The following is a 72089-nucleotide window of genomic DNA, read 5'->3' as shown; positions in this document are numbered from 1 at the left end:
CTCAGTTAGTAGAGTGCTTGCCTTGCATGCACAAGGCCCTGGGTTTGATCCCCAGCACCACAAAAAAAAAAAAAAAAAAAAAAAAAAAAAAAAAAAAAAAAGAATATAATTAGAGCTTATGCAGGAAAAGGAATTTGCACAAAATATGTGGAATTTCTTAGATATTAACATTAAAGAAAAATCTGAAAGTAGGCTTTATTTACTACAAGGAAACGTGAATCTTTTAAAACTCAGCTTTTTTCATTCAAAAATTGTTATTTAGGTGAAAACAAAATATGTTTTGTGAATATTAGACTCGATACTAAACATTACAAATTGATAATGCATTTTCCTTTTGGATTAAGATTCATCTATAAAAATTAAAGTATGAAAATAAAATTATTAAGCAGGTAAAATTTGAATTAAATACTTTGTAAATAATTTAAAATAAGAACGTTTCACCCAAAGTTTGTACCCTTCACTGGCCTGTCATTTTCTTCAATCAGAAGTTCATATTTCTTGGCCTGTTCTAAGAGCTCACTCACAACTTTCCATCACCTGCCTTGCTCTGTTCTTACTCTTCTGCGCTCCCATTTCTGTTTACTCTGAACAGAAGCAATTTCTCCCAGCCATGAGTAGCTGCATGTCTTCTTAACACAGTGTTTTTCTGGGTGGATTTTTCTCTGTCAAAAAGAGGAAGACCCCGTTATGCTTAAGTGATACATTTTTAAACTCAAAATGCCTCCAAGAATCTTCATAACACCCAATTAGGGGTAGATTTCCCCTAATTGTCTACACTTTGGATCAAAAGCAAAATGAAAATGTAAAAATAATTGGATGTCAGCCTGCTGACCTATGCAAAAAAAAAAAAAAAAAGACCCCTTCAATGGCTTTAAAACCAAGTGGGGAGCTGGGCATGGTGGCACATGCCTGTAATCCCTGCAAATCCGGAGGCTGAGGCAGGAAGATCATGAGTTCAAAACCAGCCTCAGCAAAAACCGAGGTACTAATAAGCAACTTAGTGAGACCCTGTATCTAAATAAAATACAAAATAGGGCTGGGGATGTGGAACAGTGGTCAAGTGCCCCTGAGTCCAATCCCCAGTACAAACAAAACAAAACAAAACAAAACAAAACAAACAAACAAAAAAAAAAAAACACCAAGCAGGGTAATTGTGCTCACACATGTTCCCTCAATACAACCTAGAGAATCTGAATGAGGTCTGGACAGCATCAGAATCAACCACCCTTTTGTGAACTGCAGTAGTCTTAGAAATGTTTCCGTAGGAGAATGTGGCTAATGCTTACCTGGGATCTGTAATACTTCTTACAAATGAATGTGTGTCACCAATTTTTACAATAGACATTTCATTTAGAGTAGTCACACTAAACAAAAACCCCTGCAAATGTGCCTTCAAGTCCTTTCTGTAATCCTAATTTGGCAAAGTCCACTCATGTTGATACATTTTAAAAGCTTGAAGGGACCCTTCAAAATGGTGGATTAGAGAAGGTTGCTTTCCTGGTCACTCCATGACATGAAGCCAAGAATTTAGACACACAGCTTCTGAGCAAGGTGAAAGAGGGGAACATTTCTGGGAATTAACTCTGGATATTCAATACAGATCAGGGAATCAGGACACAGGATATAACAAAATTAAGAAATCCCTAGTGCTGCTGGGGCCACTTGTGGTGCTAGAAGGTAGGAGCTCCCCTGTGCCAAAATAGTGGAGTGATATGCCAATTGAAGGAATCCCCAATTTTAGGAGGTCTGAGGTGTGTATGGATACAGAGAGACCAGAGATCAAAAACACTGCACAACTAACCTGAAAGGTGTCTTGCACAACAATATTGTACAGAGGGATAGAAAAAAAAACTGCCTCTCTCCCAGCTACCAGGGGAATCAGAGGAAGGAACCATTTTGCAGCTCCATGGAAGCAGAGCAGCTGGGGCATCTGAATAATGACGAATGTGCCAAACCTGTTGGCATAGTGTGTGTCTAAGAGAACAGAAGAAAATCCAAAGTGGAGCAGGGTTTTTGTTTGTTTGTTTGTTTGTTACCAATTGTAAACTATGGTTTATTTTAAAGGAAGGGGATAAATTGGATGAAAGAAATCTTTATACTATGCTACATTATTCACAAAGCAGAACATTTGACGCTTAAAATACTTTTTCATTCATAGTATCTTTGCCCAACTAATTTCTACTTTGGACCTCACTAGAATTACATTTTACTTATTTGTCTAGAACACTGAGAATAAGATATACTCTTCAGTTTTAAACAAAAATCAAACCAAAACTATTCATCTGCCAGGCTTATAGTTACATAGAAACTATAATAAAGTTTAGATGACAGAAACTGCATCTAACCATGTAATGGTAACTTTTTATTTTTGATTTACCCAAGCAGAAACATCACTAACATTAAACGATTATTCTACTGAAATCAGAGACAATGATAAAGCTTGTTTCTTGAAAAAAAAATCAACTTTTCAACTTTGATTAGATGGAGCACCAAAAGAATTGCATCTGTCAAAGCATCTTTGCAAAAATTTCCACAGCTAGCATAATTTAGTTACCTGATATAAAATATGAAAATATACTCAATTTTTACCTAAAAGAAAACTGAAACTATGATTTCCCTCAATCTTATAATATATATTATGCTCCTGATAAATATCCATGTTACTAACAGGTGAAATGTTGCTTAGACTTCCACGAATAGCTAATTCATTCATCACCAGGCTAAGTAAATCTAATAATTACAACTTAATATATCACCTCTTTTGTACCCTAAAAAAACGTAATACAGCCTCTCAACATTTTATTTGTAAGGTATTTGTAGACTGTTGAATCATGGTGACTAGTAAGACTATATCAAGGTGTAGTGACTTTAAGGAGTGAGAAATTAACCATAATTTTGAAACACTCAATATCCCATAAGTATGAAATAAAAGAGAATGAACATTTTGTGTTAATTTTAATGATGACCCTTTTTCCTGGTTAGTAATCAATTCAGGTTTGGATGCAGAAAATTGTGGAACATTATCTCTCACTACTTGTGGGGAATGGGGCTGCTACATCATACTCCTTACTGGGACATGCCACCGATGGTTGGGTTGGTTACTCCCTCCACACTGGCGTATGTGGGACCTCGTGGCAGGAGGACTAGGTGGGCTGGGCCGGGGAATGGAAGCAGAAACAGAACGGGGTAAAGGAGATGGAGAAGCAGGGGCCAGAGGCACCCAAGCCTGTAGGAAGAGCCAAGAAGCAAGAAGAGACTTGAAGATAAGGAATCCTACCTTTCCATCTGCTTGCTCACTCACGGAAGCTGTGTGCCATTACACAAATGGATTTTGATGGCTCTAAGCCGGGGGTCAGGCGAAGGGTTCCCAGGGTTGAATCTGCCAGATTGGAGGACCCAGGTCCCATGGAGGAGACTGATACAGCCGAGTCTGTGGCCAGGGCATATGCAGCCATTTTGGATTGATTATCTAAAGGGTACTGTGGCCAAATATAAACAGGGAGTCAGGCAAAGAGTTGAATCTGCCAGAATGGAGGATCTAGAAGCCATGGTGGAGACTGATACAGCCGAGTCTGTGCCCCGATGTCCCAAGGCCACAGAGTAGTCAACTGGAGACGAGAAGGCGGCACATAGATGGTGTCGTCACACAAGCATCAATGTGGGGCCAGGCAAAAGCCGAGAAGAGTTGAGGACCTGATATCAGGGTTTTCAAGTGCAAGTGCGAGCAAGAGATGAGCCTCAACCCTGAGAGAATCTCCACCATAAAATCAGGAATCCACCCAGCAGATAAGACGGACTATAGGAGCCAGCCGCAACTATAAAAGTTGTGGCTGGGGTACCCCCACCTCTCAGCCGCCTCTAGGGTCCCAGATAAACTGGCCTAGAGGAATTCGCCTAGAGGATTCACCGATCTGAAGTCCAGTGATGGATGCAGAGCAGAGCATCCAGGCAGAATGGAAGGTGAGGCTATGTCTGGGGGCAGTGGGGCTCAGATGGGGTTCCATTTGTTTAAGAGACAGTGGAAGATCCCATCTGAATCACGGCACCACTGTAAGAGATCCCAGGAAAACCACACCGGACACAGGAAATCACATAAGAGGGTTTATTAAGCAAATAGAGTGTCTCCCTGCAGGGTAAGAGAGAAAATGAGAGGAATAGAAAGGGAAGGAGAAAGGGCGCATGCTAGAGAGAATGGAAAAGGGAGGAAGAAAAAGAAAAATAAGTGAGTAGGAAAGAAAAAGCAAGAGATGGGGCAGGTTTTATACAGGGGAAACCCATCAGGAAAACACCTGGCTTCCCTCCTCCACCTCCAGAGCAGCCACTGGTAAGAGTGGCTGCTTGAAAGTTTGTCTGGGAATGTCAGACATGGAGGAGAACTTGAGAGAGCAGGGGAGGACTTGAGTGAGTTCAGAGACTGAATCCAAGAGACCAAAACACTCGAAGTTCTCGTGTGTCTAAGGGGAACAAGAATTGACCCCTCCACTGAAGGCATGAAGCCATGAGGTTTTCCTAGGGGAGAGTGTCCCAGCATGCCCAGCAGCTGCCCCACCTGGGAGGTGCACTGATTTAAAATCTTCACACCAATTCAGGGAAGAGCTAGAGATTAACTAAGCCCAACCCACACCCCCAGGAATCCTGCACACAGGATCTCTTATCACTTCAGTAACTCCACCTCACAAACCTGAGAAGAATATTTGGAACTCTGGTGCAAACACTTCTGGAACTTTTCATCAATATTCTCTATTTTGGTTTTTTTTTTTTTTTTTTTTTTTTTTTTTTTCTACTCACTCACTATTCAGTTGTGACCTGAATCGTTCATGGACACTTATAAATATTTATACTTGTTTTGTTTTGTTTTGCTTTCTGTTTATCATCTCTAGCATTCTTATGGGAGTTATTTCTCATTGATCAGTAATTTGAGAACTAAGATGTTTGATTAGAATATGTTTTGTACTTTTACTCTGTTACTGTTATTTTTACTTTTACTATTAATTTTTAAATTTTTATTCTATACACTTTTTTCTCTCACTTATCTCTTTCCCTAGATCCTCTGCAAACAACCAACATTTATTGATCTCTATTACTAACCCTCTATTTTTTATTCTATGTTCTCTCCTCTTCCCACATAAACATCACATCCTACACTATTTCTTTTCTACCTCTGTTCACACCTTAAAATTGTACATCCACATGTAAACTTATTGTTTTGACTGTGGGCAATAACTAATCATATCTCTGTTTGTTGTGATAATTAATATAGTAGATACCAAAGCAGGAACTATTGATTTGATGCTGTAAATTGTTTGCATTGATTGTTGTTACTGTCTTCCCATAAACTGTGATGTACTGGCAAACTTCAGAGTCCCTATAAGTCCACAGGGTAGAATCTCTACTGCCTCAAAACCATAGGGTCAAATGGGTAAACACACAAACAACATGAAAAAGGGAACAAATTGCCTCAAACAAATCAATGTAATTCAATAACAATCCAGCAACACCACAATGGAAGATTGGCAGAGAAGGAGTTTATAATGTTTATAGTTTAATTGATCTGTGAGGTAAAAGATGATGTAAGGGAGAAAATACTGGAGGCAAAAGATCACTTCAATAAAGAGATATTCTGTAAAAAAAAGATCAGAAATCATCAAAATGAAGGAATCAATGAACCAAATTAAAAATTCATTGGAAGTCATCACCAGAAGCCTAGAGTTGGAAAACAGAGTTTCAGGCAATGAAGACAAACTATATACTATAAAAAAATAAACTGACCATGAAGAAAAGATCTTAAGAGACCATGAACAAAACTTCCAAGAAATATGGGATAACACGAAAAGACCAAACTTAATATCTAAGGCTTGGAGATATCTAAGGCTTGAAGACACAAACCAAAGGATAGCATATTTTCAATGTAATAATATATGAAAATTTCCTAAACCTTAAGAATGAAATTGAAAATCAACTACAGGAGGCATACAGGACCCCAAATTACAAAATTACAACAGACCCACACCAAGGATGTTATGATGAAACAGGGAAACATAGAGAATTTTAAAGGTTGCCATAGAAAATTTGACAGGTTACTTTTAGAGGGAAAGCAATCCAGATCTCAGTTGATTTCTCAACCTAGACCCTTAAAACTAGGAGATCATGAGATAATATATACCAAGCTCTGCAAGAAAATGGATGCCAACCAAGAATACAATACCCTGAAAAAATAAGCTTCAGATCTGATGATGAAATAAAAAACCTTCCATGATAAACAAGTTAAAAGAATGCACAACTAGAAAGCCTGCACTACAGAACATCCTCAGCAAAAATATTTCATGAAGAAAAAATGAAAACTAAAAGAGAAAGCCAGCAAAATGAGGAACAACATTAAAGGAATAGTCAGTCAATGGAGAAAATAATTCAAATTAAAAACTGGAAATAAATCAAAATAACAGGAAATAAAAACCATTCCACAATAACATTGAATGTAAATGGCCTGAACTCCTCAATCAAAAGACAGACTGGCAGATGGATTAAAAAAAAAAAAAGACCCAACAATTTGCTGTCTACAAGATGCTCACCTCATAAGCAAAGACATCCACAGACTGAAGGTAAAAAGACAGGGGAAAAAAGTATCACTCACATGGATCACATAAACATGTAGGAGTTTCTATCCTCATATCAGATAAAGTGGACTTCAAGTCAAAATTAATCAGAAGGGACAAAGAAGGCAATTTCATACTTCTGAAGGGAACTATACATGAACAAGACATAACAATCTTAAATATTTATGCCCCAAACAATGGAACATCTACATACATCAAATAAACTATTTACAAATTCAAGAATCAAACAGACCACAACACAATAATACTTAGTGACTTTAACATACCTCTCTCACCACTCAATAGATCTTCAAAACAAAAACTAAATGAAGCTACAGAACTAAAAAATACATTTAATAATTTAGACTTAACAGATATATATAGAATATTTCATCCATCAATAAGTAAATATACTTTATACTAAGAAGTACATGGATCCTTCTCTAAAACAGACCATATCTTAGGCCACAAAGCAACTCTTAGCAAATATAAAAAAGAGATAATACTTTGCATTTTAACACATCATAATGGAATGAAATTATAAATCAATGATAAAATTAAAAATAGAAGCTACTCTAACACCTGGAGCCTAAATAATACCTACTGAATGACTAATGGATAGTGGAAGAAATCAGGGCTGAAGTAAAAAAAATTCTTAAAGGTAAATGAGAATAGGGACACAATTTACCAAAATCACTGGGACACTATAATGGCAGGAAAGTTCATTGCATTGAGTTCATTCACTAAAGGAATAGAAAGTCACCAAATAACCTAACTGTACATCTCAAAGCCCTAGAAAAATAACAAAGTCAATACCTACCAAAAGCAGAACACAGGATATAATTAAAATCAGAACTGAAATTAATGAAATTGAAACAAAAAATAGATGAAACAAAAAGTTATTGGAAAAAAATAAAATTGACTTACCCTTAGCCAGGCTAATGAAGAGAAAGTGAAATCTCAAATTACTAAAATTCACAATGAAAAAGGAATTATCACCACAGACACCACTTACGTACAAATGATAATTAGAAACTACTTTGAAAATCCATACTCCAATAAAATAGAAAATCATGAAGACATTGACAAATTTCTAGAGACATATGACCGATCCAAATTGAATCAGGATGACATAGAAAATTTAAACATATCAATTTCAAGCAATGAAACAGACAAAGAAAACTTCAGACCAATATCCCTGATGAACATAGACTCAAAAATTCTTAATAAAATCCTGGCAAATCACATACAAAAACATATTAATAAGATAGTGCACCATGATCAAGTGGGGTTCATTCCAGGGATGCAAGGCTGGTTCAATATAAAGAAATGTATGCACGTAATTCATCACATCAATAGACTTAAAGAATCACATGATTATCTCAATACATGCAGAAAAAGCATTTCACAGAAATACAGCATCCATTCATGCTCAAAACACTAGAAAAACTAGCGATAGTAGGAAAATAACTCAACATTGTAATAGTTATATATGTTAAACCCAAGACCAACATCATTCTAAATGGAGAAAAATTGAAAGCATTCCCTCTAAAAACTGGAACAAGACAGGGATGCCCTCTTTCATCACTCCTATTCAACACAGTTCTTTGAAACCCTAGCCAGAGTAATTAGGAAAAAGAAAGAAATTAAAGGTAAAAAATATGAAAAGAGCACAAACTATCCTTATTTGCTGTTGACATGATTCTATACTTAAAAGACCCAAAAAACTCCACCAGAAAGCTTCTAGACCTCAAATGAATTCAGCAAAGTAACAGGATATGGAATTAACATCCATAAATCCATTGTGTTCTTATACGGCAAATTATGGATCAACTGAGAGAAATCAGGGAAACTATCCCATTCACAATAGCCTCAAAAAAATAAAATATTTGGGAATCAATCTAACAGAACAATGTGTTGCATGAGAACACTAAAGAAAGACATCAAAAATGATCTTAGAAGAAAGATCTCCCATATTCTTGGATAGGCAGAATTAATATTGTAAAAATGACCATACTACTAAAAACATTATGAAGGTTTAATGCAATTCCTACTAAAATTGCAATGATGTTCTTCATAGAAATAGAAAAATCAGTCATGAAATTCATTTGGAAAAATAGAAAAGTGGTGCCAGAGTCATTACAATACCAGACCTTAAATTATATTACAGAGCTACAGTAACAAAAATGGCCCTGGCACAAAAACAGACATGAAGACCAATGGAACAGAAGACACAGAGACACACCCACATAAATCCAGTTATCTCGTACTAGACAAAGGCACCACAAACATACACGGAAGAAAAGAGAGCTTCTTCAAAATACAGTGCTGGGAAAACCATAAATCCTTATGTAGTAGAATGAAATTGAACCTCTGTCTCTCACCCTGCACAAAAATCAGCTTAAAGTGGATCAATGACCTAGGCATTAGACTAGAGACTCTGCACCTACTAGAAGAAAAAGTAGGTCCAAATCTCTACCATTTTGGCTTAGGAACTGACTTCCTCAATAAGACTCCTAAAGTGCAAGAAGTAAAATCAAGAATCAATAAATGGGTTGGTATCAAACTAAAAAGCTTCTTCACAGCAAGGGAAACAAGAATGTGATGAGAGAGCCCACAGAATGGGAAAAAATCTTTACCATCAGCACCTCAGATGAGCATTAATATCCAGGATATGCAAAGAAGACAATAAACACCACCAAAAAATCCCCCAAATAACCCAATCAATAAATGGGCAAAGGAACTTAGCAGGTATTTCAAAGAAGAGAAATGAATAGTAAAAAAAATATGAAAAATATGTTCAGCATCTCTAATAATTAGAGAAATGCAAATCAAAACTACACTGAGATTCCATCTTGCTCCAGTCAGAATGGCAATTATCAAAAATACAAGTAACAATAAAGTGTTGATGAGGATGTGAGTAAAAGGTATACTCATACATTGCTGATGGGACTGCAAATTGGTGCAACCACTCTGGAAAGCAGTATGGAAATTTCTAAGAAAATTTGGAATGGAATCACCATTTAACCCAGTTATCCCATTCCTCAGTTTATACCCAAAGGACTTAAAATCAGCATATGACAGTGATGCAGTCACTTCAATGTTTACAGCAGCTCAATTCACAAAGCCAAGATATGCAACCAACCTATGTGCCCTACAACAGATAAATGGATAAAGAAAATGTGGCACAGATACACAATGGAATATTACTCAGTCACAAAGAAGAATGAAATTATGGCATTTGCCAGTAAATGGATGGAACTAGAGAATATCAGGCGAAGTGAAATAAGCCAATCCCAAGAAACCAAAGGCAGAATGTTCTCTCTGATATGTGGATGCTATCCCACAACAAAAGAGAAGATTAGAAGTTCATTGGATTAGACAAAGGGGAATGAAAGGAAAGGATGGGGAGATGGGAATAGAAAGACAGTAAAATGCATTAGACTTATCTTTCCTATCCTTACATACACATACTACCAATGTAACTCCACATCATATACAAGCACAATAATGGGATCCTAATTTGAATAAGTTATATTTATTCTATGTCTCTATGTCAATATATACTCTATTTTCATGTACATCTAGAAAGAATAAAAACTAAAAGTTATTAATTAAAATTTGGCAAAAGTGACACTAAATTAGATCATTTTAGGGAAACTAGAAGCAAGCTTTAAAACTATTACTATTACCATATGAAGATCAGGGGCTAGGTGTGGTAGAACACACCTGTAATACAAGTTACTCAGTAGGCTGAGGCAGGAAGATCCTGCATTCAAGGCCAGTCTCAGCAACTAACAAAGCAAAACCCCATGTCAAAAAAGAAAGCAAAGGTCAGAAATAAATAATAGTAGAGGCAAACAGTATCTCAAGATAGTATATGTAGATATGTTTTTCCAATAGAAGTATTTTATATAATTACAACCCATATAGTAATATTTCTAAAATTCCCCGAATAATCATATAATTCAAAATTATAGAACTCAAACAAAGCAAAGAAAATGAAGACAATGAGTAAAAGTGTTTTATACCAAAAAAGAAGGAAAAAGTAAGTCAATAGCATAGAACAGGAAGCACCCACAACCATCTTGCACATGCACATGGACATCTGTGAGTGCTCAGTTTATTGGGATATATAGTTCCATAAAGTGGAGATAAATTTCATTGGATAATTAGAACTAAACAAGAAATGCTACCTAAAATGTGAAGGACATCAGATCTCCTAATTGAAAATAATGGAATGTGTTTTCTTCATTTGGGGTTGAGAAAACCACCACTACATGTGGAACAAACCAGAGGCCATGTTATTTCATAACAATGAAACAGAATTACATGCAGAAATTTTACTGCACAAGTTAAAACTAAACCTCTGAGATTTCACCAGATGAGGCATGTAAGAGGATCCATAACCTCAGCCACAATGCTAACTCAGTCACAAGGGAGGGGGACGTACATGACCAAGGACTTGACACAGGCCTGAGTGCTTAGAATTTTATGGTTGTCTCAGAAATTAACATAAAAATTCCATTAAAATTGAAAATAGAGTTGTACTGTTGCAACTCTAATATATTTACTTGGCAAAATATTATTGTGCATCACAATACTCTCATACTTTTTTTCGTTCTAATCACAAACCATAACTAATATTATTGAGAAGTTAGGGTTCATTAAGATGGCCTTAAAATTAGAAAATATTTTGTTCTTTTTTGAGTACAGAATATACACAAGCCTGTATCATATTTGTCTTTAAACTTAACTGGTTTGATTCACACTCTTTATTCTAAAATAAGTCATTTTTTAAAATAATTTAAATATGATTTTTCAACATAGTTAATTATGGAATAGGACAAATAATATCCACAGTTTTTTTGCAATCGTAGTTATTTTCATTGTGATAGGTCACATAACTCATGTCATTAAAATCTGAAGGAAGAAAACAGGACTAGGAGGAACACAGATCAGCCTGGGGCACAGGAGTCCTGGTGGGGAAGAGCTGGTCCGCCTGGAGCTCACGCAGCTGGTGGATGTCCAGCAGGACCTTGGGCAGCAGGTGAATCACAGAGTCACTCACAATGGGTCCTGCAGAGCAAGGCTCAGCGTTCACAAACTACTTGGGCAGGGAAGAAAATCAGCCTGGAAGAACCCTTCAAGTGTCCCTTCTCTGAACAGGAGACTTGTTAAGGGAAAAAAGGAGCACTTTACCAGTATGATTACTCATCTGTGTGCACCTGTCAGCTCTTTCAAAATACCCATAAAACAATTATAATTTTACAACATTATTTAAGGATGAAGTGAGAAAATAGAAAATCACTAGTATAATGAAAATAGAGAACTACAGCCACCAACAAAATAGGAGATGGGATCAAAGAAAGTATGGGGCAGCATCAGCAAGAAGCCTTACAAAGTGAAGTGAATTAAGAGAAATGCAGGTCTGCAGACTTGCCATGGGAACTTTGCATCTGTGAGCCTGGAGACTGGCAGTGTTGGCACTGCTAAGGGTGCTGATTGCTCTGGGCCCTGAGACCTGCACTGAATCACAGGACATAGAACTCTTCATGTCCCTGATCTGGGGTTCTGTGCAGACAGGCCCTGAGACCTGCACTGAATCACAGGACATAGGAACTCTTCATGTCTCTGATCTGGGGTTCTGTGCAGACAGGCCCTGAGACCTGCCCTGAATCACAGGATATAGGAACTCTTCATGTCTCTGATCTGGGGTTCTGTGCAGACAGGCCCTGAGACCTGCACTGAATCACAGGACATAGGAACTCTTCATGTCCCTGATCTGGGGTTCTGTGCAGACAGGCCCTGAGACCTGCACTGAATCACAGGACATAGAACTCTTCATGTCCCTGATCTGGGGTTCTGTGCAGACAGGCCCTGAGACCTGCCCTGAATCACAGGACATAGAACTCTTCATGTCCCTGATCTGGGGTTCTGTGCAGACAGGCCCTGAGACCTGCACTGAATCACAGGACATAGGAACTCTTCATGTCTCTGATCTGGGGTTCTGTGCAGACAGGCCCTGAGACCTGCACTGAATCACAGGACATAGGAACTCTTCATGTCTCTGATCTGGGGTTCTGTGCAGACACAAGAGGAGCCACATTCAGAGCTTCCTGTCTCACGGTGGAGACTCGACCTGGTCCTCAACAGGATTTCCGCTCAGATTTTGTTTTCTCTATAAAAGAGCCATCTTCTAAATGGGATGCATTGTTGAGGTGAAACCACTGGACAGTTGAGACATTTGACAAATAGATACAGGAATGGATCGGTTCTTGTAGCAGTGGAGGTCCCTGGAGGGTAGAGAGTGTGGATTAGTGTGAGAATGAGAAGAGCTTGGCCCCTTTAGAATGTAGCTAAATGCCAGGATATTTTATATTTTCACGTTGAAGGTCCTCATCATTCTTTTTTCCTTACGCCCACAATATTTTCCCATTCTGTATTTACATAAGGTTCTCACCTTACAAGTGAGAGACCAATGAGGCTTTCACTGGTCTAAACAGGGGATGTGGTTAATGGCATCCCATGGATGATAGAAATTCAGAGGCCCTGAAGAGAAAGAATCACAAAACAGGCAGAAAAGAGCACAGGCACATCCACACCTGCAGCTGCTCCATGTCTGCCCCGAGTGGGAGCTCAGCCTCCTTTTCTCCTTGTTTGAAGCATGTCTGCATCCTGAGGTCTTCAGCCTGAGCCCTGTTGTGGGCCATGAGTTTAGTGAGAGAAAAGTGAGGAGTTTCTGAAAGAATCTAACTGAGAGGAGAGAGGAGAGCTTGCCAGAGTGGCCACATGCCTCTGCTTCCCTTAGTGTTTGCTCCTTGAATGTGTTTGGGCATCTGTCAATCCTTTATCTATCATCTATGTATCATCCACCATCCGTGTATCACCTACCACTTACCTGTCACCTGTCTTCCTATTATCTACCTAAGGTTTTTGTTTCCAATCCCAGAAAGCCAAAACATTTTTAAGACTAGTTAATCTTGGGTTTCCTGAGATAAATACTTCCTAAGAACCTGATACTTCCCCAAAGAGAAAAGCTACTTACCATATGTGGATTTCCTCCCAGGGCAGGGATGCAGAGGTGGCATGTGTCCGGAGTGTGGCTGAGACACTGGAGCCTCAGATAAAGGTCTGGGAATGCATGACCTCACCTCCTTGCTGGGAGTGATTATCATGTCACCTGGAAGTGCAGTGACAGTGTCCTCAAGGGGACTGCAGATGGTCTCTCAGAATTTTGGATTGTGCAGAGCACTGACAGCTATTAAGAGTGCTTACTATCCACTGGGAGTGGCAGAAATGGATGGGGGAGAACTGGTTTTTGAAATAAACAATCAGAAAACTAGGGGCACTTGAGAAGAGAACCCTGGGTCTAAAGACTAGAGAAAGATGATCAATTCTGTATAGGGTCTTCTTAGTTGATGTGAAGGTATTTTCCACAGAAGTGTCTGAGGAAATGGTAGTAGTGTCCACTGAGGCAGCTGCCTTGCAAGATTCAACTGGTTTGTCTCAATCTCAGTCACAACATTCCTTTGTACCTCTAGATCTATAATTAGATGCAAGTCCCAGCTGGCTTTGAAAGGTGAGGGACAAATGTGTCAGTGGAGCGTTGAATCACATTCTAAAGGAAGATTTTCCTAATTTGTACAGATGTAAATCCTGAGAACATGAATGGGGATAGATATTTAAGGATGGAACAGTGATGGGGAGAACATGAATCAGGCTGAATTCTTTTCTTTTCCCACTAAGCAAAGATGATACATTTGATGTTGCAGCTTGGGGGACCAAAAAAGGCTCTCATGATCCATTTGGTAAGCTGGCAGAAACATGGAGCATAGGGGGCCTACAATAAGTGAGGTCTGCTTTGTGTGCACTGTGGAGAACAGGGTATGATGACTGTGGGGATGTTAAGAGTGGATTTACCATTTCAGATCTTCCCCTCACCCTAGGAAGTCAGAGAACATGCCTTTCACCAAGTCTGTGAGAAATAAATTTGTGAGAGGGAGTAGCATTCTTGAAGAGCTTTGAGCTTGTCCTTGATAGTTCAAAACTCAGAGCAGCAACCTCCAAACTGGGAAATCCACATGCAATGTAGGAAACTGGATGCAGGGTGGCAAGGACCAGCTGGTGGCACTTAATTGTCAAAGGCAAGATGCAGTTAGTGACATTAGTGGACAGCAGAGTCAAAGAGGAAACCAGAATGCTCCAATTCCTGGAGACTATGGTTGGCTAGTTAATCATGGTATTCCAAGACATAAAAAAGGTTAGAAGTCTACTAAATTCTTACCAGATCTGTGTAAGCAGATGAATTCTCAAGTGAACATCCAAACCTGAATCAAAAATACAGCTCCTCTGTCAACTCCCCAATCAAGTCAGTCTACAGAACTGGAATCTCTTGAATGAGACATAGTCCCTTAATAAAGGACTCACTTCACTGCCAAAAATGTACTCTGTTAACATGTCCCCCAGTCTCATGGTCTTTCACCAGGGTAACTCTTGGGGACTACCAGACAATGGTCCTGAACTGATTCCCAGTTAGATGGGGGCTTATGCAAACCAGATGTCCCCTGGGGTGATCAGTCAGCACTTGGCAGGTGATTATGTTGGACTACCTCTGTCATGGAAGGGATATTTTGGTCTTACTGGAATAAGCACTGTGGATATAGATTTACTTTCCTTGAACATAATGCATCTGCCAAAACTACCATCAGTGGATGTATGTAATGCCTAATCCATCACAGCGTTCTACACATTGCCTCTAAGGAAATCAATTCACGGCAAATTAAGGGTGGCACCAGGCCCATGCTCATGGAACTTACAGGTCTTACCATCTCCCACCAGCCTGGCACAGTTGGCGTGACAGGCTGAAGGGATTTTGAAGCCTCAGATACAGCACCAGCAAGGGGGCAATGACTTGCAAAGATGTAATGCCCTGAATTGGTGTCTGAGAAATGGTGATATTTGTTCCAAAGCCAGGACTCAATGGTCCAGGAATCAAGGGGTGGAGATGTGAGTGCCATCACTCACTGTTTTCCCTACCGATCCACAAGTGACATGTTTCCTTCTTGTCCCTTTAGTTTTGTGTACTCCTGGTTTAGAGGCCTTAGTTCAAATGGAGGTGCTTCCATGGAGAGACATAATGATTTATTGTACAGGGAGTTAACACTGATAACTAAACCTTTGCAGAAAATATGAGAAGAGGTATCTCATTATGAACTGAACATTCAATATGTCCTAAATTTATCCAAATATCAGATGGGTCCTTCTTTTACACTTTAGGTTTTCTACTTATGTCCAGGATTGTAGTCTAAGTTTTAAAAAATACAGATACCAAACTGCTGCAGGAACACTGACTTAGGATTATTCTTTTCACTGAGTTGCCTTTGTGCCTTCATTGAACAGCACCTGATCATTTATGTACATCCCCACCTGTACTTTCTAACCACTACATTTACATTTCTGTGTTTTTGCCAGCATCTTCATGTCCTGAGTGATGTATTCATAGCAAGTCTTGAGTTAAGGTCATACACTCCATCTTCCTTTTTCCCCAAAGTTGTTTGAACTATCCTTAGTTCTCTGCATTTCCTTACCAATTTTAGATCCAGTTGTTAATTTCTACACAAAGAGACTACTAGGATTTTGACTGGTATTACATTCAACCTATGATCAATTTAGGACACAATGAGTGCTCAATCCCTGCACATATTTCTCCTTATTTAAGTCTTAATTTTTGTCTGGGGTATTTTAATTTTCTGTGTATATGTCATGCAAATCTCATACCCAAGAATTTTCTATATCTGATGTTTCTGTATTGATTACATTTTCTTATTTTCTATATTATCAAATGCTCTGGTATTTGAGGCTTTGATCCAAGGGGGTACTGCCCTTCCAGAGTTGCCTAATATTAAATCAGGTATACATCTTTTCACCAAAAGAATAACAAGTAAAGGAAAAAATGGACAAATTAATGGACAAATTAAGAACTTTTTTTTTTTTTTTTTAAACCAAATGAAATAGAGTGAATGGAAAGAGACTGGGAGAAGACACAGGCATGTGTTTCTAATACTTGATAGAAGTGTGTCGAGATCACAGGAACAGCTGGGCACAGTGGCATGGACCTGTGATCCCAGCAACTCTCGAGGATGAGGCAACAGGATCATGAGTTCAAAGCCAGCTTCAGCAATTTAGCGAAGCCCTAAGCAACTTAGCAAGATCCTGTCTCTAAAATACAAAAAAGGGGCAGGGGCTGGGAATGTGAATCAGTAGTTAAGTACCCCTGGGTTCAATCCCCAATAGTGCTACCCCAAAATTTGCATCTATGCCTTTCTGGAAAACCAGACTATGTGGTGACACAGATGTACGTATATGGTTAGGGATTCGTCTCTTAAGTGCAGGAGAGTCCTACCAGTGGCAGAAAATAGGAAGCAATGAAGATAATTTTCATCTGAGGCACCTGAGTACCTGGATGAGTCACAAAGTCACACACCTGGACTCCAGGTCTGTTTCCCTTCAAGCCTTGCTTTCCTGCCTGTAGTAGTCATCTAAAAATCAGTCCAGCAGTGATTGGGGTCCACCAAACCTTTAGGTTATTTATCCTGATAAAAGATTGGCCACAGAAAAAGGAAAGTTCTAAAGAATGTACGAATTCCTATGTGTCCCCAAACCATGATACCATGGTAACATGGACATGTCTGGATGACCTAAGATGAGACATGTTCTCTACTTACTGCAATCTTCTCCAACCTCTACTTATCACACTAAACATCTGGACCAATTCTTCTTACCTGGTTTCAGTGGCTCATCCAGTCAATAACATCTAATTCTGCCCTTCAGGGCACATAATAGCTACCGTGAAAGAGTTCTAGACAATATGGAGCATCACTGAGAACAAAGGAATAATCCACAGGGATCAAAGCACAGGAGTCTGTCATAAATGCCTCTTCTAAGACTGCGAGATCTACAAACACATCTGGTATCCACACCACATAACTAGGACCACACAGTTCTGCAGTCTTTTCTAGAAGGCCTTGGGAAGCAATTACAATGAAGAAAAACATAGGAATAATCCACAGGGATCAAAGCACAGGAGTCTGTCATAAATGCCTCCTCTAAGACTGCGAGATCTACAAACACATCTGGCATCCACACCACATAACTAGGACCACACCGTTCTGCAGTCTTTTCTAGAAGGCCTTGGGAAGCAATTACAATGAAGACAAACAGGACTAAGGACTACTTCTTGTATCATGCTGTGCCCATGGGGCACTTAAAGTTGGGCCCACAGACTGTTTACCCTTCATATCAACAAAACACAATTCTGTCCCAAACCCATGCCACACAACACACACAACCTCCCAGATTAAAGATGGTTTAATAACAATAAGGTGTTTATTAGTGCACATATAAGCACATGGTGATACAGGCCATTTCGCTCTTGGGTGATGTGGAGCAGGAAAAATTCCACAATGGCAATCATACCAGAAAACAATATATGCATACTGAAGGTAAAACTCTGCCGGCCACCAGAACCCACACTGCTCTTGAGTGCAGGATCTTGTCTATGCCATGAACAGACAGTAGGATAGAAGAGGACCCTGCCAGGCTCATATTAACCATGGATCCTTTCAGGGTTTGGCGAGTGCAGACATCTGCATCCCCCAAGCATATGATGAGGCATGGAGATATACCACAACGTAGTGTCTGCTGAGGTACTGGGTGGGTTAGAAAGTGCAAGTTAGGTCACAAAGTTTCCCAGGTACTTGAACCCTGCAGTGAATCTTCCAATTGTTGATCTTTAGGGGTATGAGGTTCAACTTCTGTGTGACAGATCAGATGGAAGATTTGTTCCATGAAAGGCTAGGGCCTTTCTCTTGCATGAATGTTTTGGTGCCTGACAAGGGAATATCTCTTGTTGAAGGCTTTCCCACATTCAATGCACTCATAGGGTTTTTCTCCAGTGTGTATCCTCTGGTGCTCAATGAGTTTGTTTTTGTAGATGAAGGACTTTTCACAAGCAGTACAGATGAAAGGCCTCTCTCCACTGTGAACTTTCTGATGCTGAATGAGGCTGGTGCGATGTCGAAAGCATTTCCCACATTCATTGCACTCACAGGGCTTTTCTCCAGTGTGGGTCCTCTGGTGCTCAAGAAGCCTTTTTTTGTGGCTAAAGGTTTTCCCACACTCACTGCACTTGTATGTTTGTTCTCTGGTGTGGATTCTCTGGTGCTGAAGAAGTTTATCTTCAATGTAGAAGCCTTTCCCACATTCTCTGCATTGGTAAGGCTTTTCTCTAGTGTGGATTCTATGGTGCTTAAGAAGAGTTTGTTTGCAGATGAAGGCTTTCCCACACTCACTGCACTCATAAGCCCGTTCTCCTGTGTGAATTCTCTGATGCCGAATGTAGTCAGAAGACCGAATAAAGGACTTCCCACACTTAATGCACACATAAGGCTTTTCTCCAGTGTGAATTCTCTGATGCTCAAGAAGTCTTTTCTTGTGGATGAAGGCCTTCCCACATTCACTGCACCCATAGGGCCTTTCTCCAGTGTGGATTCTCTCATGATCAAGAAGTGACTGTTTGTAGATGAAGGATTTCCCACATTCACTACATTCATAAGCCCTTTCTCCACTATGAATTCTCTGATGTCGAATGTGGTCAGAAGACTGAATAAAAGATTTTCCACACTCACTGCACACATAAGGTCTTTTTCCAGCATGGATTCTCTGCTGGTGCCCAACAAATGTTTGTTTGTGACGGAATGATTTCCCACATGTGTTGCACACATATGGTTTTTCTCCATTATGGGTTCTCTGATGCTCAACAAGTGAGTATTTGGAACTCAGGGATTTCCCACATTCCACACACACGTAAGACCTTTCTCCAGTATGGATTCTCTGCTGATGCCCAATGAGGGTTTGTTTGTGGCGAAATGATTTCCCACATGTGTTGCACACATAAGGCTTTTCTCCATCATGGGTTCTCTGTTGCTCTACAAGTAAGTATTTGGAGCTCAGAGATTTTCCACATTCACTATGTTCATTAGCTTTTTCTCCAGTGTGAACTCTCTGATGTTCAATGGTGTGAACCCTCTCGTTAAAAATTTGCTCACATCTGCTATGTTTGTACTGTTCTGAATGAGTATGAAAAGTCTCTCTGCTTCTCAGTGAACATCCTCTGCCAAGGGCAGTCTGATGCTGCAGAAGGTCTAGACTGGCTGGGAAGTCCTTCTCTACATCTTTGCATATGAAAAGGCTTCCTGACACAGGGACTCTGCAACTAAGCAAGGCTCTATTCTCTCCCTTTATGATGTGTTTCTCTCCAGTATGCTGCTTCTTCTGTTGTAGTTTCAAACTTAATGAGAACTGTTTCCCACATGTCACACACAGGTATGGTTTCTTCCCAGGAAGTATTCCCTGGTGTCCAGTCAGGTGCAAATTGTCTTTTATGGACTGCATACACATCTCACAGGGATGAGCATTTGAGATGCATGGACTTGGTGCTGGAGTCCTGGCCTGTGACACTCCTATGGAAAGTCTCTGTTCAGAATGGGCCTCTTTATCTACTCCATGCCAACAACCTGAAAGTACAAGAATGCAGGTGAAGGGTAACTCTAATAGGAGGGGCAGCCCATTATCAATATTTGCATGACCTAGCAGGAGAATCCCTAGGTTTGTTTCTAGGACAAAAGAGATAGGTCAGGTCAAGGAAGACAAGGTGGCTTGGCAGTGGGCCTCCAGGGGTTACAATGTGGGAGAGGCCCTACAACCATCAAGAAAACAAGGAACAGGTGTAGTTGTGGGAAGACAGGCAGGGTCTACCTCTCCTTCCCATGTCAGTGGTTCTCAAGTGACCTGTCTGCTGGAGAAAGGTGAAAAGTGCATAGAATGTGTGTCCTATCCCAGGAAAGCACAGCTGCAACAAGGCAGCTGGAGTTCTAGGACTACTTAAATACTGAAACATACCTCACAGCACGTGAAGTGTGGGCTAATGTTGGAGAAACTACAGAAGCAGAAGAACTGGAGAGATGCAGTGTACATAGGGGACAGCCAGGGAGTGACGTCAGCAGAAATGACAAGTAGGCAAAATAGCAAGTAGGTGGAGAAAATATAGGAACAAGATTTGGCCATAAGCCTTGGCACCAAAACAGTGGTGAGCACAAAACATGTGCCTGGTATGATTTGAGCTCAGCTCTGAATGTGAACCCTCCCACTGTTCCAACTCACAGCCCCAGGACCCATAAACCCCTCTTGCTAAGACTGGAGATGTCTCCACCCCGTCAGGAATACTGTTCTCGACTTCCAGCTCAAGTTGGGAGAACATCTGGGGCCTGAAGGTAAAGTCCTAAGGGAAAAACAGGAAGCTGAGTGACTAACACTGGCCCAGATCATCCTAACCCAAGACATGACAGGATAAACTTACTATAAAAAAAAACTTGAAGGGGGTGAGGGGTCTTACTGTCACAGCCTAGTGTTCCCAACATATAGTGGCACATGACTAGCTGTGATTCCTAGATAGGCAGGCCCCAAGAAAAGCCCACTAAAGTCCAGGGGAGCCTGGTTAGTCACCTTAGCAGAGTGACAAAGCCAAGTGGCACTGGTTGGACAGGCTGCAATTCTACGAACCCAAATACTAACTACAAGCCTTCAGTGTGGCAGAGGCTGGTGCTACAAAAAGCCCAGGATGGATGACCAGCAGTGTCAGGAGATCTGGGAGTGGGCAGAAGTCATGGTCCTGCTCTGGGAAGGACAGACAGGGCAGGCCCTGAAGGAAGGGGAAGTAAAGAGCCAGCAGTGTGGTTGTGAGGGACCTTACCCACTGAGGCCACGAGTGCAAAGTTCTCCAGCATCACATCATGGTACAGGTGCCTCTGAGCGTCATCGAGGAGCCCCCACTCCTCTCGGGAGAAGTACACAGCGATATCCTCAAAGGTCACATGGCCCTGTCATAATGGGGCAGGTGAGTTCATGAGCAGCCTCAACACCTGGGTCCCTGGTACCTCACCCTCCACCCTAGCTCACCAATATAGAGGAGATTTAGGCCCTGATGCTACCGTTCCTTGCCACCCCACATGCCCAGGGATCACCATCTGCAGCTGTCATGACCTGAAGGTGAAATGGAGCACCATTTGAGCTCTGGGCCTGGCATGTAGAATCCCAGTCATGCTCCTGCCCATTTCCCTGGAATCTCAGACCATGCCATATGCATGGACCTGTGCTCATCTCCTGAGTTTAAACCCTGAATATATCCATTCACACTCCCTCTCCATCTGCTCATTGCTCTGGGGACTGAAGTTCCTTCATCTCCAGATGCCGACCACTAGTCAACGGGAGCCTCCACTAGAAGGTCTTTCCTGAGCTCTGCCACCTGCTGCACCCTTGACACTTGCACTCCCCAGCCCCAAAATGGGACTCCACATTGTGAAAACCTATCACCACTATCACAACAGCAAATAGTTAACAGTTTGGAAAAATAAACAACTCTTGCAGTTGGAAGACACAGGACAAACTGCTGTCCCCCTGCCTAAAAAAACAGACAAACAAATAAAAGGAGTAGAGTCTTCAGGAGTTGATTCATGAAAGGAAACCCCCACAGAAGCTGGGTTAGGAAAGCTAACTATGATCTTCCAGAGGTTCGAGGTGAAGAATTTTGAAAGCTAAAATCTCCAGGAGGACTGGAGGAAGTGATATGGAGTCCACAGCATTCATTCTTCTAAACAAAGCACTCCCTCAGGATACATGATCTTAATCTGCAAGGTTTAACAGAGTGAGGGAAGGGAAAAATCCAACTACACCTCACTCTGGTAATTATCTTGAATTATAACCTTGTAAACCTGAGAAACATTTGTGAATTTCACAGTCCAGAAGCACAGGCTGACTGAGAAACTGAAACCTAATAGCAAGAATTAGAATGCTTCCTCTCCCCCCAACACATTACCACATACTAAAGGCCTATTTACAACAGCTCCTTTTACCAGATATATCACATAGGGCTAACAAGAAAAAAATTATAAAGCATACCAAAAGGCAAAACCAAAACCAAAACAAAACAAAACAAAAAAACCCACAAGCAGAAGAACAAGAGCAAACATCAAAGCCAGACATGAATGTTAGAATTATGAACCCTGTAATTATGATGCTGAGGGCTCTAATGAATAAAGGAGAGAATATGTAAGAATGGGCGGTGTTAAGCAGAGACAGAAACCTTAAGAAAGAACCAGAAAGAAATGCTAGATTAAAAAACTCCATATCAGAGATGAAGACAACCTCTGATGGGCTTACAAGCAGTCTAGACAAGGCTTAGAGGAGAGCCCACAAGCTTGAGGATAAATATAAACTTCAAAACAGAAAAGTTTTGAAAAGAAAAAAAGTTTTGAAAAGAAAAGTGCATAGATACAAAACCTCCAACAAACAAAACAGAACAAAAACAAAACCAGGATATCCTATGATGATGAGAAAATTACAAAATGTGTAACACACTAGGACACAAGAAGAAAAAGAGGAATAGAAGAAATATTTGAAATAATAATCACTAGAATTTTTTTCCAAATTCATGTCAGACACCAAACCACAGGTCCAGAAAGTTCAGTGATCACTAAGTAGGACCCCCAAAAAACTACAACTAAGCATTACCATGTTTCAACTATAGATTATCAAAGATAGAGTCCTAAAAAAAAGCTGCAAGGAAAAACATTTTACGCAAGAGCAAAGATAAGAACTAAATCTGACTTCTCACAAATCATGCAAACATGAGGAAAGTAAGAAAGTGTAATAAAAAAAAATCCACCAACCTAAAACTGCATACCCTGTGAAAGTATCCTTGAGAAGTAAAGAGAAAAAAGAGACTTTCTTGAATAAACCTAAATCAAAGGTTCTTGGCGCTAGTAAAACTGACTTTAAAGAATATTAAAAGAAATTTCATGTGTGTACATGTGTGCAGTCGGAAGGTGGGTACTGGGGAGTAAACCCAAATTGAGCTTTATAGCTAAGCTACATTCCCAGTTCCTTTTTATTTTTTTGAGACAAGTTCACTAAATTCCCCAGGCTAGCCTCAAACTTGGAATCAACCTGCCTCAGCCCCACTAATAGCTGGGATTACAGGTGTACACCACCATGTCCAGCTTAGAACAACTCTTCAGAGATCAGAAAAATGATATAGGCCAGAAACAAATCTCCGTGAAGAAAGAACATTAAAGAAGAAATGGGTGAAAGTAGAATAAAAAGTCGTATCGTTATTATTCATAACCTAACAGATCGTAGTTTATTCAAAATTATAATCCCAACAACAAATATGCTTATATATGCTTGTGTGTATGTTTATGTATAAATAAAGTGAATGACAGAATGATACGAGAGAACAAGGCAAAATGACAGAAATCATACAGGGGACAGGAAGGCAAAATTATTCATTTAAGGACTATTTTAAGTGCCAACAAAACAGGACAGTGCTATTTGGATGTAGACTTGAATTAGTTGCAAAGGTGTACTGAAAACCACAGAGCACTTACTCCTCCATCCAGATCACAAAGCCAGAGATTATACAAAGCCCATTACCAAATCACAATGGAATTAACCTAGAAAGCAATAGCAGAAAGAGATGGAAAAATCCCCCAAAGATGGAGATTAAACAACACTTCTAAATTTGACACATGGATCAAAGTAGAAATATTCAGGAGAAATTTAAATGAAAATGAAAACAATGTACCAAACCTATGTGTTAAAGTGAAAGGGGTGCTTAGTGGGACATTTATAGGACTCAATGCTAACATTAAAAAGGAGAAAAGACCTTAAATCCATTATCTAAACTTGGAAAGAAAAAAAAAAAAGACTAGAAAAAAATAACAGCAGTTTAAATCTGAAGTAATTAGGAAGAAAGAACTTGAACACAATCAAAAATGAAAAGAGGAAATCAATGAAACTAATAACTGGTTCTTTGGTGGGGGAACTCAATATATTGATAAGCTTCTATTTAGCCAGGCTAACAATTTAAGAGAACACAAATTACTAATATCAGATATGAAAGAAGAGACACCACTAAGGATCCCATGCGAATTACAAGGGCAGTAACAGAAATACTACCAACAACTCTATGCCCATAAAGTTCATAACCCAATGAAATGGACCAAGTCCTTGAAATACAATCTGACACAATTCACACAAAACAAATTATACCAACTCTCTACAATCTCTTTCAGAGGATAAAATTAGAGAAAATACTTAGTAGTTCATTCTTTCTGTCCAGCATTATCCTAGTATCAAAATCAAAAAGACAGTATAAGAAAGAAAACTACAGACATAGCAGGCTATAAAATCAACACACATAAATCTACAGCATTTTTATACGCAAGCGACAAAACAGTTGAAAGGGAAATAAGGAAAACAACTCCATTTGCAATAGCCTCAAAAAAAAAAAAATAAAATACTTGGGCATCAATCTAACCAAAGAGGTAAAAGATCTCTACAATGAAAACTACAAAACACTGAAGAAAGAAATTAAGGAAGACCTTAGAAGATGGAAAGATCTCCCATGTTCTTGGATAGGCAGAATTAATAATGTCAAAATGGCCATACTACCAAAAGTGCTATACAGATTCAATGCAATTCCAATTAAAATCCCAATGACATACCTCACAGAAATACAGCAAGCAATCATGAAATTCATCGGAAAGAATAAGAAATCCAGAATAGCTAAAGCAATCCTTAACAGGAAGAATGAAACAGGGTATCGCAATACCAGAACTTCAACTGTAACTACAAAGCAATAGTAACAAAAACAGCATGGTATTGGCACCAAAATAGACAGGTAGATCAATGGTACAGAATAGAGGACACAGACACAAACCCAAATAAATACAATTTTCTCATATGAGACAAAAGTGCCAAAAATATGCAATGGAGAAAAGATAGCCTCTTCAACAAATGGTGCTGGGAAAACTGGAAATCCATATGCAACAGAATGAAACTAAACATCTATCTCACACCCTGCACAAAACTCAACTCACAATGGATCAAGGACCTCAGAATCAGACCAGAGACCCTTCATCTTATAGAAGAAAAAGTAGGTCCACATCTTCACCTTGTTGGCTTAGGATCAGATTTCCTTAACAGGACTCCCATAGCACAAGAAATAAAAGCAAGAATCAATAACTGGGATAGATTCAAACTAAATAGCTTTCTCTCAGCAAAGGAAACTATCAGTAATGTGAAGAGAGAGCCTACAGAGTGGGAGAAAATCTTTGCCTCTCATACTTCAGATAGAGCACTAATTTCCAGAATCTATAAAGAACTCAAAAAACTCTACACCAAGAATACAAATAACCCAATCAACAAATGGGCTAAGGAAATGAACAGACGCTTCACAGAAGAAGATGTACAAGCAATCAACAGATATATGAAAAAATGTTCAACATCTTTAGTAATAAGAGAAATGCAAATCAAAACTACACTAAGATTCCATCTCACCCCAATTAGAATGGCGATTATCAAGAACACAAGCAACAATAGGTGTTGGTGAGGATGTGGGGAAAAAGGTACACTCATACATTGCTGGTGGGGCTGCAAATTAGTGCAGCCACTCTGGAAAGCAGTGTGGAGATTCCTTAGAAAACGTGGAATGGACCTACCATTTGACCCAGGTATCCCACTCCTCAGCCTATACCCAAAGGACTTAAAATCAGCATACTACAGAGATACAGCCACATCAATGTTCATAGCGGCTCAATTCACAATAGCCAGACTATGGAATCAACCTAGATGCTCTTTAATTGATGAATGGATAAAGAAACTGTGGTATATATATATACAATGGAATATTACTCAGCTATAAAGAACAATAAAATTATGGCATTTGCAGGCAAATGGATGAAATTGGAGAATATCATGCTAAGTGAGATAAGCCAATCTCAAAAATCCAAAAGAGGAATGATCTCACTGATAAGTGGATGATGACACTTAATGGGGAGTGATAGGGGGACAAGAATGGAGGAAGGAGGGACTGTATAGAGGGAAAAGAGAAGTGGGAGGGGTGGGGGGAGGAAAAAAATAACAAAATGAATCACATCATTACTCTATGTAAATATATGAATATGCAAATGGTATACCGTTACTCCACGTACAAACTGAAACAACATGTATCCCATTTGTTTACAATAAAAATAAATAAAAAAAAAAGAAATGGAACATAAAATATACATGTAAAATTCACTTAAAAAAAAAAACTACAGACAATATCTCTCATTACCACAGATGCAAAAATACTCAACAAAATATTAGCAAATGGAATTTAATAATGTAAAAAAAAAAGAATTATACACTACAATCAAGTAGGACTCATCTCAGGTGTGTAAGATTGATTCAATATTCAAAAATCAATTAATGTAACCCATGACATCAATAGGTTAAATATGAAACAACACATGATCATATCAACTGATACAGAAAAAGCATTTGACAAAATCTGATACTTGTTCATGATAAAAATGTAATAAACCAGGAAGAGAACTTCCTCAACTTGATAGAAGTTATCTATAAAAAACCTGCAGAAGATATATTTAATGATGAGAAATTCAAAGCTTCCCACCAAAATCAGGAACGAGGCAAGGATGTCCCCTCCACCACTGCATTTCAACACCACACTGAAATTCCTCGCTAATACAGTAAGACAAGAAAATGAAAAAAGGTATCCACATTGAGAAGGAAAGAAAATTGTATTTTTTCATGAATGATATGAGCATCTACATAGAAAAACCTGAAAGAAATGACCAAAAAAACTGCTAAAACTAATTTAAAAATTATAGAAAGGTTACAGGATAAAAGGTTACTATATAAAGTCAATTACTTTCCTATGTATCAACAACAAACAACTTGAAATTACAACACGATACCATTTACATTGGCACAAACAATTAAATACTTAGGACAATCCTAAATGATGTGCAAGATCTATATGAGGAAGAGTACAGAACTCTGATAAAAGAAATAGAAAACTTAAAAAATAGACATTCTATGTTCCTCAACAGGAAGAGTTGGTGTTTTTAAATGTCAGTTCTTCCCCACGTGACCTATAGATTCAAAGCAATCCCAGTCGAAACCCCAGCAAGTTATTTTGCAGATAAGAACCAACTGATTTTAAAGCTTATATGGAGAGGCACAAGACTGACAACAGCCCACACACTACTGAAGCATAATAAAGGGCCGGAGACCCTCACACCGAACAACCTCAAGATTTACTATTAAGCTATAGTAATAAAGACAATGAGGAATTGGTGAAAGAAAGAATAAACAGATCAGGGGAACAGAAGACAAGTACATAAAAAGACTCACATAAAAGTCAACTGATCTGCCAGGTGTGTTCCCAGCAATTTGGAAGCCTGAGGCAGGAGGATCACAAATTTGAGGCCAGTATCACCTTAGCAAGGCCTCAGCAATTTACAGAGATCCCATCTCAAAATGAAAAAAAAAAAAAAAAAAAAAAAAAAAAGGTTGTGGATGTGACTCAGTAGTTAAACACCCCTGGGTTCAATCCCCAGTACCAGAAAAAAAGAAAAAAAAAGAAGAAGAAGTCAAGCTATCTTTGAAAAAGCAGTAAAGGCAATGGAGTTAAAACAATTTTTTCAACAGAAATGAACATCTGGATATCTGCACACTAAAACAAAGCAAGATAGAAATCTTATACCTTTCACATAAACTAACTGAAAATGTACCAAAGACCTAACTGTCAAACACAAAACTATAGAATTCCTAGAAGATAACACAGGAGAAAATATGGATGACTTTGGGTTTGCTGACTTTTTATATAGAACATCAAAAAATGAAATCCATGAAATAACTGATAAGCTGAACTTACTTAAAATAAAAAAATTTCTGCTCAAAGACATTGTCCTAAGAATGAAAAGCCACAGACCAGAATATATGCAAAAGAAACAATTGATGAAGAACTGCTGTCTAAAATATACAAGAACTCTTAAAAGTCAAGAAGTAAACAACCAACATAATTTAAAACGGGGTCAAAGATAGAACACTCAAGATATACAGATGGAAAATAAACACATGAAAAGATGCTTTTTATTCTGTCATTAGGGAAATGAAATCGAAACAAGACACTTCTGCATAGAACAGACACCACCACATGCTCATGAAAATGTGGAGCAAAAGAGGACTCCCTGCTGATGGGAATAAAAAATGGCACGGACACCATGGACGGCAGTTCGGCAGTTTCTTACAAAGCCAAACGTGCCTGTCATGGGAGATAATAATACAGATCCTTAGTACTTATCCACAGGCATCAAAGACCTGCTCAAACAAAACCCTGGACATGGGTGCTTACAGCAGCTACAGTGGAAACTGCAAAAGCTTGGAGAGCAACCAAGAGATCCTTAAGTAGGTGAATGCACACGCTGTGGCACATCCAAACAATGTGCTGCACGTTGAATGATTCCAACTATGTGACACTTTGGAAAGAACAAAATCATGAAAACAGTGAAAAGATCAGCGGTCTTTAGGGGCTGGGAGTGGAAAGGACAAGTAGAGGACTTTTACAGCAACAGAAACACTCTGCACAATATTCTCATGATGAATTCGTGTCACTATGTTTGTCCAGTCTGTTATGTATAACACCAAGAGCAAACACTAAGATAAACCGTGGATTTGGGGTAATTATCATGTGCAAATATAAATTTATTGGCAATAATCATACCCCTCTGGTGAGAAATATTGATAATGAGGGACAACATGTATTATACTTTAGCTGTTAGGTGTCCCCCCAAAAGTTAATGTGTGAGACAATGCAAAAAAATCCAGAGGCAAAATGACTGGATTATCAGTTTTAACCTAATAACTGCATTAATCCCAATAGGTATTAATTGGGTGATAACTGTAGGCAGGTAGGGTATGGCTGGAGGTAGGTCACTGGGGCATGCCTTTGGGTTTATATTTTGTCCCTGGTGGGCAAAAGCTCTCTCTGCTTCCTGTCATGTCCTGGTCCACTTTCCGCTTTCATTCTTCCACCATGCTGTTTCACCTTGGGCCCAAAGCAATGGAACCAGCTGTCTATGGACTGAGACCTTTGAAACCATGATGCTTAAATATACTTTTTCTCCTCTAAAATTGTTCCTGTCAGGTCTTTTGGTCACACCAATAAAAAGCTGACTAAAAACAGCATTCATGTGCAGCAACAGGGGTATTTGGGAAGTCTCTGTACTTTACTGTCAATTTTACTATGAGTTTAAAAGTGCTGTAAAAACAACAATAGACTTTACTAAAAATATCTAAGTGACAAGAGAAATCTCATGCTAGTATTTGTCACATGACCCCACCATTTATGTTCCACCTCGGTAACTGGCACTTCCACACTTTCATTCGTCGATGCCAAGAATCTTGAGGTCATTCTGACTGATCTTACCACACCCAGCAGACGACCAATCCTGCTGACAAAAGACGGAGAAGCTCGTCTCCTTCCCAACGTCAGCCTCACAGGTATGTTAGGCTATTCCTATTGGCACGCGCCTGCTGTGTTAAAGTAGCCCCAGCACCCACCCCTATAAGCTGTCCCCTCAAATCAGAGTGATACAATTCCCTCCTTAGCTCCAAATCTTCCAGGTCTCCTGCCACCCTTGGTGGAGGCCTTTGCTCCTCCACCTGCCACTCCAGGACTAACTTCTACCCCTCCTCTGTTCCCAGAAGACACAATACAGACTTGTGGTCTCAACACACCCAAGCCATTCTCATCTCCAAACATCTGGACATCAGTCGGTTCCTTTGCCCAGGAAACCTTCCAGAACCCTTATAATTTCCGACCATGATTAAAAATCCTGGGCCTGAGGAGACCCCAGGTTCCAAGATTTAGGACATGATGTCCCAGGACACCAGTCACCTGAATCTGTGTACTAGGACCACAGGTGTGGGGACCAGGGTCGGTGAGGGTCTGGGACTTCTCTACCCACCTGTGATGGTTCCACGGGCCCTTCTGCGGCCATGGGACTCTGTGGACAGAGGGGGTCTATGAGAAGGTGATCGTGGTGGAATATACAGAGGCTGAGTTACTCCCTCCCTGCCTTGTTCCAAAGAGCTTTCTCAGGCTGACCTATGACATCAGATCCTCAGCCCACTGAACAAAGACCTAACCTCCCTGAGGCTGTCCTCACAGATAACATAGTGGCTCCCTCCTAGTACTATTGTGCATGTCCAGTGCTGAAGTTTAGCTGTTAGTGACCACACCACTTCTATAAATGTCTTTGAAAATTTGGGTGCTTTTACCATTTAAGATCTCATACAAATGTGATATTTTATCAAATAATTAGGAGTTTCTGTTGTATGGTACCAAATATGTGGTTTCTTTTCCAATACCAGTTCTCTGGTTGATACCAATTGGGTGTTCTACTCCTCAATTTCATTCTGCAACTAACTAGCTGGAGTTAGCACCTGCACCATAGGTTTAAGGACTCAGGCATACCAAACTGCCCCCACTTCAGATGCTATTACTTTTATGCTCAGGCCACCCGTAATTCTATTCAGTTTGGGTACAAATTTGGGAGTAACATTACCCATTCCTTAAGTTTGACAATTAGTTAGAACCACTCACAGAATTCAGGAAAACACAATTTACTGGTTTATTATTAAAGATGTATCACAGAAACAATGAAATGTATAGGTTCCTATGTCAAGGTACTGGGGGGAGGGTGTGCCTCCAGGTCCCTTCCGCAGGTGAGACACGCCCAGCACTTCCAAGCGTTCACAACTTGAGAGCTTTCTAATCTCACTGTTCAAGATTTTACATAACCTAATTCCTTGCTCACCTTTCCTCCCTGGAAGCCTGAGGAGGGAGTGAAAATTCAAATCCTATGATCACTGGGGGGTGACCAGCCCCACTTTAAGGCTCTTTAGGGACCTCACTGTAAGTCTGTCACCCTAAGCCATTTCATAAAACTTAGGTATTAGGAGAAGGGGCTTGTAAGGAGTAACAAGACACTTCACTGAAGAAACTAGAAGGGTGGTTCCTTCCTACCAATGGACCACTCAGACCAGATGTTTGTAAGAGAGCAGAGCAACATGTTGTCATTTCAATCAATTTCAAGTTGCTTGAAAGGATTTCTTAAGTCTGGACAGCTGGCTTGCGTTTCCGAGGAGGGGCAGAGACACTTGTGCACTTGCTGGGCCTGACCTGCTCCACTAGCCAGGCTGACTTTTCTCTGGCTGCACAGGAGTGAGCCGAGTCTTCAGAACCGCGAACCACAGACTTCCTTCCCTAAACCCATCGTCGTAGGCAGGGCTCCTTGGTCCTGCCACAGCCCCTGGAACCGGGGACCCCACTCTGGAGGCAGCCAGCACGGTCCACCCAGGCTTCCCCACCCTCCAGTGCAAGCTCCCTCTTCACCTTAGGGTTCACCTCAACGTGCAATCACTAGATTTCCCCTCTAAACTTGACCCAGGCCTGAGTCACTCCGGACGGTCACCACTTGGACCTCACAAAGCAGTTCCCGCTGCCGCCCTCCCAACTTGGGATTCCCGCTGTCCACGCAGCACACACCCGGGGCGTTCCAGAGCCACCGCATCCGAAGTCCAGTTCCTGAATCCTCCCTGAAACCTGCTCCTCCCTCAACTCTCCCCGGTGTTGGCACGAAAGGCAGCCTCGTGGCCGGGGCTCGGCGGCAGAGCGCCTGCCCTGCCCTGCCCTGCCCTGCCCGGCACGTGCGAGGCGCTGGGTTCCACCCTCAGCCCGAGTTAAAACGGACACAAGGGCGCCGTCCGTCTTCAACTAGGATCACCTTTTCTAGAGAAGCCCGGCACCGCCCGCCCGCCGGCTGCGACTGCCGCGCACTCGCTGCACCGAGTCCCGCGCGCTCCCGTCCAGGTCCACGGAGACTGCCCGGCCCCTCCGCCCACCTTCGCCGGCTCTCCGGGGCTGTGGCCTCGGCGCGGCCTCCGAGGAGCGTGGCAGCCTCCTGTTCGCCACCCCCAGGGCCCGGCCGCTCGGGCTGCGCGGCCGGCGACTGCGCGCCCCCGGCTCCCGCAGCGCGGGGCGTCCGGGCCGCCCAGGCCCCCGCCTGCTCCCAGGCCCGGGCTCCGGGCGCGGGCGGCGGCGTCGCACACTCACCGCGGGGCGCGTCCGCTCGGACGCCGACATGGGCCCGCGGCGAGCGGGACGGCCAAGCGCGCGGCCGAGCGTCGTTGAGGTCCGGGCCGCGGCCCCCGCCGGGGACGCCTCCTCCCCGCCCGCCCAGCCACCGGGTAGGCTGCGAGCGCGGGCGGAGGCCGCCGCAGAACTCCGCCGCGGCGCCGGAAGTCCCTCCCGACTCCCGCGCGCTGGCGGAAGCGCCTCCCAGGCGGACTGGCCCAGCCGCGCGCGGTGTTCTGGGTAGTCAGTGCCCGCGCTGCCCGGCCCGGGCAGAGCGCAGGGCGGAACCTGAGGAACCGGGCAGGGCCGGACCGAGATCCCGCAGGACCCGGAGCACCGGCCGGCGGGCGTGGGAGGGGCGTCTGCGTGGACCGCGCGCAGATCCTAGCGAGACGCGGGCGGGGCCTCGGGTCGCCAGGCCCTGATTTGCTTCCGGGCACTTTCTTATCTGTGCAGAGGCGACCGAGAGGAAAACCTCGGAGGCGACTTTCAAAAACGAAACCACTTAATAAGATTTCAGCGTGCAGATGAGAAATCTTGGTGGAAGAGCTTCGCTTCACCCTTGGCTTAAAGAAATGAGAGGGAGACGTTAGAGCTGCGCGCTGGCAGCCGCCGGGTGGCACCCGCGGTCCCAGCCCAGTGAGGCCTGAAGCGCCGGTGCAGGCGGGCGGCCTCCGTCCGTGAAGCCTGAACGAACCAGCATGGGCGCAGCAAGGCCTCCGAGTGGTGCGGAGCGAGGTCGGCCCGAGGACCGAGACGCCGAGGTGGGCCCTGTGGCCCCGGGCGAGGCACACGGGGCCGTTCCACCGCGGCCCCGCAATCGGACACGCGCGGTCCGGCGCCGCCTCCCTGGGCGAGGGAGGAAGAGGCCCCGTCGTCAGCCCGCCCGGACGTTGGCGGCTTCGCGTTAAGCCGAGGTCCCCGCGCTGCCCCGCCGGAGTACCGGGCCTGTCCACCCGCGCCTCGCAGCTGGCCGGCGTCCATCTGCACCTCTCCTAAAGGTGCAGGAGGACCGGAGTCGGTGTGTGGCGCCTGTGTGGAGGAAGAGTCAGGAGGCCCTGGAGACGACGCGTCCGCCACAGGACAGAGCAAGGCTTGAGAGCCAGCGCTGGAAGCACCCCGTGGGGCACCAGCGACGCCCGGCGGGCTTCTGCTGCCACTCACGTCCGAAAGATGGCGTCACAGCCCACGTGTGAGGACATGCTGGGGCTGCTGTGAGTGAGAACGTAGAGGATGAGTTTAATGGCTTCTGCAAATTAAGGAAAGAGTTCCTATCACAAGTTGATACAGCTCTTGCATACAGTCACTTTAGATTTGAATTGCAGAAGATAAATGACAGAGATGAAAAGAAAGAACCCACTTAATCTTTGGGCAATAAGAAAACTGCAGATTAAAATAAACTTGAAAATTTGGTGAAAGTCTGATATTTTCAGTGTGGTTAACACTGAAGAAATTACTAAATAGTAAAAAATTCCAGTGGGTGTGAAGACTGGCAAAAGTATTCTGGAGTAGTTTGGCACTTGTTATGTCTCCACAAAATTCAGACGTTGAAGTCATGATCCACAATGTGACTCTGTTGGGTCATAGGGAACGTGTAAGGAGGCACTGAAGGGTAAGTGGGGCCATGAGCATGAGTCCCAACACAGCCACCAGCGTCCTCAGCAGAAGAGACCCTCGGCATGCACCCACACAGAGGGAAGGCTGTGTGAGCACACAGCAAGAAAGTAGCCTCCTAGCAGGTAAGGAGAGAGGCCTCAGGAGAAACCATGTCTGTGGGCAGGCTGATCTTAGACAGCCTAGCTCTGCAGCTATGAGAAAATAAAATTTTGTCATTTAAGTCTCCCTGTCTCTGGTGTCTTTTGTTTGTTTTTGTTTTGATTTTTTGTTTTGTGGTGCTGGGGATTGAACCCAGAGCCTTGGGCATGTAAGGCAAGCACTCAACCAACTGAGCTGTATCCCCAGCCCTCTGGTGCTTTTTAATGGCAGCCCAAACAAACTAAATGGCATTATATAATAATTTAAACTCAGCCTTGTGCAAAACAAATTTATTGTCATCATTACATACTCCAGATACACAAGTGCATTCAAATACACATGGCAGGTGTTTGTATAGTAATGATACCTAACTGCCAAAAACATGGAAAGCAGACAAACAAAAAGGAGAATACAGAAATGTACTTTATTCGGGTATTTATATTAGAATGTTACACTAAACTGAAAAGTTAAACATGCAGAAACAAAGGTGAAGTTACTAACATGTGAGCAAATGATAATAGGCATGTAATAATCCTTATTATTTGATTACATTTGTATGAGGTTTCCAAACAGACAAAACTAAACCACATAGACACAGATTTAATACATTAATGTTAAAACTCACAATAACAAGAAAATGCTTACTTGGAATATCATAAGATCAATTTTGGTTTGCGTAAATGAATTGAAAAGAAATGCACAAAAGACTCCTAGCATGCTATGAATATTGTATTTATGCACCTGAGCAAGGGGGGCTGTGGAGAGTGAGAAAAGAATGGAGGAACTTTAGATTATATAGAAGAAAACGAGAGGGAGAGGAGTATGAAAAATGGTGGAATGAGACAGACATCATGACCCTGTGTACACGTGTGATTACACAAATGATGTGAATCTACATCATGTACAACAATGGAAATGAAATTATGTACCCCATTTGTGTACAATGAATCAAAATGTAGTCTGTAAAACGTTAAAAAATAATTTAAAATTTTAAAAAAGAGTTAAACAGATGCTAACTTTAGAAATAATTATTAAGCTGGCCAGGTAATTTTTGTATTGTTCTCTGTATACATGTCATTTTTCAAAATTGAGGGGTAAATAAATAATAAAAATAGACATAAGAAGTTGGTCTATTACAAAAATAAAAGAAGATATACTCATCATGTTATACATGAAATGAAGACTAAACAGGAAGACAAAAAGCATGATGCTTTGTCATTATAATTTAAAGGCTTTATGGTAATTTAATGACTAAAAATATTGTTAAAAATCTAATGCCAATTTGAGCAAAACCTTACAAAAATAATTTTGGAAGAATATAGCCATCATGGTACATAGACACTTTTTAATGGTGTCTCATATTACTGATTTAGAAAGTTGAGATGATGTCAATATGTCTCAGATGTCAATATGTTAGAGGCAATTTTGAACTGGTATCAATGAAGAAGAAGTATTAATTGAAAGAAGGTGTTCATTTAAAATACATATAAAATTAAAGAATTGTAATAGACGAAATAAATGATCAAAACTTAGTTTTAGTGCTGTATTCAGATTTTGGTCACTGACCAAAATACCTGACAAGAACAACATAGAGGAGGAAAAGTTTATTTTGGCCAACAGTTTTAAAGGTTTAGTCTATGGTGGGTCAACTCCATTACTCCATTGCCCAAGGTAAGGCAAACTGCCACAGAGAAAGGGTGTGCCAAGCAGAAGAAAGGTGGAGGAGGCTGCAGGGACAATCAACACTTCCAGAGCACACCCACAGTGACCCAATTCGGCCCACCTGCTTCATTATCACTCAGTCACACCATTCAAAGTAGATGGACTGATTAGGTTACAGCTCACAGAATCTAATACTTTTACCTCTTAAAATTTCTCTGTTAATTTAGGAACTTTTGGGGGACACCTCATATCCAAACCATAACAAGTGCATCATCTCAAAAACTGGTGAGTCACTTGGTTACCCCCACATTATGGAACACATGGTTGACTTCCTCAATTCGCCCTGACACACATACACAGCACTGATGGCCACTCAGCCACCGTCTGACCCCACAGGACTCACATCTGCTGGCTCTAAGTCTCCAGCTAAAACCCTCCACAGGAGGTCTGTTCAGGTTACACCCTGGACCAAAGTAAAGGCCTCAGTCCCCAGGTCCACCTCCATCTCTCTGGCTGTCCACATGCTGGTCAGTGCCTTCTGCAGTGTTTTGCCAAAACAAAATATAAAACATTAACTCATCATGAGGGAATCCCATGACACACCAACTGAGGGGAAATTTTTACGAACTATTGGCCCGTGTTTTTAAATAACAGCAAGAAAAAAACGGACTCCAGGGAAGAGTAAGAAACTCTTCCCATCACTGAAGAATAGACATAAATGAGAACTTGATGCAATTCCCAATCCTGTGTTCTTGCTTCTGGCTAAAATAACCATGAAAGACATTGATAAAAATAATTTTAAAATGTGAATATAGTCTGTAAATTAATTCTATTGGATCAATGTTGAATTTCCTAAATTTGAATATCATACTCAGGACATGTAGAAGAATGTCCATTTATTTTTAAAATGTATAACAAGTTATTCATTGCCAAAGTGTACAATGTTCCCAACATACCATAAAGATGTTCAAAAGATAGTACAAATGATCAAAAATAATATATTCTATGCATACATAATGGACAAAAGTTGGCCTGTTACGAAAATAAGACATACTCATCATATTATATATGAAATTAATAACTTGCAGAAAGACAAAACATAAATGCACAAAAACATGTATGCATCTAAGGATACGAGAGAAGGTATATTCTGTAATCTTGTAAATAACATCTACAGAGGTGCTTTGGCAGGTATCATAACCCACAGTCCATGGTTAAAATATCCCCATAAGATCAAAGTGAACATACGGTGGCTGCACGTGGTGCTATACTCAGGGCTAAACCTGAGATGGTACTTAAGATATTAAGGAAAGAAAATAAGCATACAAGAATTGCAAAAAAAGAAGGAGGTATGTCCTCCTGCACCACATGAAATATTTCCTTAAAACTATTTTTGTTTTGAGTCCAAACATGGACAGCCATTGCAACTTCAGCCCATCTGAAGGCCTGGACTTTGCATCACTTGTACCTTGCTCCTCAAATTCCCCTAGGACAGATCGCCTTCCAATCTACAATGGATTTGTTTGAACAGTGCACTGTTTATTGCCTTTTCCACAGCTGCACAGTGACTTCCAGGAGGGTAGACTAATATTTATATTTTGTATATTGGTATAATCCATGTGCCTAGAAACAGGCCTGAAATCCATAAACTACCCAATAAATATTAGTCAAAATATTGAACAAATATGATAGCATGGGTATCCTGTCCATTTGTACAACTTTGGATGCAGTCTAACTCTAATCCCATTGTCTTTTCCTGCCTTCAAGGAAGAATTTCCATGGAAATACAGCCTTTAGATCAGCTAAGAAACCATGATAAACATTTGTTTGACATCCATCTCTCACTAGATTTCAGGACTCTCTTCTCACCTTCAAAGTGGATTTTGTTGATTTAAAAGTATGAATGATTTCGCTGTTAAGCGGATGATGACACATAATGGGGGGTGGGAGAGGGGCAAGAATGGAGGAAGGAGGAACTGTATAGAAGGATAAGAGGGGTGAGAGGGATGGGAGGGGTGGGGGGGAGAAAAAAATAACAGAATGAATCAAAAACTACTACCCTAGGTAAATGTATGATTACACAAATGGTACGCCTCTACTTCATGTACAAACAGAGAAACAAGATGTATCCCATTGGTTTACAATAAAAATGAATTTTAAAAAAGTATGCTTTCCTTAATTGTTTTTAAAATTCCTATTGGATATCTTTTTTAATTGCTTTTAATATCTGTCAGTGCTCTGCACAATCCAAAATTCTGAGAGACCATCTGCAGTCCCCTTGAGGACACTGTCACTGCACTTCCAGGTGACATGATAATCACTCCCAGCAAGGAGGTGAGGTCATGCATTCCCAGACCTTTATCTGAGGCTCCAGTGTCTCAGCCACACTCCGGACACATGCCACCTCTGCATCCCTGTCCTGGGAGGAAATCCACATATGGTAAGTAGCTTTTCTCTTTGGGGAAGTATCAGGTTCTTAGGAAGTATTTATCTCAGGAAACCCAAGATTAACTAGTCTTAAAAATGTTTTGGCTTTCTGGGATTGGAAACAAAAACCTTAGGTAGATAATAGGAAGACAGGTGACAGGTAAGTGGTAGGTGATACACGGATGGTGGATGATACATAGATGATAGATAAAGGATTGACAGATGCCCAAACACATTCAAGGAGCAAACACTAAGGGAAGCAGAGGCATGTGGCCACTCTGGCAAGCTCTCCTCTCTCCTCTCAGTTAGATTCTTTCAGAAACTCCTCACTTTTCTCTCACTAAACACATGGCCCACAACAGGGCTCAGGCTGAAGACCTCAGGATGCAGACATGCTTCAAACAAGGAGATAAGGAGGCTGAGCTCCCACTCGGGGCAGACATGGAGCAGCTGCAGGTGTGGATGTGCCTGTGCTCTTTTCTGCCTGTTTTGTGATTCTTTCTCTTCAGGGCCTCTGAATTTCTATCATCCATGGGATGCCATTAACCACATCCCCTGTTTAGACCAGTGAAAGCCTCATTGGTCTCTCACTTGTAAGGTGAGAACCTTATGTAAATACAGAATGGGAAAATATTGTGGGCGTAAGGAAAAAAGAATGATGAGGACCATAAATCTCAAAATACAAAGGTCACTCAGATATCTAGCAAGATTTTTAAGCCCCCTGTTTATTTTACTCTCACCCTAATCTGAGCATTTGTGTCTGTCCTGCAAGGGCTCTGCCCTTCTGGGTTGACCCTCTCCTGCATCAAGTGCCTCTGTCTCTCTGCATCTCCATCTCCCTCTTGTCTCTCACCACATCCCCCATCCCAACCTCATGTCCAGAATGTAAAATGATAATTATTTTTCAAATGAGAAAATGAAAGTTCTTACCAGCTACTCGTTAGAGAATCAGGTCCACCCTCCACTCTGAGAACATGAGGCTCTAAATGTGGCTCCTCCAGTATCTCCACAGAACCCCAGATCAGAGGCATAATGAGTCCCCATTTCCTGTGACTCACTGCAGGTCTCGGGGGCCAAGGTCAATACCCTCAGCAGGAGCAAGTCTCTCTGACCCATGGTTTGTGGAAACGTTATAAATTCCCAGGTGAATTATATTGATGCATCTCTGTTGCTTCACTTTATAAATCCCCTTGAAGTTGATGCTGGGTCCTTTCCTTTATCCTTTATCTTATTTTGCTTCATCATCTTTCTTTTGCGTCCCATTTTTCAATAAAATACTGGTTTCCTATTTTCCTATTTCGATTTTAAATTGTGTTGAAACCTTTGAGCCCACGGGTGTGTAAAGTCAAGGTCAGTGTTCACTTGGACACACTCCCTTCTTTCTTCTCCTGCTTCCCAGCCTTCAGAAAAAAACACTGCTGGCAATTGGTGAGGATGTCTCCAGAGAGATCTCCCTTCCTTGCATGTGTCCAGTAGGAGCTCTGAGACTCCCTCTGCTTAGCCCAGGGCTCAGTGACACCCTGCTGTGCACGTCTGTCCGAGGTCCTGCCAGTCCACCACGTGCACAGGGTCACAGTGAGTCCAGCAGTCTGATGCCCACACTCAATCCCTCTAGTTAGGGCTGTAAATGTTGGTTCAATTTTCTTCCCCTGAACATTAATGACCTGAAATACACAATGTATCTATAATGATTTGTGATTGTTTCTGTGCAGGGCCTCTAATTTTCTATCATCCATGGGATGCCATTAACCACGTCCCTTGTTTAGACCAGTGAAAGCGTCATTGGTCTCTCGGTTGCAAAAAAGAATACATCTTCTCTTTCCCTCTTTTCCTAGGTATGGGGGATTGAATTTAGGGGCACTCAGCCACTGAGCCATGTCCCCAGCCCTATTTTGCATTTTATTTGGAATCAGGTTCTCACTGAGTGCTTAGCATCTCACTGTTGCTGAGACTGGCTTTGAACTCTCCATTCTCCTGCCTCAGCCTCCCAAGCTGCTGATATTATGGGTGTGTGCCACCACACCCAGCCATACATCTTCTCCTAATCCAAAATAAACAGTTCTATAACAATCCCAGCTTCTGGATCATACTTTAAATGCTATTCAGGTAGAAAGGGTTAGTAAACAGAGTCAGAAACGATGTGTCAATTCGTGCATTCCCACACCCAAAAACGTTCAGAAGGCCTTCTAAAATCATGCCACTCTAATGAATTTTTAGATCATGTTTGATTAATTGTGGTTGGTGATACACATGAAAAATTAAATTTTGTATCAGAAATATGACCCATGATATTTTCTCAAATTAATATGTTTGAGCGTTGAAAATGATAGAATGTGCTTTTGATTTTATTCACATTTTTATGCTCATTTGTGAAGCAGACTTTCTTTTAAGTGCATGAATGTGTTGCTTAAGTACTACCTGTTCATGCTCCTTGACAGCTTTTGCTTTTGGTCTTTTAATCATCAGGAATATCACTCCTGTGGTTATTGTTGACAGCCTCCTCTTCTATGTTCTGATTTAATATTTTATCATTTAATTTTAATTTCTTTAATATGATGTCTTTGTTCATTTCTATTTAATTGCCATAAAATTACAAGGCTCCTAGTTTGGATCATGATAACTTCCAGAGCTAAAATTTTAAAAATACAGTCCAATATATTCCCCAGGAGATTTGTCATTTTTTTTCTTTTTTTTTTAGTTTAGATGAAAACAATACCTTTATTTTATTTAATTATTTTTATGTGGTGCTGAGGATTGAATCTGGTGCCTCACAGGTGCTAGGCAAGCGCTCTACCACTGAGCCACAACCCAGCCCTGAGATTTGTCATTCTTTATATTGGAAATCCACTGTGTTATTTATTCTAATTGTGAGATGAAAATAGAGGCATTCCAATTAAGAACTGAAACATGACATTTCTATAATAGGTGACTCGATTTTGGCCTCCAATAATGTCGTAAGTAGATAATTTCTCGAGAGATGCATATTTACCCAGAAGAACATATGTATATATACACAGTGTGTGTGCTTATGTTTCTTGTTCTATGTCACTGCTTCTCTGCTTCCTTTCCCTTTTTGGCATAAATTATTAGGCAATATCCATTTTCTTGATTCCAATTTGTCATTTATCCATATAATTTTTATATACAATTGAGAAATGTTAAAAATATTAGCATTTAGATTAGACATGTTACCATTTACTCACTAAATAATATACCTACATTGTAAAAATATGTTTATGACTTTTGTCTTGGACTAAAGATTATCACTGCTATTACTTAGTTCTGATTCTCACATTTTAAGAGTTTTAAATTTCACTTTTATTTTTCCTTCAATCACCTAATTTTAGTGTAGTATTGCCAGATTTTAAGTAATACATTTTTTTCCCCAAGTATCTGACCAAGAGGCATTTTGCCAATACTTGATAATGGAGAGAACTTTAGATATTTTCTCAAGTATTTCTGCCTTAAACATACTCCTCAGATTTTTTTTTTTTTTTTTTTTTTTTGCAAATGTACATTTGGTTGTGGAGATGGAAACCAGGGCATTGTGCATGCTAACCAAATGCTCTACAACTTCCTTCATTGGATATTTCTAATTGAAAATTTTATACACATAATTAGCAATTCACATGCTTTGTAAGAAATAATACAGATAGATTTCATGTGTGTTTTACCCAGTGGTAACATTTTCCAAGACTACACTATAACATTAAAAAAGGATGGAGACAATGATGTTGTTCTGTTATTCAGATTTAACTACTTTTACTTATGTTCAGCTGTGTGTGTTTTAAAGCCACATGCAGGATTTTAGTTTTATTTTTTTGGTCTGAATAAACCACCAGACTGACACACAATAATCTCACTCTTTTTTCACTTCACATTTCATTTTATGGATTTTTAAAATCTTATTTTAACAGTTTAAAAATATGTAAAATATTTACACTTGTACAAAGACAAAGCTATAACAAAAAATTACAAAACTATAACAAAAAATTCACAAACTTTCACACCTTTCCTACTGTGATAACATTCTATCTGTTTACTTATATGTTTTCTATTTGATTAAAAATATATGGCATGCTTTGTATACTGCTCTGAACTTTAATTTTTCAATTAGAAATCTATCCTGAAGAAAAATCCATAGAAATCAGTTCTGATATTTAGAAACATATGCGTTTCTGAAAAACTCTGAACAATGCAAACTTGAATCACAGAGCTTACTGAGACACTAAAAATATCAGTGAAACAAAAAAAGAAGATAAAGACTTAAAAAATAAATGAATCTTGTGCATATCAATTTTTTTTCAGTGCTGGGGATTGAACCCAGGGCCTTGTGCTTGCAAGGCAAGCACTCTACCAACTGAGCTGTATCCCCAGCCCCATATGAACTATTTAATAAATATGTAATAAACAAATATAGCACTTACCTTCAAATTCCTGGAATATACCTCCAGAAGCAAGTGTCAGAGAGTTGTAGCTTATGAATTACTGAGAAATTGTGAAGAGAGGGTTACATAAAATCAGATCAAGTGTTGTAACACTAATACAGAGGAGTCTGGCTCATAGCATAAGGTAAAGGTGAACAGTAGGGATTTAAATTATGTCCTGTGTGACAACTTTCATACCCATCCAACTTGTTTCTGCTGAGTGAAGTTTTCGGCATTCATCTGGTCTTTCTTGCAGACAAAATACTCATCAATGAACAAAATTTGCGATACACTCAAAGACTTTCCTGACTCCTCAGTCATGGTGGAAGGATTCTGAGGCCACACTGATGGATCTGTGCAGAGAGCTCGACTCCCCTCAGCCACCGCAGAGGTCGGTGGCCACCTCATGCTCTCAGTCCTTCTCCCCTTGCAGGCAGAGCCCAAGCGATTTCCACTGCAGTCTTCAGTGAGTCACCTCTGCACAAATAAGCATGCAGAGTCTATGCCCACTTAAAGTAAGGATGTGTGAGTGAAGACACAGAAAAGCACTGTGTGAGACATTCTGCTTCTTTCTCACTGATTCCTCTGACTTCTGTCAAAATCAGCACCCTCTAGATGCTGATATAAAAATGGATGCTGGAAATTTGGAACTGGGATTTATCTTCCTCACTCAGACTGGAGTTGGGATCCTTGGAAATTCCTCCCTTCTTTGTTTCTACAGCTTCTCCTTGCTCACTGGAAACAAGGTGAGACCCACAGACCTAATTCTTAGTCAACTGGCCATAGCCAACTGCTTGGTCCTGTTATTCAAAGGGATCCCTCAAACAATAGTGGCTTTGGGATGGAAATATTTCCTGGGTGATGCTGGATGTAAAGTTGTCTTCTATTTTCACAGAGTGTCCACAGGGGTGTCCTTCAGCACTCTCTGCCTCCTCAATGGCTTCCAGGCCATTAAGCTCAACCCACATCTTTGTAGGTGGATCACGATCAAGATTCAATCCCCAAAGTTCATCAGCTTCTGCTGCTTCCTTTCTTGGACCACGCATATCTTGATAAATTCATTTTTGCCTTTAGTAGTAAATGGACCATTGAATAAGGAAAATCTCAGTACAGATGGAAATCATGGGTATTGTTCCTGGACAATGCAAGAAAGTGGTAGCCCATTATATACTGTCTTATACTTTTCCCCTGACTTGATAAGTCTGGTCCTCATGGCCTGGGCCAGTGGCTCCATGGTCCTGGTCCTGCACAGGCACAAGCAGCGAGTCCAGCACATTCACAGCCATGTCTGCAGCCCCAGACCCTCCCATGAGGTCAGGGCCACACACACCATCCTGATCCTGGTGAGCTCCTTTGTTTCCTTTTACTCAGTCTACACTGTACTGACCATGTGGATGACCCTAGCTGCAAACAGAGGCCAGTGGGTCGTAAGCAGCTCCGTGGTGGTGGCCTCATGTTTCCCAGCACTCAGCCCCTTTGTGCTCCTCATCAATGACACCCGTGTCTCTCAGTTTTGCTGCAGGGTAAGGACAAATTGTTTTTTGTGTTCTGGTTAGTGAGGTATGAATCTGTTTTCTTGGTAAATCATTCATTTCAATATTTTTTAACATCTTGCAACATGCTAGAATTTGTGATACTGGAACAAATAAGAGCAGTATTGTTGCTGTTCAAGTGACCCTGTCACACAGTGAATTTTACCAAGATTAGTAAATATACCTCTGTGAGGATCTTCAGAGGAGATGTCCAGGGAATTCTTAAACACTGCGAATAGAATAAAAATCTCTCAATTTGTGTCTTAAGATAGATGGAAGATGTTTTTTAAAATATTTTTGAGTCATACTTTGATTCAATTTTTTTTTTTTTCATTTTCTGTGGTACTGGGGATTGATCCCAGGGCCTCTCTATTACTGAGCTACATTCCTTCTTCATTTTTTTTTTTTTGTTTGAAACAGGGCCACACTAAGTTACTGAGGCTAGCCTTGAACTTGTGGTTCTCCTGTCTCTACCTCTTTAGTCACTGGAATAACGGGTTTGCATTACCATGCCCAACTTGGGTCCAGTTCTTTCTTATAGAGGGGAAATTACCTTTAGTTATCCAACATTGGCTCAAGTAATTGAGTGAAATCCTTTATGCTCAGAGTTTATAGCAATGGGGAGAGCATCAGAGTCAAGAACAGAACAAGAAAGGTGATAGAAAGTTCCAGGTGAACCCTTAGGACAGCCACCACATTTCTTTCACTTTTCCTCTTTAGCTTCCACATATGAGAGAAAACATGTGACCCTGATCTTCTGAGTTTGACTTATTTGGCTTAACATAATGGTCTTTAGTTCTATTAATTTCCAGCAATGGGTTCTTTGCACATTCCACCTAAAAACTAAACAAATATCTACATTAAAAATTCGTCTGGTGGGTTATTGATATTGACCTATCTTTTCACATTGACCTTTCTCTTATTTTTAAAAAAATTTCTTGGAGCCTTAGTTGATACTCCAGAAGGGATCCCATCTCTCTTTATCACTTAGTTTGCCATATTTTCTTTTGAATATTAGAATGGCACCCCAATAATCTCATAGCACTCATATTACTGTGACCTTTGCAAGTGTTTACATAGTCATCAGAATTTATATTAGCTTTGACACATGTAATTGTACCTATTAGCACCTAAAAGGGTGAAATAGTATCAATCATTTTTTTTTTGTTCTTATAACATTCGATTGGAACATTCTAGCCTGACCATAACTAACTCACTTCAGATTGTGAAATTAGTTACCTTCAGATATCTGCATATTGTGTTGTGGCCTCCATGGGATCATGAGTTTGGGAATTACTGTGCTTCTTGAACATGGAGCTGGACCACACAGAAGGGAAAGCAGCAGATGGAGAACTATGAGGGAAGGAGGAGGAAGGGATCATACAGTCAGAGCTGAAGTTCATTTCTAGTGCTTCACAGTTGAAGACCGTAATCGGGTATCCATTCAGCAAAGAGATATTGCAATGCATACTTGATTCGGCTGAGTGAAATCATTTTATTCTGACCTTGGAGGTCCTTGTCAAGCCTGGGAAACCCAGTTCTCTCCCATTTGGCACATTACCCAATGCTAAGATCTCACATATCAAATGGAGTTAATCACTGTCTAGGAGGTTATGACTAGATGTGGGTTCATCCTGCTTGTTTGGAACTTCACCATATACAAGAATTTCCCCATTCAAATGAGGCATCTGTTTAGATTCAAGTCCTGCTGCTTGAAAATAAGATTTTTCTTCCTCTGAGTTCCTCAGTGGGAGGGTTTTTCCTCCCTATTGTGGGTTTCGAGGATCCTCCCAGGAAGCAGCAGCATGTTTCTAATATGCAGAATGCTCTTCTACTTCTAACCAGAATCACAGCCTCACACTACTGCACTAACAACAACTGACAAATTAAAGCCTTCCCTATGATCCAGTTTCTACTTAAGACATACCACTTTTTTATCTTCACTCATTTAATTATCATTCTGACTGTGTGATTTCTGACACCAATGATAACTCAACCATCATTTCAGAATCACCCAAGAATCTGGATACAGAGGCACGTGTAATTCCAGCAACTTGGGAGGCTGAGGCAGAAGGATTGCAAGTTCAAGTCAGCCTGGGCAACTTAGTGAGAAAGTTCTCACAAAATAAACAAAATAAGTTATCGCAAAATAAAAAAAAGAGAGAGAGAGCTCTGGAAGTATCTCAGTGGTAGAGAGTCCCTGGGTTTGATTCCCAGTGCCACACACACACATACACACAAACACAAAAAATCAATCCCAGAGAAATTAGTATCAATACAAATGCTTGGGCCCTATCCGACGGAAGCAAGGTGAGGCCCTGGTGGTCTTGTTTCTCCAGTGAATCTGATGAGCCTCCAAAGTCTGAGAACATTCTGATGCAAAAGAAAAAGTGCCAAAATCAAGGAAATATTCAGAGCAAGACACAACAATTTAAGATCTGGTAATTCTGCTAAGAAGAAAGATAATACCAAGAGGAGAGTAAGCTGCTATTGAGCAGAAACCTGTCCATCCAGCAGACTGAACAGCATTGAAACCGAATAACCTAATGACTTGTCAAATTCAAAAAAACACATACATTTCAAATACATATATGGATTAACCATTTTCTTGTATGCTGTTGTGAGATAATGAAATAATCTAAATGAGTGAAATAACTGTCATTTTGGCATTGATATTACCATAAAAGAATTTGCACTTTTTACATACTGTCTATATATTGTAAATAACTTGAAATATAGTTTCACTTACATATAAAAAATATTTAAAGGTTTAAAAATAATAAGTATGCTCTAAAACCAAGGTGAAAACTTTAAATATAAAAATGTTTAAAAAGTTACATGTTCAACTCTTTGTTAGTTATTACTACTGAGAGGAAATCTGTCTCGTCCAGCGAGTACAATGAAGACTCGGCTCTCAGATGAAGTTTTAAGGTCTTTATTTTTATGGGAGAGCTTCTGAGCCAAGTGCCTGGTTCTTCCTCCTCCTCCACCACCGCCGTCTTCTTCTTCTTCCCTTGTCGCGCAGCTCTCTCTCTCCTTCTTCCCTTGTCGCGCAGCTCTCTCTCTCCTTCTTCCCTTGTCGCGCAGCTCTCTCTCTCCTTCTTCCCTTGTCGCGCAGCTCTCTCTCTCCTTCTTCCCTTGTCGCGCAGCTCTCTCTCTCCTTCTTCCCTTGTCGCGCAGCTCTCTCTCTCCTTCTTCCCTTGTCGCGCAGCTCTCTCTCTCCTTCTTCCCTTGTCGCGCAGCTCTCTCTCTCCTTCTTCCCTTGTCGCGCAGCTCTCTCTCTCCTTCTTCTCTTGTCGTGCAGCTCTCTCTCTCCTTCTTCTCTTGTCACGCACTTTCTCCTTCTTTTCTCTCGTGCAGCTGCCACTTCTCTCTTCCTCTCTCGTCGCGCCGCGGCCGCGTCTCCTCTTCTCTCGTCCCGCAGCTGCTGCCTGCCCTCCTTGCCTTTCTCCTTCCCGCAGCGCAAACTACACAGCTTTATGGGATGTAACAGCCAATCACCTTAATGGGTCAGGCGTTTGGCTCGTGGAGACTTAATGGTGGGTAATGAGGACATGTACTGATCACGAGCTAAGCACGGACGCGGAGGAGATCAGTCAGCCAATAGAAAGCACTTGCAGCTGGGCTTCTTGGCGCCATCTTAGGGTGAGGCCAGCCACCACTGCGGGCCCTACAGGGCAGCGGCCTCCAACATCTTCCCCTTTCTGTTTTATTAATGACTTAGGATCAGGTCATCATGATAGCTCATGTGGCAAGCCCTGGCCTTGTCCTGTGAGCACTCTGAGTTCAAGAGAAATGGAACTTCTTAGAAGCCTCATGTCCACACTGTGTGCATGGATCGATCCTTGGAAGGAGGCAGCTGTCCCGAGACTTCTGGCTGTGCCCCTCCCAGTGCTGCAACCTGAGCGGGTCCATCACTACCATGGTCATTCATTTGGGGGGTTTAGATCCTAAATAGTAGTACTTCCTTCCCCGCCCTGAGGGTACTGGAGAGGGCACTTGTGTGGTGTGAGCAGAAGAGGACCCAGTTCTGGATCTCGGCGGTGGTTGGCGCGTCACCACCGCCCTAGGCGTCCCTGCCCAGGTGGTGCAGAAGGCCCAGGACGCCGCCTCCAGGGACATGTAGACAGAGCTGGCGCGGAGGCCCCGACAGCACGCACGCGATGACCACGACCCGTGCAAAGGTGGATCCGATCTTCCTACTCACATCTGTCCCCAACAGGCTCCCAGGAAGGGACCGCCGCCCAGCGTCCGGGTCTCCACCCGGAGCGCAGGCCTTCCGCAGTCGCGACCCGGCCGCCGGAAGTCCCGCCCCGGGAACCCGGAAGCGCCGCCTCCTGGGTGGCCATTGGTGGAGCCCGGCGCGCACAGGCACTGCCTTCCGGTAAGGGGTTGTGCGTCCGCCCTGCCAGAGCTGACCGGAGGTTCTCGCTGGGCTGCGGGAGGCCCCGGGGAAACGATGTCTTTAGGATCCCAAAACAGGCCAGACTCCTGGGCCTCCTTCGGCAAAGCTCCTCTGCGCCCAGGAGCCTCGCGGAGGAATGACGCCGGCACCTGCCTGCGGCCTGCACCTGCCACCCTCCTCCAGCCCCTGCAGGCGGCGCCCGGCCGCGGTCTGCGGCAGCCCCGCCGGTCCAGCCGCTGGACCGGGGTTGCCAGGTGGCTGGCCGCCGCGCGGCCTCCGGCGGGACTCGCGCTCCCGGTCTCGGCGCCCCCGCAGAGGGCGGCCGTGCCCCGGAATCTCCGCCCCCCTCTCCCTGACCTTGACCCCCGGAAGCGGGCCGATTTGACCTCGCCCCGGAGTGTCGGGGCACGCCCGTTTCCGGAATCCCGTAGAACCGGGCGAGGGAGGGTCAGGGCTGAGCTGAGGTTGAGGTAGGGAGGCGCCGCGGGCCGTTAACAGGCTCCCTGTGGCTGCAGGAGAATAAATGGCGGGGAAAGGCTGACGGTTCAGCGGTCAAACAGCCACATTTTTCTCTGATAAAAATCTAATGGTCCACATTTCATTGCTTGTATGGTTGTCTGAATCTGATTTGCAACATTTAGTTAAGGGTGTTTTCGTTTTTCACCTGTATTAATCAGCAGTGCAGTTATGTGATCACTTTTTACTTGTACTCATTAGATTCGTTAATTTTATGGAGGACCCAGATCATCCTGCATGCTAGACACATGCTCTCCCACCAACCTACTCCCTCAGCACTGACCTCTTAAAATGAGTTGGAAGGTCATCTTTCTGTTTTCTCAAAGAATAAATTATTGTGCTGTTATTTTTTACTTAAGATGCATAGAATTCACCTCTAAGTATTTAGGCCTTTAGTTATTTTGGGGGAAAATGTTTTCAATTAATTTCTTAAATATATATGAGGCTATTCAAGATTTTTTTCCTGAAGTTATTTTTGAAGAAATATGTGCATTTCACATAAACTGCTAAAACCATTGGCATAAAATTGCTTAACATTCTTACTAATCTAGTGTCTCTTCAACTTTCCTTTTAATTAGTTGTTTTATTCATTTCTGTCAGTCTTAACTAGGTTACCAGTTTTTAAAATCTTTATAAAACCTGGTTTAAGCATTTGTGATTAATTACCTACTACACATTTAACATTTATTTTAAGCCCATGAAGTGGCATACACTTCGTAATCCAAGCTAGTCTGGAGACTATGACAGAAAGATCTTAGAGTTTGAGTCCAGCCTGGATTTAAAAAAAAAAAAAATCAGGGTATAATACTGTTCACTCTAGTAAACTTTGAAAATACAGGTTAGTATACAGATTTTTAAAAAGCAAGTCACAACCAGTTGAAGACTGCCATTAAATATTAAAAGCATATATTTATACTCATTACAACTACATTTATTGGTTCTATGATTTTTAAACTATTTTATATTATGAACCTTTTTGGTGTGGTGATGGGACTTAAATCTAGGGCCACACACATGCTAGACAAGTTTTCTGTGACTGAACTACACCTTCAGCCCTTAGATTATGAACATTTTACCATTGTTGAAGTGCAATACTCCATTTTTATAGTTTTTTTTTTCCAACTTGCCTTTTGAATATAAATGTGAAACTATATTAAAGTAAACATGATGAAGTTGAAGTTGGAGTAACAAAGTGATGGTGTTACATTCCTGCAATCCCTGTGGCTTGGTAGACGGGAGGCAGGAGGATCAAAAGTTGAAAGCTAGCCTCAGCAACTAAGCAAGGCCCTAAGCAACTAGTGAGACCCTATCTCAAAATGAAAAATAAGAAGCTGGGTTTGTAGCTCAGTGTTAGAGCACTTGCCCAGCATGGAAAAATGAAAGCCATTGATTGTGAGAAAATACTGGCAATACTTGCATCCAAAAATATAAATAAAATTTCAAAACAATCAAGAAACCAAGTAATTTTTAAATAGGCAAAAAAAAAAAAAAAAGTGACATTTCACTCAAGGTATATAAATGACATACATGAAAAAAATGCTTAGCACTGACCCATTTGGGAAATACAAATTTAAACCACAATGAAACTGCATACCTACTCGAATGGATAAAATGAGTGACCCATGAGTCACAAAAGTTTCAGGAAGGATATGAATAACTGGTAATGTGATATATTCCAGGAAGAAAAGTGAAAACATGACCATTTGGCAGGTTCTTAAAACTTAAACCTTTGGATCAACTTCTAACATGACAATATGAGTTTTGCAGTCTGTTCCCAGGAAAACTGTGACATATAAAAAATACAATTGAGAGTTTTCTGAAAACGGTCCTCATGGTATACAGCAAATGAAATGTTTATTCAGTATGGAAAGCAAGAGTCAGGCTTATTTGAACCAAAACCATTCCATGCCTCCTTGCTCGGTTAGATGAACTCCAATTGGCGTAGCCAAGGATACAAGCTCCCCTTCTCCTTGGAGCCACCAGGCAGAGGACTATCTTCTTGGGAGGAGCATGGTGGTAGCAGTTCTCATCCTGCTCTCAGTGTGCATGTCTGGATAAGTGATGTTCACTTCCTGGCTCCTCCACAAAGTCAACTCTCAGAACCTCTCTGTCAAGTTATTGCTAAGGCCTTTTTCCAGTTCGAACTTCCTAGTGTGGAATAAGGTTACACCACTGGCTTAAGCCTTTATCCACATTCACTGTGTTCATAAGGCTTATTCGGGCTGTGATGTTTATGCCACTGAGTCAGAACAGAACTTTTGTTAAAGTCACTTCCACACTAACTGCATTCATACTGCCTTTTAGCTTGCATTCGCTCCAGTGTTGTGAAGAGGTTGGAGGTGTGGCTAAAAGTTCACCCACATTCGAAGCATCAAAACTTTTCTCTAATGTGAACTTTTTGGTGTTGAATGAGGTTGAAACGCTGGCTAAATGATTTCCCACAATCATTGCATTCATATGGCATTTCTCCAGTGTGAATCCGCCGATGTTTAACAAGGCTGGAGCTGTGGCGAAAAAATTTCCCGCATTCTCTACACTCATAAGGCTTTGCTCCAGTGTGAACTCTCTGATGTTTAACAAGGCTGGAATTCTCACTGAAGAATCTCCCACAGTCATTGCATTTAAAAGGCTTTTCTCCAGTATGAACTTTTCGATGTTGCATGAGGCTTGAGCTTTGGCTAAAAAACTTCCCACATTCACTGCACCCGTAAGGTCTTTCTCCAGTGTGAACTCGCCAGTGATTGATTAGGCTGGACTTGTGGCTATAGAATTTTCCACATTCACTGCACTCATAAGGTCTTTCTCCAGTGTGAACTCTCTGATGCTTCATGAGGCTAGAGTTGAAACTAAAGAACTTTCCACACTGACCACATTCATAAGGCCTTACTCCAGTGTGCACTCTGTGATGCTGGACAAGTGTGGAATTATGTCTGAAAGCCTTTCCACATTCACTGCACGTAAAAGGTTTTTCTCCAGTGTGAACTCTTCGGTGTTGAATGAGGTCAGCATTTCGGCTAAAGGACTTTCCACATTCACTGCACCCATAGGGTCTTTCTCCGGTGTGAACTATTTGGTGTATAAAAAGGTTGGATTTATGGCTAAACAGCTTCCCGCATTCATTGCACTCATAAGGCTTTTCCCCAGTGTGCAGTCTCTGGTGCTGAACAAGCAAGTACTTCTGACCAAAAGCTTTCCCACATTCACTGCACCTGTAGTGCCTTTTTCCAGTATTAAAGGCCTCTGCACTCTCAGGGCTCCTGGGGGGCTCCACTTCATGGTGAGTCACCTGGTACTTGAGAAGACTGGAGCTGGTTGTAAAATCTTTCCCACCCTCTCTGATTTGCAAAGACTTCTGTGCTAGATGGAGACTGCAGCTCCTCAAAACTGAGACCCTGTCCTCTTCTCTTTTTAAGGGTTTCTCTCCATAGCACAGCTTCTGATGTTGGTGAAGGTTTTCACTTTTCACTTCTGTGGAGACACTCTGTTCAGGAGCCTCCACAGCCACTGCTCTATGCCAACAACCTGAAGGCAGAGAGATGCTGATGAAGAGTATGGCTCTAGTATGAGCAGCACACACTCATAACTGTGTGTCAGATATTCCCAGTAAAGAGTCCCTGACATTTCTGGCAGAATGAGGGAGCCAGGTGAGGTGGGAAAGGGTTCACTGTGAACTGCTGAACCTGGCAAGCTCACACACTGAGGAGGCCTCATGAGCAGCAATGACACAGAACAGGGTACAGCACAGGAAGGATGAGCAGGGTTCTCACACACTTGCCTGCAAACAGCGTTCTGCAATGCCTCAACTGCTGTGGACATGGCACACAGTCCATAAGGGCATGTCCAGGTTCCCCAAAACCGACTGCACTTGAATAGCCTGTGTCCACAGGCTACTCAGAGATAACTGGTCACCTCCCAACAAATTCAGCAAAAAACACTGCTGGCAAGTGCTACAAAAGAATGGGTAAAAGATGAAAAACAGAGGTGGGGAATAGCCCTGGGTCAAAATGACAGAAACGATAAGCAGGCAAATGGGGAGGATAAGACGGAAGTCAGCCATGCCTCGCCCGCAGAACATCAGAACCACTAGAAGAGTACTGGCAGGAATCCCGCTGAGCTCAACATCTCCCCCAGCTCTACCCTCCAAGTACCTCGCAGGGCTGGCGCCACAACTCCCTGAGCAGGAACAAAGGGCTCTCCCCACGACTGCAGCTGAGTAACTCCATGGGTCCTAGAATACACGAGCCCTAAGGAAAAGACAGGACAGGTAAGTGACCAACACCGGACCATTGCACCCCCTTCACAACTGACCACAGGAAAGAAAACTAATACAAAAAGAATTGGAAGAGTGTCTTATAAACAACCCAGGAGACTTGTGACCACACCATGACCTCAGTTCCTGGCACAGGCACACCTAAAGGAAGAGGGCAGAATCTGGGACACAGAACTGCTATGGATTTACACAGCATCATTGAGCCATTGAGAAGCCAACAGGGTGAGATTCATTAGGTTGACTGCAAGACTCCTGATCCGCAAGTCCTTGCCGGCATGGTTTTGGGGCAGTTCATAGAGAAAAGTGGTAATGTACACAGCCCAAGCCTATTACCTACAATACCTAATTCAGGTCACTGGAGAAAGCGGCAGTGTGCATGGCCCAGCTTTGGGAAGGATACCTCTGCCTCTGGGACAGCCTCACACAGGATGCTGTGAAGAGGACCACCTTACCCGGAGAGGTCACAAGTGCAAAGTTCTCCATCATCACATCACAGTACAGGAGCCTCTGAGCATCATCAAGCAGTCTCCACTCCTCCCGTGAGAAGTAGACAGCCACATCCTCAAAGGTCACATGACCCTGTCACGGGGGAAGGACTGAGTTCATATATAGGCTCCTAACCTGGGACTCTCAGCATCCCCCCAAATTCACTTCTACTCACCCTCTTTCCTACCCCCTACTTCAGAGGAGATACTAGGCTCTGGAGCCATGGATACCCAATCTCTCAAGTTTCCACTGACCACTGCCTTTGGCACAGGGCAATAATAAGCAGGTGGACAGAGTCCATCCAATCTCTGGGGCTGAATGGGCAGAGCTCTGCCCTTGTCCTGCCAGGCAATTCACTGGAGTCCTCCACATCGTGCTTCTCAGATATAGCCAGATTTTGGGTCACTTGTCCCTTATACCCTCAGTACAAGAGTCTTGGGACCATTCATATACACTTTCCAGCATACAAATCACTCTTCGTACTACACCTCCTTTCCGTCTCAGAACAGAGGCACAGTTCCTGCCTCTGACCATTCCACCAAACATAATGGAAACCTAACAATGCCTGAGCATTCCCAGCAAAACGTCACCTCAAAGCATTTCCTAACATTGTTCACTACAACTTCAATACTTATTGAATCTCATGTCAATGGCTTCCAGGAATGGGAACCTCTCCATATAATCCCTGATCCGGACTCAGGGCCCTGACACCACATGACCCCCTTCCACGGAATGCAGACAGGTTAGATGTGTAGGGAGTCCCAGGACAATACAATCCCAGAGACCATGCAGGTGGGAACTAAGGAGGGTGAGGCCTGGGCACCCTACACTTACCTCCTCGTCATCTCTCAGTGATCCTACAGCCATAGGAACCTATGGAAAAACAAGGATGTGAAAAGCAGGTCATAATACTGGCTTTTCAAGGGACTTTCTAAATTTCCTCACATCCTGGAGTCACATATACCTGATCACCTAACATCTGGGCCTGAGTCTGTGATTTCTTACCAGGTATGTGCCCTTGACAAGTATCCAAACTTCCTCAGCATCAGTGTTGCCATAGGTAACAGTGATGAGATGGTGCCCATCCAACAGGAGTGTTATTTTTATCAAACTCATTCCTGTGTGTCAAGTACTAACTTTACTAAGTACATAATCTATCAATACTTTCAGTGCAAATAAACTGGCAAGCTTTGATAAAGTAGCAGGTTTTGGTAATGTAGGGTGATTTTTAAATATACCTTTGAAATAAGAATTTGATATTTAAGACATTAGTTGTTCCTGTATGCATTGTTTTATATTTTATTTGTATTTTTTTGGTACTGGAGATTGAACCCAGAGGGTGCTCTACCACTGAGCTACATCCCCAGTCCTTTTCTTTTTCTTTCTTTTTTTTTTTTTTAAGACAGGGTGTAGGTTACCAAGGATAACCTTGAACTTGGGACACTCCTGCCTCAGCCTCTGGAATAACTGAGATCACAGATGTGGGCCACCATTCCCAGCAAGACATTTGATTTTAGTCAAATGCTGAACATATTAAAATTTCAACCAAGTATTAAGTGCTTACAATCCATGCTGTTTTAACACCCCCACGTGTAAGTATTAATCTTGATCAATCAATGCCCACTCCATAAATTAAAAAGTCAATAAATATAGGACCTAAGCCTGAGAAAACCAAGTGGGTAGGTTTGGCAAACTTGCTGCCTGTTATAACTCCACCAGTAGCAATTCTGCTGTGGGGCGGGTGTGCTTCCACTGGGGCAGGGGATCAATCAACCCTTCTGACCTTAAGGTTGGGGAAATTTAGGCACCAAATTTAGGCCTTTCTCTTCTCCATGGGGAGCAGACAGTAAAGACGCACTGAGTCTGGAGTGACCAGCCTGCGCTGCCCAGCACCTTGCTCTCTACCTCGGGCCTCATCTACACTCCACACTCTTCCACTCTCATGGAGGCCAGTCAGTCTCACTTCCGACTGCAGGACTCCACACTCTGAGGGTGGCTCACTCACCAGGCCCATCTCTGCCCTCCTTCCCATCAGGGGAATGTGAAATAAAAACCTGAAGATCTTCTCTCCTAAACATAAGCCCCAGGCCAAGCTCTGGTTCAGGCCCCCCCGAACAGCCCTTAGCTGTGGGTCACACAGATCCCTCCAGAACTCCAGAGCTGAATGAGCAAGCTGCCCCGTGAGGCACTCCTGGTCCTGGGCTGGCTCAGGACCACCATGCCAAAGCCTGACTCCTGATCGCTTGAAGCCTGCTCCCTGCAAAAGCTCTCCTATCTCCATCTTCCAGACTGCTAAGAAAAGCAAATACAAACAAGCAAAAATGGAGACGGTGCTCTTCCTGCTTTATCACCCCGGACCCAAATGGAGGAAGGTCCTTTCCTCCTACTCTATCACACCCAGGAACAACCGGAAAGATGGTCCTTGCCTAAAATGTTGCCCAGGGAACCAAGGAGAAGAGTGAGCTCTCTTCCTACTCAATCAGACCCCGTGACCAATTGGGAACATGATCCTCTCTTCCTACTCTATCAGCCCATGACCCACAAGGAAAAGGGTCCTCATCTCCTACACTATCAGTCCCATTACCAACCAAGAAGACAGTCCTCTCCTCCTTCTCTATGAGACCTGTGACCCATTAGGAATATGGTCCTCTTGTCCTGCTCTATCAGACCCGGGACCCACCGGGAAGACGGTCCTCTCGTCCTGCTCTATCAACCTTCACGCCGGGAGACAGTCCTCTTGTCCTGCTCTATCAGACCTTGACCCACCAGGAAGACGGTCCTCTCCTCCTACTCTATCAGACCTTGACCCACCAGGAACACGTTCTTCTCCTACCACTATATCAGACCTTGACCGACAAGGAACATGGTCCTCTCCTCCTACTCTATCAGACCTTGACCCACCGGGAACACGGTCCTCTCCTCCTAATCTATCAGACCTTGACCCACAGGGAACACGGTCCTCTCCTGTTACTCTATCAGACCTTGACCCGCCGGGAACACAACCTCTACTGTTACTCTATCAGATCTTGAACCACCGGGAACACGGTCCTCTCCTCCTGCTCTATCAGACCTTGAACCGCGGGGAACACGGTCCTGTCCTCCTGCTCTATCAGACCTTGGCCCACCAGGAACACGGTCCTCTCCTCCTGCTCTATCAGACCTTGACCCACTGGAAACACGTCCTCTCCTCCTGCTCTATCAGACCTTGACCCACCGGAAACACGGTCCTGTCCTCCTGCTCTATCAGACTTTGACCCACCAGGAACACGGTCCTCTCCTCCTGCTCTATCAGACCTTGGCCCACCAGGAACACGGTACACTCCTTCTGGTCTATCAGACATTGACCCACCGGGAACACGTCATATCCTCCTGCTCTATCAGACCTTGACCAACCGGGAACACGGTCTTCTTCTCCTGCTCTATCAGACCTTGACCCAACAGGAACACGGTCCTCTCCTCCTGCTCTATAAGACCTTGACCCACCAGGAACAAGGTCCTCTCCTCCTGGTCTATCACACCTTGACCCACCGGGAACACGGTCCTGTCTTCCTGCTCTATCAGACCTTGGCCTACCGGGAACACATTCTTCTCCTCCTGCTCTATCAGACTTGACCCACCGGGAACACGGTCCTCTCCTCCTGCTCTATGAGACCTTGGCCCACCAGGAACACGGTCCTGTCCTCCTGCTTTATCAGACCTTGACCCATCAGGAACACGGTTCTCTCCTCCTCTCTATCAAACGTTGACCCACCAGGAACACGGTCGTCTCCTCCTGCTCTATCACACTTGACTCACCAGGAACACGGTCCTCTCCTCCTGCTCTATCAGACCTTGACCCACCGGGAACACGGTCCTGTCCTCCTGCTCTATCAGACCTTGACCCACTGGGAACATGGTCCTGTCCTCTTGGCTCTATCAGACCTTGACCCACCAGGCACATGGTCGTCTCCTCTTGCTCTATCAGACCTTGACCCACCAGGAACCTGGTCCTGTCCTCCAGCTCTATCAGACCTTGACCCACTGGGAACATGGTCCTGTCCTCTTGCTCTATCAGAACTTGGCCCACCGGGAACATGGTCCTGTCCTCCTGCTCCATCACACCTTGGCCCACTGGGAACACGGTCCTGTCCTCCTGCTCTATCAGACCTTGACTCACCAAGAACACGGTCCTGTCCTCCAGCTCTATCAGACCTTGGTCCACCGGAACACGGTCCTCTCCTCCTACTCTATCAGAACTTGACCCACCAAGAACACGGTCTTGTCCTTCTGCTCTATCAGACCTTGGTCACTGGGAACACGGTCCTCTCCTCCTGCTGTATCAGACCTTGACCCACCAGGAACACGGTCCTCTCCTCCTGCTCTATCAGACTTGACCCACCAGGAACACGGTTCTCTCCGCCTGCTCTATCAGACCTTGACCCACCAGGAACACGGTCCTGTCCTCCTGCTCTATCAGACCTTGGCCCACCGGGAACACAATCCTCTCCTCCTGCTCTATCAGACTTTCACCCACCAGGAACACGGTCGTCTCCTACTGCTCTATCAGACATTGACCCAGCAAGAACACGGTCCTGTCCTCCTGCTCTATCAGAACTTGACCTACTAGGAACACGGTCCTGTCTTCTTGCTCTATCAGACCTTGGCCCACCGGGAACACGGTCCTGTCCTCCTGCTCTATCAGACCTTGGTCTACCGGGAACACGATGCTGTCCTCCTGGTCTATCAGACCTTGACCCACCAGGATCACGGTCCTCTCCTCCTGCTCTATCAGACCTTGACCCACAGGGAACACAGTCTTGTCCTCCTGCTCTATCAGACCTTGGCCCACCGGGAACACGGTCCTGTCCTCCTGCTCTACCCGACTTGACCCACGAGGAACACGGTCGTCTCCTCCTGCTCTACCAGAACTCTACCCACGAGGAACACGGTCCTCTCCTCCTGCTGTATCAGACCTTGACCCACCGGGAACATGTCCTATACTCCTGCTCTATCAGACGTTGATCCACCAGGAATACGGTCCTCTCCTCCTGCTCTATCAGACTTGGCCCAATGGGAACAGGGTCCTCTCCTCCTGCTCTATCAGACTTGACCAACGAGGAACACGGTCGTCTCCTCCTGCTCTATCAGAACTTGACCCACCAGGAACATGGTCCTCTCCTCCTGCTCTATCAAACTTGAACCACCGGGAACACGGTCCTCTCCTCCTGCTCTATCAGACCTTGACCCACCGGGAAGAAGGTCCTCTCCTCCTGCTCTATCAGACCTTGACCCACCAGGAACACGTTCCTCTCCTCCTTCTCTATCAGACCTTGACCCACCAGGAACACGGTCCTCTCCTCCTGCTCTATCAGACTTGACCCACCGGGAACACGGTTCTCTCCTCTTGCTCTATCAGACCTTGACCCACCGGGAACACGGTCCTGTCCTACTGCTCTATCAGACCTTGACCCACCGGGAAAATGGTCCTCTTCTCCTGCTCTATCAGACCTTGACCCACCAGGAACACGGTCCTCTCCTCCTGCTCTATCAGAACTTGACCCACTGGGAAAACGGTCCTCTCTTCCTGCTCTATCAGACCTTGAACCACCGGGAACGTGGTCCTTTCCTCCTACTCTATCAGACCTTGGCCCACCGGGAATACGGTCCTCTCCTCCTGCTCTATCAGACCTTGGCCCACCGTGAAGATGGTCCTGCTCTCCTGCTCTATCAGACGTTGGTCCACCGGGAACACAGTCCTCTCCTCCTCCTCTATCAGTCCTTGACACACCGGGAACACGGTCCTGTCCTCCTGCTCTATCAGACGTTGACCCACCAGGAACACGGTCCTGTCCTCCTGCTCTATCAGACTTCACCCACCGGGAACACGGTCCTCTCCTCCTGCTCTATCAGACTTGACCCACCAGGAACACGTTCCTCTCCTCCTGGTCTATCAGACTTTGACCCACCGGGAACACGGTCCTGTCCTCCTGCTCTATCAGACCTTGACCACCGGGAACACCTCCTATGCCCCTGCTATATCAGACCTTGGCCCACCAGGAACACGGTCCTGTCTTCCTGCTCTCAGACTTTGACCCACCGAGAACAGGCTCCTGTCCTCCTGCTCTATCAGACCTTGACCCATGGGGAACACGGTCCTTTCCTCCTGCTCTATGAGACCATGGTCGACCCGGAACACAGTCCTCTCCTCCTGGTCTATCAGACCTTGAACCACCGGGAACACGTCCTATCCTCCTGCCCTTTCAGCCTTGGCCCACCGGGAACACGTCCTATCCGCCTACTCTATCAGACCTTGACCAGCCAGGAACACGGTCCTCTCCTGCTGGTCATTCAGACTTGACGCACCGGGAACACGTCCTATCCTCCTGCTCTATCAGACCTTGACCCACCAGGAACACGGTCCTCTCCTCCTGCTCTATCAGACCTTGACCCACCAAGAACACGGTCCTGTCTCCTGCTCTATCAGACCTTGGTCCACCGAGAACACGGTCTTCTCCTCCTGCTCTATCACACCTTGGCCCACCGGGAACACGGTACTGTCCTCCTGCTCTATCAGACCTTGACCTACTGGGAACACGGTCCTATCCTCCTGCTCTATCAGACCTTGGCCCACCAGGAACATGGTTCTCTCCTCCTGCTCTATGAGACCTTGACCCACCAGGAACACAGTCGTCTCCTCCTGCTCTATGAGACCTTGACCCACCAAGAACACGGTCCTGTCTTCCTGCTCTATCAGACCTTGGTCCACCAGGAACACGGTCCTGTCCTCCTCCTCTATCAGACCTTGACCTACTGGAAACACGGTCCTGTCCTCTTGCTCTATCAGGCCTTGGTCCACCAGGAACACGGTCCTGTCCTCCTGCTCTATCAGACCTTAGCCCACCGGGAACACGGTCCTGTCCTCCTGCTCTATCAGATCTTGACCCACCAAGAACACGGTCCTGTCCTCCTGCTCTATCAGACCTTGACCTACTGGGAACACAGTCCTGTCCTCTTGCTCTATCAGAGCTTGGCCCACCAGGAACACGGTCCTGTCCTCCTGCTCTTTCAGACCTTGTTCCACCGGAACACGGTCGTCTCCTCCTGCTCTATGAGACCTTGACCCACCAAGAACACGGTCCTGTCTTCCTGCTCTATCAGACCTTGGTCCACCAGGAACACGGTCCTGTCCTCCTGCTCTATCAGACCTTAGCCCACCGGGAACACGGTCCTGTCCTCCTGCTCTATGAGACCTTGGTCCACCAGTAACACAGTCCTGTCCTCCTGCTCTATCAGACCTTGACCTACTGGGAACACAGTCCTGTCCTCTTGCTCTATCAGAGCTTGGCCCACCAGGAACACGGTCCTGTCCTCTTGCTCTATCAGGCCTTGTTCCACCGGGAACACGGTCCTGTCCTCTTGCTCTATCAGGCCTTGGTCCACCAGGAACACGGTCCTGTCCTCCTGCTCTATCAGATCTTGACCCACCAAGAACACGGTCCTGTCCTCCTGCTCTATCAGACCTTGACCTACTGGGAACACAGTCCTGTCCTCTTGCTCTATCAGAGCTTGGCCCACCAGGAACACGGTCCTGCCCTCCTGCTCTTTCAGACCTTGTTCCACCGGAACACGGTCGTCTCCTCCTGCTCTATGAGACCTTGACCCACCAAGAACACGGTCCTGTCTTCCTGCTCTATCAGACCTTGGTCCACCAGGAACACGGTCCTGTCCTCCTGCTCTATCAGACCTTAGCCCACCGGGAACACGGTCCTGTCCTCCTGCTCTATGAGACCTTGGTCCACCAGGAACACAGTCCTGTCCTCCTGCTCTATCAGACCTTGACCTACTGGGAACACAGTCCTGTCCTCTTGCTCTATCAGACCTTGGTCCACCAGGAACACGGTCCTGTCCTCCTCCTCTATCAGACCTTGACCTACTGGAAACACGGTCCTGTCCTCTTGCTCTATCAGGCCTTGGTCCACCAGGAACACGGTCCTGTTCTCCTGCTCTATCAGACCTTAGCCCACCGGGAACACGGTCCTGTCCTCCTGCTCTATCAGATCTTGACCCACCAAGAACACGGTCCTGTCCTCCTGCTCTATCAGACCTTGACCTACTGGGAACACAGTCCTGTCCTCTTGCTCTATCAGAGCTTGGCCCACCAGGAACACGGTCCTGTCCTCCTGCTCTTTCAGACCTTGTTCCACCGGAACACGGTCGTCTCCTCCTGCTCTATGAGACCTTGACCCACCAAGAACACGGTCCTGTCTTCCTGCTCTATCAGACCTTGGTCCACCAGGAACACGGTCCTGTCCTCCTGCTCTATCAGACCTTAGCCCACCGGGAACACGGTCCTGTCCTCCTGCTCTATGAGACCTTGGTCCACCAGGAACACAGTCCTGTCCTCCTGCTCTATCAGACCTTGACCTACTGGGAACACAGTCCTGTCCTCTTGCTCTATCAGACCTTGGTCCACCAGGAACACGGTCCTGTCCTCCTCCTCTATCAGACCTTGACCTACTGGAAACACGGTCCTGTCCTCTTGCTCTATCAGGCCTTGGTCCACCAGGAACACGGTCCTGTCCTCCTGCTCTATCAGACCTTAGCCCACCGGGAACACGGTCCTGTCCTCCTGCTCTATCAGATCTTGACCCACCAAGAACACGGTCCTGTCCTCCTGCTCTATCAGACCTTGACCTACTGGGAACACAGTCCTGTCCTCTTGCTCTATCAGAGCTTGGCCCACCAGGAACACGGTCCTGTCCTCCTGCTCTTTCAGACCTTGTTCCACCGGAACACGGTCGTCTCCTCCTGCTCTATGAGACCTTGACCCACCAAGAACACGGTCCTGTCTTCCTGCTCTATCAGACCTTGGTCCACCAGGAACACGGTCCTGTCCTCCTGCTCTATCAGACCTTGGCCCACCGGGAACACGGTCCTGTCCTCCTGCTCTATGAGACCTTGGTCCACCAGGAACACAGTCCTGTCCTCCTGCTCTATCAGACCTTGACCTACTGGGAACACAGTCCTGTCCTCTTGCTCTATCAGAGCTTGGCCCACCAGGAACACGGTCCAGTCCTCCTGCTCTTTCAGACCTTGTTCCACCGGGAACACGGTCCTGTCCTCCTGCTCTATCAGACCTTGGCCCACCGGGAACAGGGTCCTGTCCTCCTGGTCTATCAGACCTTGGTCCACCGGGAACACGGTCCTGTCCTCCTGCTCTTTCAGACCTTGGCCCACCGGGAACACGGTCCTATCCTCCTGCTCTATCAGACCTTGGCCCTCTGGGAACACGGTCGTCTCCTCCTGCTCTATGAGACCTTGACCCACCAAGAACACGGTCCTGTCCTCCTGCTCTATCAGACCTTGATCCACCAAGAACACGGTCCTGTCTCCTGCTCTATCAGACCTTGGTCCACCGGGAACATGGTCTTCTCCTCCTGCTCTATCACACCTTGGCCCACCGGGAACACGGTACTGTCATCCTGCTCTTTCAGACCTTGACCTACTGGGAACACGGTCCTGTCCTCCTGCTCTTTCAGACCTTGTTCCACCGGGAACACGGTCCTGTCCTCCTGCTCTATCAGACCTTGGCCCACCGGGAACATTGTCCTGTCCTCCTGGTCTATCAGACCTTGGCCCACCGGGAACACGGTCCTATCCTCCTGCTCTATCAGACCTTGGCCCTCTGGGAACACAGTCGTCTCCTCCTGCTCTATGAGACCTTGACCCACCAAGAACACGGTCCTGTCCTCCTGCTCTATGAGACCTTGACCCACCAAGAACACGGTCCTGTCCTCCTGCTCTATCAGACCTTGACCCACCAAGAACACGATCCTGTCTCCTGCTCTATCAGACCTTGGCCCACCGGGAACAGGGTCCTGTCCTCCTGGTCTATCAGACCTTGGTCCACCGGGAACACGGTCCTGTCCTCCTGCTCTTTCAGACCTTGGCCCACCGGGAACACGGTCCTATCCTCCTGCTCTTTCAGACCTTGGCCCACCGGGAACACGGTCCTATCCTCCTGCTCTATCAGACCTTGGCCCACCGGGAACACGGTCCTCTCCTCCTGCTCTATGAGACCTTGACCCACCAAGAACATGGTCCTGTCTTCCTGCTCTATCAGACCTTGGTCCACCAGGAACACGTTCCTGTCCTCCTCCTCTATCAGACCTTGACCTACTGGAAACACGGTCCTGTCCTCCTGCTCTATCAGGCCTTGGTCCACCAGGAACACGGTCCTGTCCTCCTGCTCTATCAGACCTTAGCCCACCGGGAACACGGTCCTGTCCTCCTGCTCTATCAGATCTTGACCCACCAAGAACACGGTCCTGTCCTCCTGCTCTATCAGACCTTGACCTACTGGGAACACAGTCCTGTCCTCTTGCTCTATCAGAGCTTGGCCCACCAGGAACACGGTCCTGTCCTCCTGCTCTTTCAGACCTTGTTCCACCAGGAACACGGTCGTCTCCTCCTGCTCTATGAGACCTTGACCCACCAAGAACACGGTCCTGTCTTCCTGCTCTATCAGACCTTGGTCCACCAGGAACACGGTCCTGTCCTCCTCCTCTATCAGACCTTGACCTAGTGGAAACACGGTCCTGTCCTCTTGCTCTATCAGGCCTTGGTCCACCAGGAACACGGTCCTGTCCTCCTGCTCTATCAGACCTTAGCCCACCGGGAACACGGTCCTGTCCTCCTGCTCTATGAGACCTTGGTCCACCAGGAACACAGTCCTGTCCTCCTGCTCTATCAGACCTTGACCTACTGGGAACACAGTCCTGTCCTCTTCTCTATCAGAGCTTGGCCCACCAGGAACACGGTCCTGTCCTCCTGCTCTTTCAGACCTTGTTCCACCGGGAACACGGTCCTGTCCTCCTGCTCTATCAGACCTTGGCCCACCGGGAACAGGGTCCTGTCCTCCTGGTCTATCAGACCTTGGTCCACCGGGAACACGGTCCTGTCCTCCTGCTCTTTCAGACCTTGGCCCACCGGGAACACGGTCCTATCCTCCTGCTCTATCAGACCTTGGCCCTCTGGGAACACGGTCGTCTCCTCCTGCTCTATGAGACCTTGACCCACCAAGAACACGGTCCTGTCCTCCTGCTCTATCAGACCTTGATCCACCAAGAACACGGTCCTGTCTCCTGCTCTATCAGACCTTGGTCCACCGGGAACATGGTCTTCTCCTCCTGCTCTATCACACCTTGGCCCACCGGGAACACGGTACTGTCATCCTGCTCTATCAGACCTTGACCTACTGGGAACACGGTCCTGTCCTCCTGCTCTTTCAGACCTTGTTCCACCGGGAACACGGTCCTGTCCTCCTGCTCTATCAGACCTTGGCCCACCGGGAACAGGGTCCTGTCCTCCTGGTCTATCAGACCTTGGCCCACCGGGAACACGGTCCTATCCTCCTGCTCTATCAGACCTTGGCCCTCTGGGAACACAGTCGTCTCCTCCTGCTCTATGAGACCTTGACCCACCAAGAACACGGTCCTGTCCTCCTGCTCTATGAGACCTTGACCCACCAAGAACACGGTCCTGTCCTCCTGCTCTATCAGACCTTGACCCACCAAGAACACGATCCTGTCTCCTGCTCTATCAGACCTTGGCCCACCAAGAACACGGTCGTCTCCTCCTGCTCTATGAGACCTTGACCCACCAAGAACTCTGTCCTGTCTTCCTGCTCTATCAGACCTTGACCCACCAAGAACACGGTCCTGTCCTCCTGCTCTATCAGACCTTGACCCACCAAGAACACGATCCTGTCTCCTGCTCTATCAGACCTTGGCCCACCAAGAACACGGTCGTCTCCTCCTGCTCTATGAGACCTTGACCCACCAAGAACTCTGTCCTGTCTTCCTGCTCTATCAGACCTTGACCCACCAGGAACACGGTCCTGTCCTCCTGCTCTATCAGACCTTAGCCCACCGGGAACACGGTCCTGTCCTCCTGCTCTATCAGATCTTGACCCACCAAGAACACGGTCCTGTCCTCCTGCTCTATCAGACCTTGGTCCTCCGGTAACACGGTCTTCTCCTCCTGCTCTATCAGACCTTGGCCCACCGGGAACACGGTCCTGTCCTCCTGCTCAATGAGACCTTGGTCCACCAGGAACACAGTCCTGTCCTCCTGTTCTATCAGACCTTGAAGTACTGGGAACACAGTCCTGTCCTCTTGCTCTATCAGAGCTTGGCCCACCGGGAACACGGTCCTGTCCTCCTGCTCTATCAGACCCGGGACCCACTCGGAATCCCTCCTTCCCGACCTTTAAAGCCGCGGGGCTCCGGTCTGCTTGCCCAGCGCCATCCTTGCCAGTTCCTGCGACCTTTCGCCCCCTCAGGCACCAGCCGTCTGCCGTCCGGAGCAGCGCCGCCTGCCGGCACAGCCCCCAGACCATCGCACCCCGCCACGGGCAGCGGCTCTTTTCCCCGATTGGCTGCTCTCCGTCCGCGTCGCCCCGCCCCCGCGTACACCCGCTGGCCGAGGAGGCGCTGCTCACTTGGGCCGGGCCCCGCGGCGCGCCCGCCGCCATGGGCGGCTCTCCCTGCGGGCTCGTTCCCGCGGCGTCGCCGCACCTCCGGCCCAGGCCTCCCGCCCCGGCCCCTCGGCACAGCCAGCTCTGCGCTCTCCCAGCACCTGCTTTAGAGGGCCGGAAACGAGGCCCCAAGCGCCGCCGGAAGTCCCGCCCCGACGGAAACGCCCCTTTTCCTGTACGGAGAGCTCGGCGCGGCGCCTCTGGGTAATGTAGTTCCACAGCGTTGAGCGGGAAGGAGGCCGGGTCAGGGTCTGGGAAGGAAAGGAGACCTCGGGAAAATTTCCAGACCGCCCAGAGGTGGTCGGTGTTGCAGAATCCAGGGTCAGGTGCCCTGGAAAGCTGGTCGTTCAGTCTTGCTTTCACGAACTTGAAGAGGATCTTCAACCCAAAATAAAACGGTTCCCTTGGCCGCAGCACGTGCACACTCGCAGACTCCCTGTGGAGGAGAGGCTCGGTGTAAAGACTGGGAAGCAGAGCGGCACGTCGAGGACGGGAAAGGCTCTGCGTGCTGCGTGCAGATGCCGGCGGCGGGGTGCGGAGCGCCTCCGCCGCCTCTGCGGCCGACCCGTGTGCGCTCCCGCGTCAGGCGCCGAACAGGTGCTCGTTAAGCCAGGGCAACAGAACTCAGACCCACAAGCCAACTGGTGTCACGAGGGTAAGGGAATTCAGCATTGTGATACCACCTGCAGGACATCAGAACCTGGCAACCAGAAGCAGCACTCCGTCGGAAATTCTGGTATGTGTAAAGCTACACCGACATCCGTGCAATCGCTGTCACACTGACAGGTCGCTCAAGCTTAGGGAGCCTGGCAGCTGAGGGGAGCACAGAACAAGGGGTACACAGGAGACATGGTGGTTGTCACAGACGTGGCTTCAAATTTAAATGATGATCTCTATACCTTTTAGGAACATTCCACCGACTATGTAAGAGTTTTAAAACATTTGCCACAGGAATAGAAAAATGGATGTCCTCAACAGACGTAAAGAGGTGCATATATGTTTAGAATTGCAAATAACATGATCAGTGAGGAAAGAACAGACTACTTAGTAATTTAGTTTAGGAAAAATGATTGCCTAGTGGTATATTCACCTGTCTCATTGAAATCAAAATAAATTCTATGCAGGTATCTTAAAAGGAAAACGACAACATTTTCTGGGTCTGTAAGTTTTCTCTATGACTTCTGGGATCCATTTCTGCTTTCAGCTTTTAGAAATATTTTCATGTCTGTCATGAATAAGAACATCAAAGTTAGATTCTCAAGCCCTGTCTTCAAGCAGAGGTCCTTGGGCCGGAGACCACAGTCCTCGGTGTTTGAGAAGTCTAACTCACCCAAGAGGACAAAAAAAATCGAAAACTCCTGAAGACCTGGTCACAGGACTGCCCTCTACGTGTGAATTCATGTAGGAAAAGAGGAAGAGGTGATTGTTGCAACCAACCAAACAGGTTACATAGAATACTTCCTGGCCTTCCCGAGGTTAAAGATTAATGGAATGAGCTACCACCAACCCTTCTGGAATTTTTTTTTCCCACACATGTATATAGGGTAATAACGTCCATCTCATTCTACTGCCCTTCCTAGTCCCACCGACCCACCCCTCCCTTTACTCCCCTCTGCATAATCCAAAGTTCCTTCAGTCTTCCCCTGCCCCCCACTATGGATCAGCATCCACTTAGAGAAAACAGTTGGCCTTTGGTTTTTTTGGAATTGGCTTATTTCACTTAGCATGATATTCTCTAGTTCCAGCCATTTACCTGCAAATGCCATAATCCCATTCTTCTTTAAGGGCTGAGTAATATTCCATTGAGTATGTTATGTCGGGATTTGAGCGACTATATAAGGGAGAGTGGAGCCACGAGATAAAGGGCAGTGCACCACTTGGTGATCAATCAAACAGGGGCAGAAAAACAATGACCCTTACCTCCACCTGTCACTCAGCAGGACTCCCCCACCACCACCTATTCCGGCCTATAAAGACCCTGGGCAGACAGAACCATGTGTGATTTTCTCCGGCTCCCTACTCTGACCTGTACCTGGGCAGCTAGGAATTTCACCTGAGAGCCAAATTCCAATAAAGCTTGCTTTGGCAGCTTTCTGTCCGATTTCATTTGGCCACTGGCTGTGCCCCCAAGCTTACAGAGTATTTATGCCACATCTTTTTCCATTCAGCAGTTGAGGGCACCTAGGTTGGTTCCATAGCTTAGCTATTGTGAATTGAGCAGCTGTGAACATTGATGTGGCTGTATCTCTGTAGTATGCTGATTTTAAGTCCTTTGGGTATAGGCCAAGGAGTGGGATAGCTGGGTCAAATGGTGGGTCCATTCCAAGCTTTCTGAGGAATCTCCACACTGCTTTCCAGAGTGGCTGCACTAATGTGCAGTCCCACCAGCAATGTATGAGTGTACCTTTTCCCCACATCCTCACCAACACTCTTTATTGCTTGTGTTCTTGGTAGTTGCCATTCTGATTGGAGAGAGAACGTCTGGAAATCTTAGGCTTCTACTAGATGTGACCATCTGACCCTTAGACACTTGAAGTAAGAACACTTCAGCTAAAGACCCAAGGATCATTCCATCAGAACTGTCCTTAGAAGAAGTGGACAGGGAGATGGTACCACAGCATGCAGAACTAGAATTGTATCCTAAGGAAGGGAGGGATCTGAGATTTCAGAGGGCCAGTTTTACTCTGTAACAGGTAAGCAACCCCTATAATTCAGTGTTTGCCAGAATCTTAAAACCAAAGACCACAACCCATAAAGATGTTGTCTTGGTGACAATAGGCTATTCCAGTGCTCCAGTAGGACCAGGTAATTAAAGATCACCAACCACCACCAGTGCTGCTATTCCTTACTCCTCATTCCCACAAGTACTCCAACTTTGAGAATTACCTGAATTTTTTTGCTCCACAGTACATTCTTTGGCATTTCATATTACATTCAGAAATGTATTTTCTTTGTAAATGTATTTCTTTTACATTTATTATTTTTTGCCTCAAATAGCCTTATACCATATCTTCGTGAAAAACATTTGCTATGTATAGAAATTTGATTTGGTGGTTATTTCTTCTGCACATAAATTGTTCATGTTGCTCTTTTCATTGTCAAATGAAACTTGATAAATTGCCCATCTTTTTAGATACTTGTTGAATACTCAAAGTAATTAAATAGCTCTCTATACATGCAGTATGAAATATATTTTAAAAGTATGTGCTCACTGGGTTTGATTCAATTGCTGGGTATGTACAAGAGGAATATATTTCGTGTTTGTGGTGCTGAGCTACATCCTCAGCCCAGGAATTTATGTCACCCAGACTGCTACAACTGGAAGCTAATAAATAAGTCTCTCAGAAAAGTGTGAGATTGAGAAAAGTATGCAATAACAGAAAGAATGAGGATCTAGAGTAAGGGAATCGAATGCAAGGCTTCTTGCATGCTACCACTGAGCTACATCCTCAGTCCAAAAGACATATTTTCTGAGGTAACAAGGGACACAAGAATTAGCCACATGCTCCAGGGTCACCAAACATTCCTATCTGGAGTCTTTTCTTCTTGTGCCTAGTCCAAAATGATGAAGTTCTGAAAACTAGGCCTAGAGCTTCAGGGTAAATGTATTCAAAAACACTAGCATTTATTAGCTTCCATCTGTAAGAAGTCTGAATGACACTAGTACAGATACAGTGTTAGGTGAGGTGTCCCCCAAAAGCTCACGTGTGAGAAATGCAAGAAGGTTCAGAGGAGAAATGATCGGGTTGGAGTATTACCCTAATCAATGAGTTAATCGCTGATTGGAATTGACTGAGTGGTACCTGAAGGGCTGGAGTGTGGCTGGAGGAGGTGGGAATTGGGGTGTGGCCTTGCAGTATATATTAGTACCCGGAGAGTGGACTCTGCTTCCAGATCGGCGTGTGAGCTGCTCCCCTCTGCCACATTCTTCTGCCACGATGTCCTGCCTCACCTCCAGCCCCGAAGAATGGAGCCTGCTGTTTGTGGATTGAGAGCTCTGAAACCCTGAGCCTTCAAATAAACTTTTCCTCCTCTATAGTTGTTCTAGTTGGGGCCTTCAGTCACAGCAGCAAAAAGCTGACTAAAACCGAGTATGTTCATTTTTATATTTTTTCGATGAGAACTCGCTGCCTGAGAAAGTCTGAAATGGTATGTCTCTAAATATTTCTGTGATGACTTACAACCTACACTCATCAGATATAATGAGGCTCAGCATAGTACACAGACGCTTGAGGCCGATCCATGCGCCCCTAGTGGCACAGTAGGGCCAAGACTCTGGCACAGCTGCCGCTAGCCACTGCAGACGCATGAGAACTACGCTACCCAGAAGCCTCATGGCTCCCAGCCAATCAAGGCCCAGGAAGGGGCGTTTCCGCTCCAGCGGAAGTCGCTAGGCGGAACTTCCGACTCCTCCACGGCAGCCATCTTGTTTGCTTTTCCATTAGCGGGTCAGTCTGAGGAAAGCACCGTCAGTGACAGGCAGGGGAGGACGGGGAGGCGGCGTCTCCCTAAGCGGAGCGGGCCGCGGCCCGCGGGGGCGCGGCCTTGCCCGCGTCGCCTGCCAGTCCCCGGCCCGATGGCGGCGGCCGTGCCGCTGGGCCGCGCGCAGGTGGGTGCGCCGGCGGGTCCTACCCGCTCCGGCCTCTGAAGCCTGAAGCCCCGGGGACGGGCCGTTCGGCTGCCGCCCCGCAGACGCCCACAGCCAGCAGGGCTGGCGCACGGCGGGAGGGGACTCCGTCCCGAGGTCAGCGCAGCCTGCGGGGCTCTTGCCGGAGGAGGGACGGCCGAGCTCGGAGAGTCGCCCGCGGCTCCGCAGGGAGCGAGCGAGCCCTGCTGCTGCGGAGCGGACGCCGGGGCCGCCTCGTCGCCGGGCAGCGGCAGGCAGAGGCCAGGCCGGGGCTCTCGCGACCGCCTGCCGCCCACGGTCGCCCTCTGCCCAGGTTCCTGTGAACTGGGAGTGGCGGGCCTGCGCCGGCGGGAGGCCGGCAGCCAGGCTGCGGGGCCATTCGGGACACCGGGACCAGGTCCGGCGGAGAAAGGCGAGCCCAGCCTTAGTTGTGTGGCCGCATGACCTGAGTGGCCCCAGGAGAATCCGCTGGCAGAGGGCGACCCCCGTACGGAAGCCCCGGGCTCGAGGAGAGTCTGTCCGACCGCCTGCTGCTGTGGGCAGCCATGGCCATTAGTGGGGTCGTGGGAAGAAAGCCGCACGTGGCCCGGGCTTCGCGGGGGAGGACGGCGTGGAGGGGGAAATGCCGGGCGGTGACTTGGCTCTCCCCGTGTGGCAGGAGCGGGTGGACTTTGAAGATGTGTTCGTGCACTTCTCCCAGGCGGAGTGGGCGCTCCTTGATGCGGCTCAGCGGCTCCTGTACCGCGACGTGATGCTGGAGAACTT

At 44.7% G+C, this 72089-nt stretch overlaps 4 protein-coding genes across 5 annotated transcripts in view; 2 read left to right on the top strand and 2 right to left on the bottom strand.

Annotated features, from left to right (window-relative positions):
- Positions 1-17957: 17957 nt before the first annotated feature.
- Positions 17958-33063, bottom strand: LOC306647638 (zinc finger protein 549-like). Its single transcript, XM_079117168.1, has 4 exons — positions 32680-33063; positions 30530-30568; positions 21406-21532; positions 17958-20170 (listed from the first exon to the last, which is right to left on the bottom strand). The coding sequence occupies exons 1-4, from the start codon at positions 32707-32709 to the stop codon at positions 18450-18452; spliced, it is 1917 nt and encodes a 638-aa protein (XP_078973294.1). The 5' UTR covers positions 32710-33063; the 3' UTR covers positions 17958-18449.
- Positions 33064-42951: 9888 nt separating this feature from the next.
- VN1R1 (vomeronasal 1 receptor 1) lies at positions 42952-44729 on the top strand. Its single transcript, XM_079117323.1, has one exon. The coding sequence runs from the start codon at positions 43601-43603 to the stop codon at positions 44525-44527; it is 927 nt and encodes a 308-aa protein (XP_078973449.1). The 5' UTR covers positions 42952-43600; the 3' UTR covers positions 44528-44729.
- Positions 44730-53377: 8648 nt separating this feature from the next.
- On the bottom strand, positions 53378-66813 carry LOC306648105 (zinc finger protein 419-like). Its single transcript, XM_079117844.1, has 4 exons — positions 66662-66813; positions 55015-55053; positions 54147-54273; positions 53378-53668 (listed from the first exon to the last, which is right to left on the bottom strand). The coding sequence occupies exons 1-4, from the start codon at positions 66692-66694 to the stop codon at positions 53508-53510; spliced, it is 360 nt and encodes a 119-aa protein (XP_078973970.1). The 5' UTR covers positions 66695-66813; the 3' UTR covers positions 53378-53507.
- A 4313-nt stretch (positions 66814-71126) lies between these two features.
- Positions 71127-72089, top strand: part of ZNF772 (zinc finger protein 772) — a 3915-nt gene continuing 2952 nt past the window's right edge. Inside the window, exons 1-2 of one of the 2 annotated variants that reach the window (XM_079118001.1) lie at positions 71127-71306; positions 72025-72089. The exon at positions 72025-72089 is cut by the window's right edge and continues 20 nt beyond it. In XM_079118001.1, the coding sequence (XP_078974127.1) occupies positions 71274-71306; positions 72025-72089 (98 nt within the window). In that variant the 5' untranslated portion in view covers positions 71127-71273. Of the gene's footprint in view, positions 71307-71982 lie in introns of both variants that reach the window. The other variant, XM_079118000.1, reaches the window with a different exon arrangement.

Source organism: Sciurus vulgaris (genome assembly GCF_902686455.1).
Source record: "Sciurus vulgaris genome assembly, chromosome: 17".
In the NCBI taxonomy this organism is placed as follows: Eukaryota; Metazoa; Chordata; class Mammalia; order Rodentia; family Sciuridae; genus Sciurus; species Sciurus vulgaris.
The sequence above is the reverse complement of the archived record's forward strand: the minus strand, read 5'-3'. Positions and strand labels throughout refer to the sequence as shown.

Excerpts from the sequence above, each read along its gene's own strand:
- LOC306647638 (XM_079117168.1), bottom strand. The coding sequence starts at position 32,709 with ATGTCGGCGTCCGAGCGGACGCGCCCCGCG. Across the intron at positions 30,569-32,679 it reads CCGAGCGGACGCGCCCCGCG|AGTCCCATGGCCGCAGAAGG; the intron begins GTGAGTGTGCGA and ends CTCTGTCCACAG. Across the intron at positions 21,533-30,529 it reads GGCCCGTGGAACCATCACAG|GGCCATGTGACCTTTGAGGA; the intron begins GTGGGTAGAGAA and ends CCATTATGACAG.
- VN1R1 (XM_079117323.1), top strand. The coding sequence starts at position 43,601 with ATGGATGCTGGAAATTTGGAACTGGGATTTATCTTCCTCACTCAGACT.
- LOC306648105 (XM_079117844.1), bottom strand. The coding sequence starts at position 66,694 with ATGGCGGCGGGCGCGCCGCGGGGCCCGGCCCAA. Across the intron at positions 54,274-55,014 it reads CACTGAGAGATGACGAGGAG|GGTCATGTGACCTTTGAGGA; the intron begins GTAAGTGTAGGG and ends CCCCCGTGACAG. Across the intron at positions 53,669-54,146 it reads TGCACTTGTGACCTCTCCGG|GGCTCGTGTATTCTAGGACC; the intron begins GTAAGGTGGTCC and ends TCTTTTCCTTAG.